This window comes from Cinclus cinclus, chromosome 25 (genome assembly GCF_963662255.1).
Source record: "Cinclus cinclus chromosome 25, bCinCin1.1, whole genome shotgun sequence".
In the NCBI taxonomy this organism is placed as follows: Eukaryota; Metazoa; Chordata; class Aves; order Passeriformes; family Cinclidae; genus Cinclus; species Cinclus cinclus.
In genome coordinates, this window is record NC_085070.1 from 3,465,306 (window position 1) to 3,535,666 (window position 70,361).

Below are 70,361 nucleotides of genomic sequence, written 5' to 3' on the forward strand. Positions count from 1 at the left end.
GAACCAGGCTCCCTTCTCCAGTCCCTTCCCACAACCACACTGGTCCTCCCTGCTTGGGGATGTGCCAGCTGACGGGAATTAAGTGCAATGTTAAGTTTCTTCTTTTGCTGGCACCAGTGTTGCCAAATCTGGTCGCTGCTTCCCAGCCCTCAATTCCTGGATCAGGCATTCCCTGATAGACCTCTAATAGGAACAACTGTACTTCCCAACTCTCCTTCCCACAAACACAGGCAGAGAGGAGTCAAGATACCCAGAAATATAAATAAATAAATAAATAAATAAAATTAAGCTGAAGGGGGGAACTGGGAGTAAATATCCTGCTTTTTGTAAGGGCTACCCCATACCCAGACAGCACAGGGATGGCTCTGGGAGAGCAGTGGGAATCCAGCCTGAATCCAGCTGCCCCCATGCCTGGGGTCAGTACCAGCTCTGGCATCACTGGTGACCAAATCCCCTCTCTGCCTCAGATCCTCAAAGTCCTGCTAATGAGGCTTAAAATAAAAAGACACTGTCAAGAACATCTTGTCCCACCCAGGAGGCTCTGCTGGGGCTGGCTGGCACAGCCAGTGCTGCATTCCTCAGCTCAGGGGACAAATTTAGCTGTATCCCTCTGTCATCCCTTCTGACTCACGCTTTTCTGGGGAGAACAGATGAAAAGCAAAATGCTTTCACACGAGTAACCAGAGAGCAGCATCTAGAGGGACTTGAGGGAAAGGTTTTTTTGTGGTGCAGCTTTTTCTTTTAGCGATGGCACCAGAGATGAGGCAACGTGACATCCCCCTCGCATGTCGTGTCCCGTGTCACGCCCCGTGTGCCTTGGACACACAGAGCACAGGACCTGCCCCTCCTGCTCCTCCATGTCATGGCCCAGGGCTGAGTCACAGGCAATGAACAAAGCTAAAAACTGGGGGTGAAATAATGAAACAGAGCGAACTGTTGAGTGCAGCAGGGCGGCAGCACAGGTCACGCCAGTGCCTCTCCATCCCCAAATTCCCCAAATTCCCCTCAGGCTGCAGCTGCTCCCAGCCCCTTCCCCGCTTTGCCCATCCTGATCCCCTGCTCCAGCATGGCTCTAAACTCTCCCCTAGCTACACACATACCCCAACATGCAAATCTACTGAATTCTGCAAACCTATCTACCTTTGTCCTACGCTTCTCTATCTATTTATATCTCATATGTACAGTAGGTTTTACTCCAGTTCCTTGAGAAGATTTCCTTCCAAAAAAGCCCTGACTTCAGAGCCCATGTGGGACGTGTGGAAATCCCTGAAGGTCCAGCCTCATGGAAAAGTACCTCCAGACCAGGAGCTACTGCTGAAACCAACCCAAAACTCCGAGAACTCCCAAATCTACGTCACTGCCTGAAGCAGGAAGAGAAACCAAAATGCCAGGTGGATTTTGTCCTAATGCAGACAGCAAGGTGGGAGCAGCAATAAGTCTGGAATGTGTGTCATGTCCACATGCCACCAGACATGACTAAGCCCTGCCTGGGCTGCTGAGCCCAAATCCAGTGTCCTCAACACTCCCAGAAGCAGGTACAGCAAGTTGTTATTCCCTTTATATTCCCTTTACATTTATATATCCAAAGAGCATCACCTCCAGCCTTCCTCCAAAGCACGTGGCACTGAGCCAGCTGACAAGGTGACAAGCACCAGATGAACAGCCTGGAGTCCACCAGTGCCCCAAAGCAGCCTCCAAGTCACAGGTGACTGGCACAGGTCAGCAGGAATGAGAATCCTCCCAGGAAAAGCATCCCCTGCTTAGACAGACACCCTGGGGGCTCATGGAGACCTCTCAGCTCAGGGGGCAGACTGCAAAGCATGCCAAGGTTCAGACTGGGAAGAGACCCTGGGACCTTCCAGCACCCCCATCCCACAAACCTCTCTGTGCCTGTGGGTGCTGTTAGTGACATGCACAGAAACAGGGCCCCACAAATGAGCCCTGAACGCTCCCTCTCCCCCCCTAACTTGCATTTTCCTTCATGCCAACACCGCGGAACCAAAACGCCACTGGGGCTGCATGGCAAAGTCACCTTAGAAACACGTGGATGAGAGCTCAGCAAGTCCTGCTGCAAAAGCAGGCAAAGCACTTTCCCTCCCTGCCCTTTTTACCTGCCCGCTCTAGGACTCATTGCTGGACAGGCTGCAAGGGACAGTACCCCAGGACTGCCCCTTTTCCACAGGATCTCAGTGGCATCCTGTACTCACCTCTCCATGTCACCTCCCCCAGCTCAGGGTGCCCCAATCCTGCAACCCCCACGGCAGCATGAAACCAGTGCTGGAGCATCCCCCACCATGGCCACCTCACAGGGAGAAGCACCAGCAAGGACCCCCTAAAACTGGGTTGGCACCCTTGCACCTACACCTCAACAAAGTCCAGGGACAAATATCCTTGTGATTCAGAGGCATTTTTTCACCGTGGGCCAGGATTTACCAAGGGACCTAATGGAACATCACGTTCACAACGTGCAAGGAGGAATTGTATGGTCACTGATACAGAAAAAGCTGTCTACCTCAGAGCAGCTTAGAAAATAACAGAGTTTGGCCCAGGAAGATAAAAATCCAGATATATTTTGCAGCATGAAAGGGAAAAAAAAGAAAATGAAGAAGCAGCAGCAGCAGCAGTAGCTGTGTTTGCAAACCACCAAAGCGACACGGAGTTCAAACGGGGGTGAAATGGGGGAAGTGTTTTGCATCATCTGACACAGCTTCGATGTTTCCAGGTCCATGGAAGGAGAGAGGAGCAACCCTGAAGGGCATGGAAACCAGAGGGCTGGGAGAAACGAGGAGGTTGCCAAAGCAAGAGGCGAGCCAGTCAGCCAAAGCACGGCCCGAGTCTATTGGAAGGTGACTCGGTCTAGCAGGGAAAGGAGTTAAGGATGGTTTTAGGGAGGAGCTGCTTCCACGAGGCGCCCGGGCGGGATTTCCCACTCCAGCAGCGTGGCAGGTACACGGCTGAAAGAGAGAGGGCTGCAGCTCCAGCCTCTAAAGGTCGAAGACCATGAAAAGCCCAGTGGCTCAAAACACCTGCAAAAGGAAAACAACTCTCAAAAGACTGACCCAGCAAGCCAGCATGCTCCGTCAACCTGCCCAGCACTCCAAGTCCTCTAGAGCTCCTTAAGATGGGATGGGGCAACAGTCCTGAGGTAGCAACCTCAAGAGCCTGAAGACAGCGCCAGGCCCATCCGAACAGCTGTCGTAAATTGTTTGGAAAGCACTCAAATGGAAAAGCAACCCTCTGTTCGAGAGGCTGAGGCAATGAGAGCAAAAGGAAGAGCAAGTTGGCCATGGCACAGGCAGCGCAGAGCCTCCACGCCTCCCCCGGCCCCAAGGGTCACCTGTCCATCAGGAGCAGCCCAGCTGGAGTGACCGGCAAGCTGAAGTTGGTCAAGCCAGGCAGAGTTTTCCCCGCTGACGAGCGGGAGAATGGCATTAAATCAATTCAGATCCGAGCAGGTTCTAGGGAAAAACCCTAAAAACACACCCAAAGAAAAGAAATTCGCAGTCATACTGTTAGCAAGGTTGAGTTCTCACTCTCAGAGTTGAGGTTCTTGCATCAGGTCACTCGTCACGTCAATAAAAAGCCCTGGTGCAGGCTGGAAGGAGAGGGGTATTTCTGCCAGACCCTCCCTCCTTCCCGAGACAAACCTGCTGATGGTTTGAGACCACCTACACAAAGTTGTTAAAGCTCAGAAATATCTGGTTATCGATTTAGAGGATTCGTTGTCCAGTGGTTCAAACCTTACTTAGGGCCTGGAGATTGGAAAAGACACGGTGCTCTGCTTTTGGTGGTCACATGTTTCCAAGCATTCTGCTAGGAGAGGAAGCACAACCTCTAAAACCAGGTGTATCAAGGCAGAGCAATCAACAGGCTCAGACCTAAAAGTGTGGTTTGGTCAGAGAGCTGGATCACAACCGAGAGCTCACGTCTTTCTCCAAACATCTCAGCCCTTGGAGGTTCAACCAGCAGCAAGAGCAAAAACCAAGGCAAAGCAGAATTAAAGGCGAGATTGCAGAGAATCTCTTGGCAATTCTACCTGGGAATAAACAAAAGTTTCAAATGCAAATAGAGAGCCTGGGGCTAAAAAAATGCCTGCAGGCTCTCCAGCTCTCCTGACACTTTTTCTACAGGCTGAATCCACTCAAAGCAAGAATATCTACATGAAACACTCGGTGTTTTATTCCCAGGCAGGCTGGAGGGTTTAGCACTTTACCGCAGCGGAAGAACTGTGCAAACCTGGATGCAGTGGTTGATTTTACCACTTCAAACTTAAAAAAAAAAGAAAAAGAACCAACTCTAAATATTTTAAAGGTAGGGATTGCTTGGTATCAGCACTAAGCATTTACATAGCACTTGCACTCTAGGCCACCAAGTGCTTTTCCAAAGTGCTCAAATATGACTTATCCCCATTTTACAGATGGGAGAACTGAGGCACAGAGAGGTCAAGTGACTTGCCCAAGGCCACGCAGTCAGAGAGTGGAGGCAGAGCAGGAAAGTGAGCCCGGCTGTTCTTGGGTTACACCTTGCCTGCTAAAAACAAACCAAAAAAAAGGCCTATGCAATCCAGAAAACCACCAGCCACCAAACCTACCCTATTCTGAAGAGAAAATACATTCTGGTGAAGAGTTTGAACAGCATTACCGAGGGGAACAGGGGGCAAAGGGAAGGACACAACCCCGGCAGGTGTCACAGCTGACATATCTGGGCTGGAGAAGGAGAAAAAAGGGAGAAACCAGCAGCAACATATTTTAAACTGGCGCGAAACGCTGGGCTTAGCTTTGCACAGAGCCATCCACGTCCATCCACAGAGCTGGGCACTTCCAGATGCTCTCCCTGGGGCTCAGCACCTGCCAAAGGAGGCTTTGGGGACCACACAGCCAAACCCCGTCCGCTCGCATGCCTGCGTCTCCCCGCTTTGCAGTTATCAATAGAGATTAAACATCACAGTCAGAAATCACATCACCACGTGGCACTGAAGAACATTTGCCTGAGATACACAGAGTGTCGGGCAGAATTAATCAAACCCACCCTCATCAAAGCTGGCACACGCCGCACCTGGAGGGGGAAACACCCTCAGATCACATCAGCCCCGTACCCGCGCGCTCGCACGGCACCGAGCACACGTTACCGAGGCTCGAATGTATTCGCACACAGACAAACGGTGATTTCTCACATCTCACATTGATTCGAAGGCTCAAGGTCTTTCTGGCTTTTCCCTTTCAGAGATAGGTAAGGAAAGATGTCACGGATGGTTTTGCTGCTGTTACCTTCACATCAAATGAGGCTGGGAAGGGGGAGGCAGGGAGATTTCACAATTATAGCTTTCTTGGGATTATTTGGTCATGTTTTTATCATAATCAGATTCATGAGATTACCAGTTCCTGCCTGGGTTGTTAGATTCATGTCACTTAATTACACCCTGTGTCATTCAATTTCTTCCGGCGATTGAGGGCCAGCTGCTCAATCCCACACCTTCCCCACTAAACGTGTGCTGCGGACGCAGATGTCAAAAGCTCCATCCATGCCTTTGAAGCCTAGAGATCTTTTCCAAAACCGAGGTGCAACACCCCCCTTCCCATCCCAGCCAAACTGTTTGGGGTGGGGAAGAAATGGATTTGAGGAACACTGAGCCCAAAGCATCTTCCCCAAAGCATCCCCCAGGTCCCCCCAGCTTGTTCCCGCCAAACCCCTCAGAGAGGCAACAGCGTAGGGGTGTTCCCCCCTCTTTCCCATCACCTCCATCCCCCTGTGGTGTGACACCAGCTCCCTCCACCACTCCTGTTCAACCTCCTGGGACCGGCGCTAGGCTAGAGCAGGGTGGCGTGTCCGCTGGTGTCGTCGTGGTCTACGCTGTTGAGAATGGCTGTCTGGTCTTCAGGGAGCTGCCGGTGGCAGAGGTCGTCCTTCAGCGCTGAGAGCCGGGCGAAGGGGTCCTGACGAGGGTGTCTCTTCTTCTTGCGGAGGCAGACAGCTTCGTCAGGTGACAGTACCTGAGAGCTGGGAGGGTGCTGAACCTGGGAGGCAGAGCCGTCTGGGAAGGGGGGAGAGAAGGCAGATGGGACTGGAGCCAGCAGCAGGCAGAGCAGAGTGCTTTGCTTGCTGAAAAGGGAGGTGACAGCAAGCCTGGCCCTGAACCCACAGCGTGGCAAGAAGGGAGAATGCTGGGCACCAGGGAAAATGAAATCAACACTCAAAATCCAAACAAATTACTAAATATGGGAGATGCATGTAAAGGACTCGGTTTGGAGGAGAAAAGGAGGGACAACCTGCAGGCAAGCAGCCTGGGGGAGGCATCCCTCTGGGAGACAGGGAACAAGGGCAGCATCCAGGGATGGACTTGGAGACCCCCAGCGCTGGAGCCAGCAAGGATCTGCCCAAGCTCCACTCACAGCAGGACACAGGGAATGCTGTTGGGGACTGCAGGGTCCTCGCACTCACTGGGTTGTTTTCTGGATTTCGACGAGCCCTTGGATGACTTTTTGGGCTTCTTTATCCGCTGGTATTTCAGAGCTTCGAGCCTCTCAGGTGCAGCAGCGTCCCCGGGCGGAGATGGACGGTTTCTAGGAAGGAAAAGCAGACACGTGCCATCAGCGGCTCCTGGCCACGCTCGGGCCTCTGGGTGTCCCCGGAGGGGGATCAGCCGATCCCAGCCGGCTCTGCCATGGAAAAGGAAGAGGTGAGAAACCCAGGGCTGAGGGAGCAGGGCCAGCCAGGTGTGCCAGAGCGCAGGATGGAGGAAGTGAGGCATCTCCGCTGTCCCCCTACGTCTCCTCAAGGTTTTTAAGCGGCACCGAGACCCGGCCGGTGCCACTGGCCACGTCCAACATGGGCACCCCCAGCTCACCTGCCTGCCACGCCAACACTGCTAAACAAAACAGGACGGGGCAGATCCTATGTCCGATAAGGCATTTCTGGGAAGTGGTAGAAAACCCCTTGGGATGAAGAGAGAAGAGAAAGAGATAGGCAGAAGCGGCACAGCAGCATCGAGACGGGCACCACGAGCCACCCAGGTCAGACAACACCAGCGCCACAAACAGCAGGGAGGCAGGATCCTGCTGGCCCTGCTCCCACAGCAGAAAAACCAGGGGCCACACAACAGACAGGGACACCAAGGGCACACACCAACAGAGCTGGGAGAGGTATCTCGTTACCAAGTCCCTGTAAGAAGCAACAACAGAAACGCGACGCCACAGGAGCATCTGCTCCTGGAACAGCAAGAGGCTGGCAGCTGGAAATGGAAACACTGACAAGGTTTTACTGGGAGGACAAGGAGGGCATTTGCAAAGGGGTGCTTCCTGCAGGAGAGCCAGCAGGTGCAAGGGATAGTTTATCAGCTGCACCCCCCGAGGAACTCTTCTACAGGAACCAGCTCAAGGTGCAGTATCCCCTTTGCAAAGAGATTTTTTGTTTTATTTCCGCCACTGTACCTGTTTTTCCCATCCAAGGCCTGGAAAGCACGACTGCTGTAGAGAGCAGAGCATTAGAGGAAAACCTTTTCCTTAGGAGAGCAAGCAGTCCAGCTCTTATCTATAACACATCATAGTATCCCCCCTTCTTGCTGATGTCTTATCTCCTTCCCCCTCTCCATTTGCCTTCCACGATCCTCCAAGAGTCACCACTCCTAATGCCACAGAAGAAGTCAGAAGTTTATCTGGGATAAACCCAAGCCACTTGCAGACAAGTTATCCAGAGAAGATGGGAAGCCTCCACAAAGCACCTTTCACTGTAATAAAGGCAACACTTTAAGCCAGGCTCCAATGAGGAAAGGAGATTTAAACCAGCCTGCTGTCACCCTTCAGAGGAGATGACTCTCTTCTGCTCTAACAACTTGGTCACCAGAGGTCAGCAGCCAAACCTTGTCACAGGAACCACACAGAGGACAGTGCTGATGGCAGCTCCTGCATCCATCTGTGACCGGGGCAGGGATCAGCAAACCCCACAAGCCACGGGCAGCAGGAGGGCAGGAGGAGCCCCCTCAGCTGGCTGCAAGAGGCAACATCAGTGCCTTCAGACTCCTGCTTGGTCACAGAACCACTGAGGAGGATGTCCCCTGTCTGTCAGCAAGCTGTGCCCCATCCAGCATTGCAAAAACACAGAGGCTGCTGGCAGGAGCAGAAGGGAAGGGGCAAGGATCCTTGCTGGAGGCTAGAGCACAGACCCCGCACTCCTGGGCTGTGGTACCAGAGTACACCCATTCATAGAGAGTTTGCAGCTCCTCATCTTCCCTGGGGTCCAGACAGAGCCTGGCTGGCACTGAGGACGCCCTGCAGGCTTTCCCCCATAGGTCCCCACATGGGCTACCACTGCAGAGCACAGTGCAACAGCCATGCTTCCCATCCGACATCCCGAGCATCTCTAGAGCGTTGAAATTTTAGCAGGAGCACACAGGCAAGGAGCTTCCAGGAGGTTTTTTCCTCTTGGGGAGCAGAAGGGGTTTTGGGGCTTTTTGTGAAGATGAGTGTGATTGCTTCTCAGTTCTGCTGGCAGCACTGGAGAGCACCCAGGGAAGTGGAGCATGAGGTGAAGAAGCAGCTGAGGCATAGCAGACGCAACAGAAACCCAAACACTGGGCACAGAAAAGCTCCTTTTCACGTTTTCCAACACAACAGAGACGTCAAGGTGCGGAGAGCTCCCGGAGAGCCTCTGTTCCAGCTCCCAGCAGAGCCTCTGTTCCAGCTCCCAGCAGAGCATCACATCAGCTGAAGATGAAGCAGCTCATCAGACATGCCAGGAGTCCCACTGGCTGGATCCAAGCTTTTCCTCATCAGGAAGACGACGCTTACATTTGCAGAGCTCAAACACCTTCCCATGTGCAATCAGCCTCTTGTGAGAGATGCTGCCAGCACAGACAGTCACACACGTGCTGGCTGAAGGCAGGACCACAGTGACCCACAGGTCACAGCATGGCATTCCCTGCAGCAATTCATGCTTGAATGGCCCAGGACAGGCTTTTCCCACTTGCAGCCACCATTCTGTGGGGGGCAGATGAGTTCCATTCCTGCAGGTACTTGGCTAATGCTGACTTCAGCTGTTCCAGCTCCATTGCCCACAGAGCTTACGTGTGCCAAGCCCTGGCACCACGGAGCTCAGTGATCCTGCCACCATCCTGCCCACCAGCACCTGCCTTCTACCACCTCTTCCCACCACCCAGACAGCTTTGCCACTATTATTAAAGCTCAGCCTGTAAAAGTCTCTTGCTCTTTCCACTCGTTTTTTTCTTCCTAAGAAGAAACTGTTGTGGCATGCTGACAAAATTAAACAGATTTACATGAGGGATTATGAGGAAATTGCCTGAAGCTCATTTCCACTAGTTCTCCGTAATTGAACTCGTATTTATACACAAACATAAACAGTGAGTGCACCGAACCCATGTGTCACCATAAATTCTGTCTGACCTCTGGCAAGAAAGAGATACAGAGGACAAAACAATGCTACTCAGCAGCCAAATTTTATCTTCTCTACCCACCCTTTATCTCTACAAAGGGTGCCGATTCTTCCAAATTAATTTTCATTTTAAGCTCAGCCAAAAGCCTCTTCCTGCCCCCAGAGTTCAGACTTTGGGCAGCTGCCCACACACGAGGGAGATCTTGAATACCAACAGATGAGATGTTCAGGGAGGTGGATGAATTTCTTCTGGAAACTTCAGCGCAGAGCCAAGCAAAGGAGCTTCAAGAAGCCCACGTCAACTCCTGGCACCAGCCTTCTGTGAGGCACCACCAACACCTGAAGCAGCAGTTTTCCTCAAGTCTTCAAAGGAAAACCCTTCTGCATGAGTGAGTGTCTGGACTGTGAGGTACTGGAGAGGCCACAAAGGTACTGAAGGACCTTCAAGAGTCACCGGACAGGAAAAGGAAATAGAGGAGAAGTATCCAGCCCAATGCACATCTCAGCTGCTCTTCTTCAAATGTCCTTCCATGTACAAAGCAAAGATATAAGGGAGAAGACCCCTGAAATCACCACTGGCCTCTTTCCACTCAGAAGGGGAACCCATATAAAGGAAGGGTCCAGGAGATTCAAGGATACTTTATATGTATTTATATATATTTAACCTCATGGAGGTTCAACACACTCTCCCTGTCTCCTCGAGCCAAGACATTGACATCCAGGAACAGTTTGGCCATGTTAGAGCATCCACATGGATAGAGTATCCACTTGAAAGGAGCCCACTGTGTCCTTCAACCCTTCATCCTCCTCACTTGAAGAGCTCAGTTCTCCTACATGAGGCTCCTGCAAGTCAGAATTCCCACTCTGCTCCAAGGCAGCGCTGGCTGCTGCCTCCATCCCGGAACGCGTGGGATCCTTCAGCACAAGAGGTGCCAGAGAAACACCATGGTGACAGCCCCAGGCCAGGGCTGCTGCTGCTGCCAAGGCACCACCAGGAGGGAGGGAGGAAGGGGCTGGTCACAGCCGGGAGCACACCAGAGAAGGAGTGCCCTTCTACAGGTCTGCAGACACCACAACTCATCTACACAACGGACTTCACCACCATGCTGACGGAGAGAAGGCGAGGGAAACGGGGCTGGGCTGGACAGGAAGAGGGGGATACAGTCACGGGGCAGGGGAGGGGAGAGAGGAAGATAAATGAAAAACAGAGTGAGAAAATATATAAGGAAATTAAAGAGACTGAAAAGAAAAATAAAATAATAGTAATAATAATAATTAAGAAAGAAAAGAAAAACGCACTCAGACAAGCAGACTCACAACTTCTCCAAGCGGAAGGAGGCATGGAACACATGCAGAGGATCAGCACATGGACAGTCTTTAAAGGGGAACCTGTTTCTTTCAAGTGGGGAGCAAGGGCTGCTGCTCCTCCTGCATGCCTGGCGCTGATGTCCCTTCATCACTCAACGCTACGCCACGGCCAAGCCCCCCAGCTCTCTGCACTGGCAGTGCTGCCCTGGCAAGGGAGGCCTAGGGAGGCCACCTAGGGAAGGCTGCCGTGCCAAGGGGCAGGGGAGCTTGGTGCCTTGTCTGTGGTTTTTGGGTTTCCCTCTGCAGGGAGACGACAGCCCCCTTTTCCCTGTTCCGAGATGCGCGCTGCATCTTAGGAGAAGATGGGAGAACTCATGCTGGCTCAGTAACAGCATTGTTTATCCCTTCCCATCCATAAAAACTACCTGAGCTTCACCTAGCAAAAGCCACCATGCTGCAGCACGGAGTTCACACAGTCTCTCCTTCTCCTCTCAGCTTTTAATGCTGCAATAGAGAAATCTGGCTGGTCTGGTATAAAATCCCTGTGCTCTGCATGCACTCACAATTTTATGACCCCAAACCATCAAGAAATTACTTGGCTGGGCTCTCTACGGGATTCCTCGTTTACTGAAGTGAGATTTATTCTTCTCTTTTCCCCTTTTTGGGGATAATGACTCTGGAGTTGCTCCTGTGACTGCAGCCCCCAGCAGCACCCTGGAGTAGGACACATGGCTGCTCTCATTCTGCTGGGCAGTGTGACCCTGCTCCTCAAAATCCATCAGCCCATGACAGCCAGCACTGAAGCTAGGCAGGATCTGGGCAAGAGCCACACCAAACTCAGACACGAGCCTGGACTCACCTCTGCTATGTTAAACCCATCTCTGTTTTTAGTGCTCCTAATGCTGCCAGAGCAAGGAAGTGCCACAGAGCAAGAACAAACAGCCACATCCTCTCTGAGGGCTTCCCCATTTCCCAAAAAGCCTGGCACAGCCCAGATCTCACCAAGGCTTGGTGCCAGCTTTGCTCCTCATGGGATGCCCTGCTCTGGGATCAGCAAGGAAAAACAGAAGGAGAAGGTGGCCAAGTGCTCAAGAGATTTGGAGGCTCAAACAGGACTGGTTTTGTCGTGCCAAGGGGATGGCTCCTCCATGGAGCACACACACCCAACAGCCCCTCCCCACCAATTCTGCTCTCCAACCCCGGGACAATCCTCCAGGTCAGCTGGAGGAATTCCCTTCTCCTGAAAACATCCCCCTGATTTCTCTAGGCATTCCACCTCTCTCTTTCCCATGCCAACAAGGCTCCTCAGGCTGTTGGAGAGAATCAGCCTGGACCTTGATGCTTCCCAACCAAGGCAGCAAAGCTTAACCATTTGTAAGACCTGTCCTAAGGAAGTTTGGGTATGGCCAAATAGAAACAGGCCCATCTACAATCCCACCTCTGCTTTCATAACCAGCCTGGCTGATGGCCAAACAGGTCAGTGTTGCCAATCCTCTGGGTCACAAATTACTATTATCCCATCTGGATTTGGCAGTTATAGTGATATTCTTCAGCTTCCAAGGTCTGAAAACCATCTCCAAGTTACTGCACCTCAGTTCCAGAAATGCCCATGGCTATATAGGAAACCAGCCCCATGATGGCAGCCCAGAGGAATTTTCTTGGAAGAGTCTTTCAAGATGTGCTTAGGTATGTTTAATTACAGCTGGGTCAGAAGAAGTCCAAAATTTGTCCAAGGAGAATTTCAGGGATGGAGGGATTTTCCCATGACTACACTTGTGATGGGAAGGAAAAAAACCACCTTTTTGGCAGCCTGGGACCATAGTTCTGCTGCTGCCAAGCAGACAATCCATCCTGGGAGAAAGACTTCTCCCATTTTCTGTGATTGAGGAGACTTGGGGAAAAGAAAACAGATCTAGATACTGGTGGAAAAAAAAAAATTCTCCATGTGCTAGACTGCAGCTGGAGACTGATTTCTGGAGTCCACTCTGAGCATGCTGTCTGCAGCTGGCAGCTCCAGAGGTGGCTGTTTTTCCTGGTTTCACAGGGTGGCTGTGGGCTCCTCCTGGACAACCCCATCTCAACACACAACTCCCTAACACCACACAACCCTCGTGCACTGTGCCAGGGCCAAAAGTGCCATACGTGTCACCATCCCCCAGGAAGGAAGGGTGGCCCAGGGAGATGGTAGCTTAGCTAATCCCAAACCCCAGGCCCGAAGGCAGGGGAGCAGCGTTTGCTGCTGGGAGGGGAAACCCAAAAGCCACAGAGGTTGTGTATCCAGAGGTGTTTCCTAGTGTTTTCACATTCCTTATTCCCCTTTAAAGGAAGAGATGGTATTGGAAAAGCCCCTTCCGTGTCCCCTGTCATGCCCCGCTCCCAGCCACCCTCCACAGCACCCACACCATCCTTTCGGACATGGATCACCCTTACCTATTGAGCTGAGGAGAAGCTTGTCTCGACAACACTGCCCAGATAGCTGAGATTAATCAAAAACAAAGCAGTTATCAACACCCGCAAGGAGCCGAGCTCCGCAACACATCAGCACGTCAACAACTCCAAAGGAAAAAGGAGGGAAAGAAACCAAACTGAAACACAAACGAAACGAGGCTGGAGAAGAAAGGGGGAAAGAAACAGAAGAGAAAGGAAAAGAAGAAACAAAAACGATAATCAACAAAGCGAATGGATACACTGCATAAAAGCACGGACAACAGTGCTTGCTCTAACACAGCTCTGTCCTGGAGCTGGCTCTCCTTGGCATGCCCTGCTAGAGACGTGGAGCTGTGACTACATCCCTGACTGCATCGCTCCGTAGCTGGGTTTTCCAGAGGCACACAGAAGTCATTTCAGGCTCGTCCAGCTGCTCTCCCTCCCCAACCTCTCTCCCCTGAGCCCTCCTTCCTTCCGTACAGTGCCGGAGGGATTTGCTAAGGCCATAACGCTTCCAGGTACCAGAGGGCGGGAGTGAAATGCGGAGGGCATTGCGGGGTGAAACGCTGCCTCCCCCCTCCCCAAAACACAGCCTCTTCTCCGAATGCCTCCGACCGCGCCGGCTCCGCGGGGCTGGGAGCCCCAGCCCCTGACTCCTCTCTGCCACAAGCCAGAGGAGGGGGCTCGACCCCATCAGACAAGAAGCCAGAATGAAGCGAGACGAAAGGATGGGACGAAAGCACGGCTACGGGGTCTAAGGTGCTGTGAAAGACGGAAGGAAAGAGAAGAAAAAGAGAGAAAAAGAGAGAGAGAGAGAGAAAGAGAGACGCTTTTGCCTGGAGCAACCCTGGTACCTGGAAAACCAGCCGCTACTGTCTAGTGCAGCCACATCCCTCTTTAGGGCAGGATCTGAGCGTGCCGGCAGCCTCCCGATCTCCGCTGGGCTTAGTTTATTTTTATTTTTCCTCCTCTCCTGACATGCTGCTGGTGTGGCTAAGTCCTTGATCTCTCCCTGCCCGCGTCCTGGAGCTGCAGCATCCCTTTTGCAGGTGGGGCGGTGACCATGATAGCTGTTTCTGTCATGCATTAAAGCTCTCTAGACTCCGCGGGAAGGAAGAGGAGGAAGACAGAGGCGCGGCGACGGTGGCCCTAACGTTCGAAGAAAGCCAAGAGCCAGCAGCTAGAAGAGGAAACAACCTCCAGTGACACCAGGACACTTACCTAAGCGAGCCAGGTCTTTGTACACCTGGTAGACGGCCCGTAGCCCAAGTCACGGCGCTCCCAGATTCCCAAGGGACCGGGAAGGTTGCCTGCCTAAAACCCAGCGCTCTCGGGTGGCGGCCATGCAACCTGTGCCCACGGCACCAGCCTCTGCCTAGCAAAGCCCGTGGGACGCCATCTCCAAAAGGGATGCTGCAGCGTGCCCAGAGAGACCCTACCAGTTGGGATGGTGATGGCAGGGAGGGAGTCAGAGGGAGTGGGTAAGGCAGGGTAGGGGAAGCCAGGAAGGGGCCAGGGGAGTCACCACAGGGCTCACGCACTTACCCTGTGGCGGCTACTGTGGTGGTGGATGTCGGCTCCGGTTGGAGAATCTCCTCGCCAGCCCTCCTTGGAGAAGGGATGTCTCCAAAAACATCCATGGTGTCCACGGGCAGGGAAGAGCCCTGGGAGTTGGAGAAGCCGGTGCCCACAGGGGTGAAGGCGGTGGTCGGTCGGAAGCTGGGGCTGTCCCCACGGCTGCTCGGTGCCGGAGATCCCGTGGAGGACGGCGTGGATTTGCGGGAGAAGCTGACAGCCGCGGGCGGCTGCAGCGTGATCTCCGACACCTCCGCCTGCTGGATGAGCCCCGGGCGAGGCCGGGCGCGGGCGGTCAGCTCCGGGGAGCTGTTGCGAGAGCTCAGGGGACTTTGGGTCAGAGGAGAAAGCCTTGAAGGTTGTAGCACCACCTGATGTAAACTGGGCTCAGCCCTCCTGACCTGCCGAGGGCTGGGCCGAGGTCGGGGTTGGGGCTCGTACCACCTGGTGTCCAGGCTGAATGTGCTTGTGCCGCTGGGGCCGACGGGCTCGGACGGTTCATGGTAAGGCAACACGGGTATGCCCATACCTTGGCTGGTATGTCTTAGCTGCCCTTGACATCCCATGGGTTGCATAGGTTTGTCCTGCCACTTGGTGGTAGTGGGCACGGAAGATTGACCCCTGCCCGGTGACTTGCCGGTCCAGCTCTTTGGTGCCTCCAGGGGCAGGATGCCCGAGTAGGATGCAGGGACCACCTGGAGGGAGGAGGGGGGCGGCCCCCGAGGAAGGCAACCCGTGGGCTGGGAGCCCTCGGCCGCCTCGCAGGGCTGGAGCTGGTGGGGGAACGGCGCGGGGGCCAGCTCCAGGCTGCCGAAGGGGAACTCGGCCCTGCCCCAGGGCTCGGGGGACCGGCCCCCCGTGGGGGTCTGGGCCAGGGGCAGCGTGCTGTTGGAGGCGTTCTCCCCGTTCTCCTCGGGAATGGTGGGGTGTCCGAAGGGCCCCTCGGGGGGCAGCGGTGGGGAGGACATGACCGAGCTCAGCGGGCTGACTTCTGGCATGTAGAAGGGCGGCGGGTCCACCTCCCCGGGGCTGCTGCTGCTGAGGTAACCGTAAAACTGGTGGTGGAAAGCCCGGGGGGCCGGCGGGCGGGCCTGGCCGGTGGCCTGCAGGGTGCCGGGACCCTCCAGCGCCCGGTGGAACCGGGGGCTGTATGCTGGTGGCTGAAGGTAGGACTCCTGGCTGGAGGAGAGAGGGGTGAGCTGGGCTTTCAGGGCGGTCACAGAGGTGGGGACGACAGGGTCGTCGTTCTCCTCGTCCGACTGCCTGAACTCGGGGTACATGTCCGTCTCCTCCACGAAGGGGAAGCCCTCGATCCGCCGTGTCTTCAGGGAGGGCTCCATCTCCGCCGGGTCCATGACGAAGCGGCCGTCCGGCCCGCGGCTGATGAGCTCGATGGGAGTGGTGGCCTCGGCTTCGGCCTCCGCCTTGGAGACGCTGTACTTCTTGCTGCTGATGGCTCGTTTGGTCTTCTTGTAAAGGGAGAGCTCCTTCTCCTTGGTGGGGCTCAGCATCCGCTTGGCCTGTGGGCCCTGGTCATCAGAGGACTCCGAGGGGGGACGGAGCGTGCGGATGCTCTCAGGACTCACCTTGCCGGAAGACAACCTGGACCAAGGGGAGAAAAACCAAGAGAGGGGACGGTCACCCGGAGCAGAAAGGAGATCTTCTCGCCAGAACAATTCTGGATCCGGAAAACAAAGTGCTACCAGCTCTCAAAAGAGGAACTTCTGGTAGAAATTGGCAGGAGCTAACCAGGATGACAGAGTCTCACCAGCAGCAGTGCACAACATCCCTGCTCTTTGGGAGGGCAGCTCAGAACACTCGGGGCAGAAAGCTCACACCAACACCTTGCAATAAAACTCCACCAACACCCCAACACCTTGCAACAAGCTCCACAACCCCACAGGGAAAAAAAAGACAGATCCAGAACTCGCTTCCAACTCCTCCTGAGGTTTCTTGTGTCCACCTGAGCTATCCATGCCCAGGAAAGGCCCTGAGAAGAGGGACATCAGGAAAATGTTCTCTCCCACAAAACTCAGCATCTCACTCGAAGATGCTGATGGATCATTTCACACTCTTTCTCCCACTCTCAACACTCAGACTTTAGGCTGAGCACCTCAAAAGGCAGAGAGCACCAGGATAGCTCCCTCATTTCTATCCAAAAGCCTTGGACAAACAGGACTGAGAAGCAAAAGACAGTAGATCCAACAGAGAGAGTGCAGGTTATTTCAGTGCAGTGGATGAACTGAAAACAAGTAAGATTCAGATCCACTGGCACCAGGACATTTTGCAGCAGTCCAGGAGCCAAAGAACGAGGTGTCCACATCCCAGACTCTTGCACTCCCACCAGGAAGATGCTCCTGCTGATTTGCAGCTACACATGCTTTTGATGGGCTCTGCAAGGAGGTGTGGCTTCTGGAGCACCGCGATCCACCACCTTTGGGAACACATGGAAAAAGGCTTCAGCAGGGCACTCTTCAGGAGAAAAGATGAATTTCCAGGGGAAAAAGAGCCAACAGAGAATGACTCAAAACTACACTGAGCTGGCAGGAAGGACTCCGTGTGCAGCAGGCTAATCTTTGTTCTAAGGAGCCCCTTCCAACTGGTTTGGAATTCAGTTCCGTCAGCCAACTCCAGCTTTGGAAAATGTTCACAGATCCAGCGGGGTCATCTCTTAGCTCATTTTGCTGCATTTGTCCCTCCTGCTTTCTGCTCCAAAGCCCATTTATCTCTTATGAACTGCTGTGTTCCCAAAAGTTCAGGGAACACCCAAAAAGAACTCATCAGGAGCAACCAAGTAAGGATGAGGTATTTCCATTTGAGCTTTGCAATGGCTGTAGGAGGAAGGCACCTTGAAGACCCCACAGCCTGGTGCTGCAGCTAAGACAGATACTTACGGGGACTCCAAACTCTTCCTGCAGTGGGTTATCGAGAGAGGAGGGTCTGGAAGAGAATAAAAAGGGGAAAGAAGAGAGAACGCTGAGGAGGCGCAACACGACAGAGACAAGACAGACTCAACATCAAGACAACAAAAGACACTCAACAAGAGGCCAAGGTTTCATTGCTCCAGTGCTTTAATGGTTGCTGACAACAAACAGCTCCCGTCACAGGGTCCTGCCCGTCCTGCTGCCGCAGCCCGGCACGCTGAAGGAGACAGAGCCTCTTCCCTGCCCTCTCCAGCTCCCCAGCCGCCCTTATCCCTACCAGCCGCTCCTGCATGGAGGCTGCAGTCCCAGCTTTTGGGAAGCAGAGCAGCAGGGTCTCCTTTGGGGTCTTCTCTAGCCCAGCACTGCCCGCTCCGGGCTAGGAGCAGCTGAGACCAGCTCCAGGGGGACCTGGAGGAGGTGAGCAGTGCCCCCCATCTGCATCCCAGGGGACAGCCCAGCCCTAAACCCCGGGCTCTAGGAGTTATCACCACGTGGGAGAGCTCCCTCGGAATTCCCAGGCTAGTTTCTCTGGCGCCTCTTCACCCACCCTGCCTCTCCCGCTCCCGACCACGGGCGCTTTCAGGCACAGCCGAGGGAGGAAGTCAGGGCTTCACCTGAGGACGCGCACGAACCAAGAAGAGACAGACAGGGAAGAAGGTTACGACCACAACACAACCAGGTGGGAGAAACGAGGAGGAGACAGGAAGGAGGGAGGAAGCACACCGGGAACGGACTCACCTTTCTTGCGCTTGAGCTTGCGTTTGCGTTGCTTGTTGACGAAGCAGGCGGCGAGTGTGCTGAAGAGGATGGCAGCAGCCAGGAAGCAGATGGTGGCAACGATGCCAGCCAGCACCGGGCGGGCTAGGCCCTCGTCCGTCAGGTCAGGCTGAGGGAAAACGTCTGGGGAAAAAAAAACCACAACTCAGTGTTACACCTGCTGCCTTCCCTGAGGAGCTGCCACAGTGTGGCAGTGATAGTTTCCAGGAATGATAATCTCTGTAAAGACCCTGCTTCCAAGCCCACCCACAGAGAGCAATCAGTGCTGCTTCAGAGCCAAGGGATTTGGTGATCTCACACCAGACCACAGAATCATAAGATAGTTTGGGTTGGAAAGGGCTGTTTAAGGCTGTCTAGTCCAACTCCCCTGCAATAAGCAGGGACATTTTCAACTAGACCAGATTGCCCAAAGCAACCTGATGAACATTTCTGTTTTAACGGGTAGACACCCAGGGAAGAAGTCTCCACACAAAACAAACACACATTTATGTCTAAACACACAGAGCTGCAGTAAACCTGCATTCACCTCCTAGCTGAATAACCCACTGGAGCAGCACAAGGTATTTCAACCTCTTTGTCAGTGCTTCATTTCAGCGTTCCAATGAAAACAGGGGTCCAAACCCTGATGACAACCCTTTGCTAAAAAGGAGCGCGTGGGAAGCCGCAGCAGACCTCGGCTGTGGGCACGTGCAGGTTGGGCACCCTGCACACCTCGGTGCTCCTGCCGTGTGCCATATCCAGGGTCCCGGGCTTTCAGCCTGGGAGAGCACCTGCCTGGGGCTGGGCCCCTGCCAAACCCCATCAGGAAAGCTGGGCGTGAGGAGCAAGGGCAGCGAGCAGGGAGGCTGCAGCAAGTTCTCCTCACCACACCGGCACCACTTGGGGGCAGAGAGAGACCGCTGCATCGCTGCACAGCCGAGCCGGGTATTCCACGAGAGCCAGAAAAACCGGGCTCGCCTCATCCCCATCCCTTCCTGCTGCCCTCGCCTTGCCCAGCACCATGCCAGCCCTCCCCCGCCCGCCTCTCTGCTCCAGGAGCGTTCTCGGAGCCGTACGGGCAGGGAACACGCACCAGCTGCAGCACGCTGCAGTCTCCCGCTTGCAAATCTCTTTTCCCTGCGGACTCTGCACTGCAGTGCTACGTTTCCCTCTCTCCACCTTTCATTCCCACTCTCAGCGGCCGCTCGGAGCTTTGTTCTCCAGGCTCACCGCAGAGCCGGTTCGTGCTGGGCTCTGCGGTGCCCCGGGGATTTGTCCTCGCCTGCTCCCATCGGGAGGCAGCCTGGGGTCAGCGCGGTGTTCAGCACACCCGTGACAGCCCTGCACCTCCCTCAGCCCAGCTCTCAGCCCCACTGCCAGCTGAAGAAGAGGAGCCAGCCCTCCTCACCTGTACTGGAAGCCCTCCTCACCTGTACTGGACACGCCAGCGACGTTGCTGGGTTCGCTGATGAGATCTTGCATGACCGCCAGCACGCGGAACTCGTACCAGGTGTCCTGGAACAGCAAACACAGGTCAGGGCCCCCACACAGCCTCCAGCCTCTCCAACAGACCCTCCAACATCCCCAGGATAAATAAAACCCTCTAACACCCCATTTCTAATGTTAGCAAGTCAGGCTTCTATCCTTGCCCAGGGGGTGTGTGACCAGTAAAATCCTGGCCTCCACCCAGACACAGATACGAAAATTTTTCATCTATTTCTACATTTTTCATCAAACAAAAATTACTGTTCATTGGTTCTAAATTGCACAATTCTCTTTCATTAATTAGCATTCTATCCTCTATTGGTTATTGATTTCTCGCTTCTTATGCTAATTAGTGCATATTTTTAGTATCTTTTTCCTCCTGTAGGGACTTTCTAATGTATTCTGAGATTTTGTTAGTCTCTTTAGCTTCTGGTTTCTGCAAAATGTCCTTGTGGTCCATAAATCCTACATTCCAAACCTCAACAATACACCCTTCTCTCCCAGGCTTTGTTCATTGAAGCATATCAGAGTGGCTTTATCAAAACTTGAAGTTTCAGTCATTTTCTCAAGCTGTGTTCCTACAAAAGTAGTTTAGAACAACTTTGTCAAATGCTGGCTATGAGTAACTGAAGAGTAACACACTATTTATAATTTATATGTATATTGGTTACGATTACTTAATACTATTAACTACAATTATTTAAGTATTCTGTCTTTTGCAGCACTTTCCCAGCTCCCTGATCAAGTACAGGGATCGAGCCACTCCACAACTTCCCTGGAGGTGCAGCAGACAGTGCAATATTATTACAGAACCACAAAGGCTGGAAAAGATCACTGAGCTGTGTATGGTAAGGGCAGCCCCTGCTCACCTGGGACAAGTCCTTGGCAAAGAACTCGCTCTCAGAGCCTGGGATGCCATCATCCAGGATCTCCCACTTCTCTGCCACGCGGAATTCCATGATGTAGCGGTCGATGGGGAAGCTGTGGTTGGCGGGAGGGAGCCACGACAGGAGGACGCCTTGCTGTGTCCGGTTGGCTGTTAGGCACCTCGGTGGGGTAACCAACACCAGAGGCTCTGGAGTTGTTACAGGGAATGCTGGGGACAGAGCAGAAGGGACAGGGACACCTCTGAGATGGGGCAGGGCAAGTGCAGGTGAGCCTCTTCCACACGTGGCCCCAGCAGCAGCAGCAGGACCACTGTGGCTGTTCCCACATTCCAGAAGTTTAGGGCACGTCTTGGGAGTCTGGTCTCTTATCACAGAAATAGAAAAGTAGATTTTCAAAAGGCACTGGACTAATGAGGCCATGACTCCAGGCCTTCCTGCTTCCACCCACCTCCATCTAAGAGCCCAAAGGCTCTGAGCTGTAACAAGTGATCTCGTGCTCTATTAATACCTCCTGATCCCAGCTGAACTTAAGGAAGATCTGAAAGGTAACTGGCACAGTACAGCTCTCCCATGCTGTCTCTCAGGACAAGCCTTCCAGAGCCTCATGCATCCAGCAAAGTCTGCAAGCTTCATCCAGGACCCACCACAAACTATCTCCTACATAGCTGGAAACTTGCTGCTGATGTTCATCTCTGTCACCATCCCCAGCAGACAGGAAACATGGAGCGAAGCAAAGGGCCCCTTCTCCCCACAGACCTTTCCCAGATCCCTCCCCAGCCCTCCCCCTGTTCCCAGGGAGGACCTACCTAGAGTGTTCACAGTGACCACCTCACTGAAGGAGCTGGTGCCCAGCTTGTTTTGAGCCAAGACACTGAACTGATAAGCAGTCTCTGGTTCCAAGGTATCTACCAGTAGCCAACTGGAACCAGCTGGCACAGGGAGAGATAGCCAGTCGTGGGGTCCAAACTGGGCTCTTTTCATCCTGCCAAGACAAAAGGGAGCATCCTCAGGGAAGTTGTCTTTGATAGGGAGGATAAAGAGGCAGCATTAACTTCTTATGCAAAAATGGAGCTTTCCTGAGCGATGGTTTGGTTTGACAGCAGTGATGTGGATGGACTTGGGGCAGCCACTCACCACCCACGAGCTGGCACAGGACACCGTCCCCTCGTGTCCCACCAGCTCTCAGAGGCACTGTAACCAGCTCTCTCCTCTGCCCTGAGCTGGGGCAGGGACAACAGCAGTGCCAACAGCCCCGCTCTGACGTGATCTGCGCCAGATTCCCATGGGCAAAAGTGGGAGCTGGAGCATTTTGGTGAGTGCTGCAAAGGGAACGGCTGACGCAGGAGACAGGCCCTGTTCCCATTTATACCTCGACATCTCCTGAGCCAGAGCCAAGTTCTCCCTCAGCTGTAGCCCTGTACATGTCATCCCACGAGAGACATTTAACTAAATCCCCATCTCAGCCACATTTGCACAAGTCGGGGGCTGCCAGCACAGCCTGGGGCACCAACTCAGGGTTTGGCAGAGCAGCAGAGGCACTGGCAGGGAGTGCAGGACAGAACCTTTCTGCTGGGGTCTAACCACAAACCCAGGATGAAAAACGCTCTTAGAGCCATCCCAGTGCAACCCAGGAGCATGCAGCCACCTCCACAAGTCAGAGGGATTAATCCCACCAGGATCTCACATCCCAACACAGCACCACTGCACTACTACAATACTGCAAGTAGAGGTGCTCGTGTTAGAAAGATTCTTTAGGGAGTCTGAGCCCTCAGCTGCAGGTTTTGGTGGTGTCCATGGAAGATTTGGGAAGGATTGGTGCAGATGGTCTGTCCTGCACAGGTAAGGGGGCACATCAGCAGCCACCAGGACACAACCATGTGAATCTACCCAGCAGAAAAAGATGGAGCAAAGAGAAATAATGCTACTGTCCAGGGAGCAGAAGGTGAGGCAGAGAAGCAGCAGCAAGCCATGGAAACGAGCTGGTTGATGGAGAGCCATGCACGTGCCCTGTGCCTCCACCAAAGCCAGGGAAAACCTCTGGATCACTGCAGCTCCAGCTGGGATGACAGATCCCAGGATCCCCCCCACCACCATGGCAGAGGCAGGAGGGCAGCAGGGCAGCCCCTTTCCTGGGCTGGTTTCCCTGCAGTGTTTCATCCCACTGCACTCACATCCCTCCTTCCCAGCACTGCTGCAGACAGGGACACATGAGAGAGGGGCTGAGGGTGGGGAAAGCAGAGGGTAAATGCAGCACTGTACTGGGAGAAACCCCTTGCTGAGGAAGGATGTGGTACAGCTGGAATGCCGTGGTGGCCCCAGCCACCCCCAGGGAGCAGGGCTTGCATTTCCAGCCTCAACAAGGGCTGACACAGGAGGAGAGCATGAATCCAGAGAAAATGGAGCCATGTTTTGCTTGAGCACCCCACATTCACAGCAGGGAGGAAAGGACATGGATGGCACTGCATGAGCCAGCTGCGCCCCAGATCCCTGCTCCCAGGGAACAGCACATCCTACAGAGATCACACCCTAGGGTCAGGTCACTGCCTCCCTCTCCAAAGTCCACACAGCTCCCTGTGAATTCCTTAATGCAAGCTTGGTGCAAACACCCTTCCCTGCTGGCTGCTGTCTCCCTGTGGAGTCTGGAAGAGCCACAAGGAGGCAGGAATCCGAGAGCAGTCTGCAGAGCAAGAGCAGCAGCTGCTGATGCAGCCACATCTCCAGAGCAGAGAGTTTAACCACTCCTTCCCAAGGACATTTTCATCAAAGCAAGGTCTGCACTGCTCAGCTTGCTCCCTCATTTTCCCCCCTCTGTTCAATCTATTCCTTCTTTCCATCTCCAGACAGACAGCCCAGCCTCGGGCTGGAGCAGAGCAGAAATCATTACAGGCAGCGTCTCCCTCTCTCCTCTCTATCAGCAGCCTCCATCAGGGCAAATCAAGGCAAAGAAAGAATGAGAGAGCAAGAGGAAAAGCTGAAGAATGCCAGCCCAAGCCTGAAAAGGGAAGGCATCACCCCCTCCACATTTCCAAGGATGATTCTTTAGAAGAAGATGACAACAGCAGAGCCCAAAGTAAACCCCAACATTGCTGCAGATACATTTCTCCCCCCTGCCCCAGGGGAAAGGCATGGGGCTGAGCCTGGCCCTGCTGCAGGAAGGTGGGATGTACCCACCAGCTTTGGGTGCTGGGGAGCACAGGAGCTATGGGAGCAAAGCCCCAGTGCCAGGATCTCACAGTGGCTGCTCATGATCTCAGCTGGGATTTAACCACCTCCAGGGAGCCACAGAGCAAGGAGAGAACATTTCTGCTTAGTCACAGCTCTTCTAGGACGCACTCTCTAAAGGTTGCATTTTCCATCCTCTCCCTGGCTGTTAAGCCTCATAAACAGTTTATCTTGAAATTAGATGCCAGAGGCACAGCTACATGAATGCAAAGCATCTCCCGTGTACCACAAGTAGAGTAAAACCTGCTGGGGCAGACAGAGGCAGTGGCCAGCACAGAAGGGAGAGGAAATACGGGAACTACACGATTCCACCACCACCACCACCACCACCCATCTCTCCGAGGAACCCGAGGGAGCTCAGCCTGTAAGGCCCACGGGCACAGAGCCAGGCACACCACCCTCCCCACCCTCCCCTCCCCGGCTGCTCCAAGCTCGGGTCGGCTAGGAAGGAAAAGAAGCAGAGAGCAAAGCATGCCAGGATGACTCACAGAGGGCCGTACCAAACTGAGAAAGTCTGCTCGTATCCACCGTCGTAGCCGGGCTCCCAGGAGACGTTGGCTGAGGTCATGGCGGCCACGACGTGCACGCTGGTCGGGGCATGAGGGCTTGTCCCTGCAGAGAGAGGGGACAGCTTAGAGGGCAGCAGCACCGGGGCTGCAAGGGGTCTTCTCTCAAGCCATGGTCTGAGGGGACTCCTCTTGCACTGAGCCAATGGCCAATCCTGCTGGAAATGGCAGCAGGACAGGTGGCCAAAATAACAGCACAGGGAAAGGCAACTCCACCAGGAACTAACATTTAAAGGAGACATTGCCCTTACAATCATAGAGTGATTTGGGTTGGAAGGAACTTGAAGAGACATCTACTCAAACCCTCCTGACATGGGCAAGGACGCCTTTCACTAGACCAGGTTGCTCCAAGCCCTGTCCAGTGTGACCCTGAACACCTCCAGAGATGGGGTAGCCACAGCTTCTGTGCCAGGGCCTCACCACCCTCAGAGAGAGGAATTTCTTCCCAATATCTCACGTAAACCTTCAGTCTCTCAGTTTAAAGCCACTCCCCCTCATCCTGTCACCACAGTTCTCTTTGTGGGGAGCATCCCCATCTTCATCTGCCTTGCCTGGGGGACTTCCCCCCAGCCCATACCTACGACGGTCAGGTGGGTGCTGGCAGTAATGCTTGCGACGATGTTGGTGGCGACGCACTCCCACTCGCCGTGGTCGTCCTTGCCGAGGGAGCGGATCTGCAGGGTCCCGCCGGGCAGCGTGTTGTGCTTGCTCCTGCTGGGCTTCCCTACCTTGGGCGAGGAGCGGGGTGGAGAGCAGGGCAAAGAGAGAAAAGACACGACTCAGCAGCGGGTCGTGGGGCAGGGTGAGGCGGCAGCGGGGTCACTAAGCTACCTGCGCGGCCCAGGGGACACCGCCGGCCACCGGCAGGGGATCTGGTCTCTCCGGTCGTGGCAAGGCAGACGGTTCCCCCGTTTCCGAGAGGACCTGGGGGGCAACGCGAGAGGCATGCGTCAGGAGGCTGCTGCTCAGCACTCACACACAAGCGGGAAACCCCACGGCACTCGCACGGACACCGAGCCCCGCGCCAGGGCTCAACCTCCGGCATCCAAAGCTGAAACTGCTGCGGGAAGGGGCACCGGCCGTCCCAGCAAACCCCCTCCCAGGATGGGGAAGGCACAGGCTGCCCCAGGAGATGCCCAAACTGCTCCTCAGCCTCAGTCAGCGGCAGATGAGAGGCAGGACCCTTCACATCAAAGGTCTGGGCAGCAAGGGCGCCATGAGGATGTGGGAGGATGGCGTGCGTGAAGGTGCCTGGAATCTCTCAAGCCAAGCAGAAAGATGGATCTTTATAACAACTCATCTAGGCCCACCAGCCAAAGTTGTGCAAATCCCATGTTGTCCTGAGTCCTCTTCAGCTGTTCTTCATGTGGGGTGCTCTGCTGATCAACACCAGGACCCAAAGGTTGATGCAAAGAAGGAGGAGCAGAGGAGCCCACAGACACATGGGGTTACCAGTGCAAGCCCCAGGAGTCCTTCAAGAGACTGGTCAGCACTGGTGGGCTGATGGAGAGGGAGGGAGCTGGCTTCTGCCAATGGCAAACTGAGCCCTGCCCAAGCCAGCCCTGACTGGAGATGGAGGAGTTAAGCCCAGAGCGACAAAACGAGGAGGACCACCAGAAGGCACAAGAGGGATTGGAGAGAAACCTAACTGAGACTGGTGAGGGCATGAAAATTAAAATAAGATGGAGAAAAAGACTAAACAGCCAACAAGCTTTAGGCAGGTCACTTGCAATGAGTACAAGTCATGCTCCTCCTCATGCTGCTAAACCCACAGATCCAGCAGCTCAAGACACAAGGCTTGGGGACGGTCCCACTGAGTGACAGAGGGACCCAGCTCACTCTCAAGAGCCCCAAGAAGGGCATGGAAGGCTTGGAGGGAAGTTTCTGACAGCACGACAAAGAGCTCGAGAGGTCTCCTGTACAGTGGCTTTTCTATGGGAGCAGTAGAGGTGGGAAGCAAAGGGAAGGCTGCAGGAAGACTTGAAAGCCCTTGCTGCTCCCAGGCAGTGCCACCACACCCAGCTCTATGAAAAGGGACATCTTGAAATCTTTATATCCAGTTCAGGATCATAGAAACAGCTTCTTCCCAGGGTCTGTGAAGTCACAGGGCAGTAAAGCAGCTGCTCTCCTGACCAGTCCAGAGCCAAGAGAGCCCTGGATGTGCTGTGGTGACACATCCCCTCCCTCCATGGGAGGCGTGTGCTGCGAGAACGAGAACGGCATTGCCACGACTGCCACGTCCTGCTGGTGACCACCTGGGAGCCAGGTAAGGAGGACGGTGTCCAGTGGGCAGTGCTGGCGAGGCAGAGGAGGGGCCAGGGCAGGGGCAGTGTTTCAGCTTTGCAGATGCTGCCGTGTCGGTTTCCCGGGATTAGTCGGTGGCCACAAGCCGGGCTTCCCCCACCCACCTGCGGGACAGGACAGCAGTGGCTCAGCCCAAAGCGAAGCAGCTGTACCTGCAGTTTGTTCTTACCGGGACAGAGTGTGGCTTCTCTGTCTGCAATATTCACCAAAAGCCAAAGGCACTGCAGATTTGTCTGGCAGGCCGGGTACCTTTCTCCAGGCGATGATGGGAAAGGGGTCTCCGGCAGCAGCGCAAGGAATCAACAGCTCCCTCCCTGCCTCCTGTCTGTACTCCCAGCCTGGTAGCACCGTGAAATAGGGGGGGTCCTGCAGCCAAGGGCAAAACAAGGAGTGTTAGCCTGCCCAAACTCCCATTCCCAAAACCAAGCCTTTTCCAAACCAATCTAACCCCCATTCTGGGTAAGCTTGAGGCACTGCGAGGAAAATTGTGTGGAGAACGTGTGCTAAGGAGCCTCGATGGCACACCAAATTACACACCTGGAGGGAGATTCTCACCAAGGAGCCACTGCACTGGAGCATAGAATCATGGAACCCCAGAATGGTTTAGGTTGGAAAGTACCTTAAAGCTCATCCCATTCCACCTCCTGCCATGAAAGGGATACATTCCGCTATCACAGGCTGCTCCAACCTGTCCTTGGACATTTCCATGGATGGGGCAGCCATAGCTTCTCTAGGCAACTTGTGCCAGGGCCTCACCACCCTCACACAGAAGAGCTTTCTCCTAACAGCCAACCTATATTTTGCCTCTTTCAGTTTGTTCCTATTACCCCTTGTCCCATCTCTACAGGTCCTGAGAAAGAATCCCTCTCCAGCTTCCTTGCAGGCCCCCTCAGACACAGGAAGGCTGCTGTGACAACTCCACACAAGTTCTCTTCGCCAGGCTGAGCAGCATCTTGCTTTTTACCTCCTCGAAACAGGAAGAAACCCACCCACATCACATCAACCATCAACCTGATTTCCTCGCCCCGGCAGCCGCCCCAGCGGATGTGTGTGTCTGGTACACAAAGCTTTATCATCTGAACCTCGACGAGACACCATGAATCACCACGGCTCCCTCCCAGGCACAGGACTCCGTGTTCAGGAAGGGAAGAAGCAGCAGCTCCCACCCCAGCTGCACTGGGAACTGCACTGGGAGCACCCTAGGCGCCGCACGCAGCCGGAGCACGTGGAGCTCAAATCATCCATTTATTAAAATCCTCCTGAACCCAAGCCCGGGCCAGCAGGGCTAAGTGTTTTGTTGGCAAAGGGGACATTCCAGAGAGATGTTTCCTCAAACTACCCCAGACTAGTGTCAAAACCCGTGCTGCTGCTCTGGCAGGATATTTCCAGCTACACTAGACAGGGTGCCCTGGGGGTTTGCTTGTGCTGGTGGGAAGCACATCTCCAACCACAGTACAGACACACCCTCACCCTGGAGCCTCTGATCTTCCCCACACCGCCCCAGGAGCTGCTCCTGGCACAGGAGGATACTGCTCCCAGCAAACCTATGGGATTTTGGCAGAGGAGTTACCTTCAGTACCAGTCGGGCAGGGGGAGACTGGCCCATCGTACCCAGGGCGTTATAAGGCACACAGGTGTAAGTGCCGAGAGCATCTTCAGTGGCCTCCTCGATCCGGATCGACCCGTCTTCCAGCAGGTTCCAGCCAGAATACTGCAGCAGGGAGAACCAGGGAGCTCACTTATCCAACACCCACCACAGCTCCTTATTTCCCTTTCAGCCAAGGCCCTCACCCATGCCCAGGGTGACTGTCATCTCCAGGAGATGCCCAATCCCACTCCCAACATCCAAAACATTTCCTCAACAGTAGAGAGAGGAAACCTGGCAACATCAGCCCATCCAAAGACAGCCAGGCTCCCTCATGTAGCCCAAAAGATTTAAGATCAGAATCTAACACTAAATAAAACTTGTTCTGGAGTCGACAAGACATCTCCAGCTGGAGGGCTGAGGGCACCAAGAACCAGAAGGCCACAGCAGCAACAGATTTAAATGGAATTTAAACTTCAAATCATTAATATTTAAGCAAAAAAAATTAAAATATTGAGCGCTTTCTTTAAATATTTAATGGTGAATATCCTTGCTCAGACTATCAAACCATGATTAGGGGAAGATGTAGATTTGTTAAAAGGGTCTTTTAACCACCAGTTGCCATTGGAAAAATAAACCAGGGCCATCAGGAGGTGACTTTAGGGGGAAGAAGGCATCAGGTGTGGGAGACACAGGCACTGTGGGCTCCGTACAAGAACTGGAATTAACTGTCCACAGCTGATAAGTCAAAGCAGCATCATCCCATCCATGAGATTGTTCTCTCCCAACAGAAAGGGTCCCACAGGGTGCCTTGGTGGTGCTCACTGGTGTTTGCCGAGGACATGAGGGTCTGAACCCCTCTGTGGCCCCACCTCCCCTCCCTGGGGGCTTCGTTACCTTCTCGATTCGCAGGGGACGCCCGTCCTTGTTCCACTTGACCAGCGTGACCGGGGGCTCCGCCTCGACCGGGCAGCGGATGTACCCGTGGATCCCGATGGGAACGTAGATGATGGGGGGCATGTTCACCACACGGGCAGGATCTGGCAGGGCAGCAGCACCACGTTAGCATGGGGGAGAGCCCATCTCTCCTCCCAGCCTGGCGTCAGAGGATCTACCTCACTTCTGCAATTAATTCCAAACTCAGCACCACCCTGGCTCACACAGGCTGTTAAGCCAGGCTTGCTACACACAAATCCACTGGAATACCTGGCATTTTTGGGAGGCTTTGCTCATGTCTAGGGTGTTCCTACCTGGGGCTCATTAGAGATTGCATTTAAGAAGAAATGTGAGATATGCCTGCTCCCAATTCACACCAACTTGCATCCTGCTGAAGCCTGTGTTTCTCCACTGCAGCACAACACATGCCAGGTGTGATGAACACCAGCACAGCCTGGTTCTACATACAAGCAGTCAAAGCCATTTCAACTGCCAATCCTTAAAACACACCCAGACGGGAAAAGGGATCTATGTCCAGGTTGCCACGAGTCCTTTATCTCCCATATCTGCTTTTACTCATGCTCCATTGAGGCTGGGTCATATTGAACAGCAGCCACTTCACCCTTTCCAAGATGCAAAAACCTTAAAATACAAATCTAACCCCCCTTCCACGCTGCACCACCCACGCAGAGAGGTGTCTCGCAATCCTCCAGTCTAGAATGTGTCATTATCAGCACTTCTAAGAGCTTTTTAATTAAGTGCGAGTGGGTTGAAGAGAATCTAGACTTTCTTTAATAAGAAGTTTTTTTAAAAAAATGTTATTTTTAATAAGAAGAGTGAGTATTTCTACAATCTTGTCTAGACACCGGCAGCACGAGGTTATGGGAAAATCCTGATGGGGCTTATGCTGCATTAAGGGATAAATGTGGGGGTTTGGGGGTGCAGCATCCCAGCACTGCAGATACAAAGTGGGGAGTAAACATTAAGGTGTTTAATAGGAAGGGACGGAAGATGTGGGGGTGTTCTCTCCTTATTGCTTTCATGGGGCAAAACCAGCAGAGTTTGGGAGCTCTGCTCCCAGCACATCACCCCAACCACTCCCCAAAACCGTGCGCCCCAGGCAGTGGCACCGTAACCCAGATTGCCCAGCGCCACATACGGAGCAGGCTTCACCCCCCTCTGCTTAACTCCACCTCTTAGGAAATGTAATCAAGGACTCCAGCGGTGCGGGAGAGGGTAATGGGATCGAGCCTTTCACTACTAGGTCACTGGCCGGGGGCCAGCCCAGCCCACTAATGACCCAGAGCTGTGTCCCCATCTGCTTTCAGAGGATGGGGAGCTCCCTCCGGAGGTATCAGCCCCAGTGTGGACGAGGTTTGCTCAGGAGGAAAAGGGTTTGTGGTACCAAAAGCCAAGCCCCTTTCCTTGTGCAGAAGCCTGGCTGAGCAGCAGATTGTCCCAGCCGGCTCTCCCTGCCATCAGAGCTATTTTTAACAGCTATCAGCCCTGACAAGCAGCCCTGGATTAGCGGCAGGGCAGATTTAATGGCTTGAGGCCACAGGGTTTCCCAAGAGCCACCCAGCTGGGCACATCCAAACTCCAAATCACGTCTGTGCCTGGGCATAGCACCACTGACACCATCCCCTGCCCACTCTGCCCCTTCACCCATCCCCATACAGACCTGCCAGCCCTTCTCGCAGCAGCTCCCCACTAACCAGCACCAGGTCTAAAGGCAGCAGCAGCTCTAAGGCAGCCTTGGAAAACCCACGCTGAGAGCCCACTTTACTCAGGCCTGTCTTTCATTATGAAATAAAAGCGCCGCAGTCTTTCCGAGCAGAGCAATATTGCAATTGGAGCAATGGCAATTGAGGCCATTACTGTGGAATGCCACAGGATGCCGGTGGCACACTACCCATTCCGCCCGGGGATCCCGGGAGAGCGAGAGCAGCGAGCGTGGGAAGCAACACTCCTGCTCCAGCCCTTTCTCCTCTGCTTGTTTAGATCACTTGCCACCTGAGAAATGTGGTTCCACAGCTCGGGAATGGCTGTGTCACGGCAATAAGCCCCCGGAACGAACACCAAAAACTACATTGAGAGCCATGGCCTGGTGCTTCCCAGCAGGGTGAGCACAGGGAGGAAGCAGCCACGGGATGAAGCTCGCCTAATTAAAAGACACTTGCAGCAAAGGTGGACACCGGCCCCAGCTGAGCAGTGTCACTCAGGCTGCTCAGACCATTTGCTTTCCTGTCTTCCACGCCCACGTGGGATGCTCTCAAGCTTTCTTGCTGAGGATGATTCCATGTTCATCCAAAGGCTGCTGTCACATCAGCCTGATTCTCCCAGTGTCATACCAGGACAAGAGAGCTTCTGGGGCTGCCTGGGAGCCAGGTGTTATCAATCCCAGCCCCATCCCCACACTCACACTGCACTGTCAGGTAGGCAGAGGCTGATGGCGAGCGGCCCAGACTGTTGCTGGGGATACAGGTGTATTTTCCAGCATCTTCTGGTTTGACACGGAAAATAATCAGTGTCCCGTCAATCAGGATCCGCACCCTCAGCTTCAAGTCACTGCGAAGGAAGAGGAGAGGAGGACCATGAGGACAGCCAGGGGCAAAGCCCAACACAATCCCAGCTCTCAGCACAACTCAGGAGCAGCAGGAGGAGGAGAACATGCTGCCCCACCAGCTATAAACTCACTTCTTGAAGTAGACGTTCTCCTCCTCCCAGTACCACAGGTAGGTGAGGTTCCCGGGGTACGCCTCGGCCTGGCAGGTGAACAGTGCATCCTGGGAGATGTTGACTGTGATGTTCTCCGGAGGGGAAACGATAAAGGGTGGTCCTGGAGGGGGGACGAGGAAAGGGTCACTCCCATCACTACAGCTGCCCCCACAAAGGTTGCTCAGGTTCAGCTCCATCCCAGCATTTTCGCTGGGAGCTGCTGGAGGGCTCTGGGGCAGGCCTGGTCCATTCCTCCGAGAACCACAGTGACCCTGTTATTCCCAACCTTTTCCCTAATCTCTGGGTTGACTGAGAACCACGGTGACCCTGTTATTCCCAGCTCTTCCCCTAATCTCTATAGCTTTCAGGAGGGGATTCATACCCATGGTGTTTCTCCCAGGCCACACAAGGACACGCCTCCCTTCATCCCCAGCACTTCTCAAGGATAGCATCACCCACAGGAAAAATCCAGGGGGAACAGACTGCCAGGGGCCAGCAGCACACCACTGCCACAAAAGCAGAGCAGAGGACACCCCGTGCTCCTCTCTCTGCCGGTAGCTGCTGACCTAATTAAAGATTTATTTAATAAGAGAGGGAGCAAGGAGCAGGAGGTCTGTCATGCATCATTGCTGTCTGACGAGGTGCTTCATGACAGCCTCAATCTTTTCCCCGCTTCCCAAACAAAACGGAGCTGCCATCAGAGCCCGGCTGCTCATCAGCACGGCCACCATTGTGTTCCAGTTAAGCAGATTCCTCCATCCTACAAACCGGATGCAGAGCCACGGGGCAGCCAGCACCATGCCAGGCACAGAGGCCTTGGGGGTTGCTCCAGGGTGACACCACAGCCCTGTGACCCATGGAGATCCCCCCATCCCGGCTTCCCAGGGGATGCTGAGGAGCTGAAAGGTCTCACCTTGGACGAGCAGGCGGGTGGTGTGCACAGCCTCGCCCTGGATGCTGTAGGCCCGGCAGGTGTAGGCACCTCTGTCCTCCCGGCTGACCGAGAGCACCGTGAGGCTCCCATCGCTCACCTGGGAACAAGGGAAGACCCTGGAGTGTGGGCAGGGACCCCTAGGGGGATGGGGGAAGACCCTCCCTGCTTCCCACGGCAGAGAGCTGCAGGTGCTTTTAGGGCTGGATGAGAAATGGGTTTCCCCGCTCTGCAAGACTTGGGATATTAATAAACCAACACACGCGTTTCTACTCGACGCCAAGGGGAAGGGAAAAAAAAAATCATGAAATAAATAAATAACCATGCCAGCGCATTCATCTCCCAGAAGTGACTGGCAGCCAGTAGGCTCCAAACCGCTCCTGCCAAGTGCCCCAGCACCATTGGAGCTTCACAAGGAGCCTTGCTGGAGCATTCCCTGCCCCCAAGGACCTGCTCCATTGCTGGGGGATGACGGGGAGAGCTCAGCTTGGCCACTGTCCTCCCTGTGGGGCCACCTTTCAGCTGGAAGAGGAGTGGATGGATTCCCCCTGGGGACACAGCAGAAGGATGGACAAGGGACTGTCCCCTTTGGGGTAGCAGCACCCCAATACACAGAAAGGCCTCCCAGCCAGCCTTCCCCCCCCCCCCCACCTCACTCTGCCTCATCCTTCTATTTCAATTAGTAACAAATGATTCCTAATTACTCTCATTAGTGCCTGCGCTGATTCCAATGCCTGATTTACCAATTACAGCTCAGGGGGGAAATCTCTGCCTGGGAGCCTCTGGGATGCAAAAAGGGTCCGGAAGGGGAAAGGAGGAGGGGAAATCCTCCCTGTTCAACCCTCCCCTGCCCCAGCCCCAGCCCTGCTGCATCCATCCCTGCCAGAGGGGACACTACCCCAGGCTGCAGCCCCCAGCCCATCTCCAGGGTCTTGGTCCCTGGGCTGAGTCTGAAGGGGCCAGGTCAGGTGCAGGAGCAGGGCTGTCCCAAGCACTTGGGGTGGTCTCCAGCCTGCACCCAAGGGCTGGCAGCGTTACAGGCTGCTGCTCAGCAGGGATGGGCTGGGGGGAAACGGGCATCTGACCAAGGCAAAGTGCTGAGTAAGTACGGCTGGCTCCAGGCACGGCGGAGCTGCCGCCACCGTGGTCCTGTCAATACTGTCCCTGCCAGCTCCCAGCCCAGGAGTCCCCACGGCAGCCCTCCCCCACCTACCTGGTACTTGCCATTGGCACCCAAAAGGTCTCCCTCTCTGAGCCAGGTGACGATGGGCTTGGGGTTCCCGAACGCCATGCAGGTCAGGGTGACGCTGCTGCCCTCCTTCGCCTCTACGTACTGCGGCGGGGTCTCCGTGAACGTGGGGGGAGCTGGGGGCACAGGAGACCACCGTGACCCCCCCGTGGCCACTGTGGGTCTGGGGACACACAGGGACAGAGGGGAAGCTGCTGCCTGCACACAGGGAACACTCTGCACATCCCCACGGTGGGGCTGGGACGGCCCAAAGGCAAACGGGGCTGCAGGGACAGGGGTGACACCGACCAAGAGGTGCCACATCGCACCGCAGCCCTGTCCCACTTCACCCACCCCGCTGCACATTAACTCGCTATTGTCAAAACATGGGAAAACACCGCAGTGCAGATCGAAAGGCTCCTTCCTGATGAAAGAGGCTGGCAGGATTACAGCCCGCCCCTAATTACCCGCGGTTGTTAAAGCCCACTTTAGAGGAAGACAGGTTGGCAATTTAATCTGCTTGGGGAAAAAAAAAAAATAATTATATTTTGTTTCTCCCCAAATGATTTTTATTTTCCCCCTAAGAAAATTAAGCGTTGTAATGCGCTGGGGGAAAGCTATAGCCCTCACCCTGAAAGCAATTCCTTGGGTTGGGAGGATTATGGTTATTATATTGTTAGTAAGCCCCTGCACGCCCCGTGCTGCAAAAAGCCCCCAAACTGGCCCATTTTGCCAAGGGGAGGGACAGGGCATCTGGGCCCATTTTCTAGCCCCTGCAGCTGGCACTTTGCAGGATCTGTGCACGTGGCAGAGGTAAGCCAGGCAGCACCATCCTCCTCCTCCTCCTTCCTCCTCTTGCCCTCCTTCCCAAGCCCTCGGAGCTCATTAGCAGGCTGGGAGAAAGCAGGAAGCAGCAGGCAGGGCAGCAGGCAGGGATGGGGCTGGTGGCCTGCACGGCCCCGCTTGCAAAGCTCCCGCTCACTAATTGGGCTCAATTAGGTGGCTCTGCTCTGTGCCACAGCGCAGCCATCCCCCCAAAGGTTAAATTAATTGCACAAGGTCAAGGCAAGACCAGTGAGAAGCTGCCAGTGGCCACATCTCTGCACCCCACTGCAGCAGGAGAGGCACAACCCTGATGCTGGGCTAAAAATAAAGATCTCTTTCCTGATGCAGAGAATGACAATTTGCTAATTAGTTTAATATACATCCTTAATAAAATGAAAAAGTAATTTGAGTAAATCTGAATTTCAAGAAAACAAAGATTTGATTTTCTGATCTGTTTGTTGAAAGGAGATTCATACCCAGCCCCAGCTCTTGATGTCTCTCCTTTAAACAAGCTCCACGTAATTAAACTGAGGAATCCCTAATAAAACTTTGTCCCTTTTGAAGTCACACCCTGGCTGGAGCAGCCAGCTTGGATGGCTTCAGGCTCGCGTGTCTGCCAGGCACAGATGCCACTGATGCCCAGCATCCACCAGACATGCAGCATCCACCAGAAATCCCATTTTGGCACCACAAGGGTGCCACAGCCCCCACCCCGCTCACCATTGACCGTGAGGTGGACCCAGCTGCCGTTGTGGAAGGTGTCGTACTGCTGGTCCAGCATGAGCACTTTGCACTCGTACCAGCCCTGGTCCTCGGAGCGCACCTGCTCAATGCGCAGGGAGGCTTTGTCGTGCAGGCTGGCCCGGCCTGTGGGAGAGCACAGCGTTGGCACCGCGTCCCCGACACTGGGGCATCGCTGCAGGGGACACCCCATCCTGACACCAGAACAACCCCCCAGAAGATCTCCACAGGGGACACCCCATCCCCATGTGGGCACTGTCCCAGTTTGGGGCTGGCTGAGCCACACGGCGTGGATGCAGCCGGTGGTGCCAGGCCGGCGGTGCCAGGCCGGTGACACACTCGCCCATCTGGGGACAGCCAAGCCAAGCTGCCAGGGCCAGGCAAGGTGCCTCGAGCGATGTCTGCCCGCAGCGACACCGGCCTTCTGCTCCCAGCCAGGGGCTGGCGGTGGCACAGCCAGCACACAGGCGTGCCCCAAAAGCTTTTCCCTGCCTGGGAGACTCCTGGGAAGCAGGGCAGCCCTGAGCTGACCCTGTGCACAGTCCCAAAAACTGGGTCAGGAGCAAAGCAGCCTAAACCTCCACCCAGGTGCAGTGGCCACTAGGCTGTGGCATCACTCATTGCTGAGCTGAGTTTGGCAGGACTCAGCTGGTGCATCCTCCCTGCTGAAGCATTTCTTAGAGAGCAGTTTGGGCAGAGAGTCCCATAAGATCCAGGGAAGATTCCCAGGACAGCATTCCACAGGGAAAGGGATACCACAAAGGGTCTGTCCTGCCACAACCACCTTCTCAGGGCTGGTTTCCAGCTCACACATCCCACCAGAGGACACCGGCCACGTGTCACAGGCAGCACATTGGCAAGCAGCCACACAAATTCTGCAGCTCCAACCTGTCACCTCCACCCAGCACACGGCCCTGGCTCCATCTCCACCATCCCCCCAGCATCCCTCCCTGGGCTCACAGCTGCTCTGGGGCACAGCAGCAGCAGCAGCAGCCACCGCCACCACGCATCACCCTGGGTTTCTCTGCCTCGCTTGCTCCCGTCCCACGCAGCCCAGCTGGCTTCCTAACGCTGCTGCTTAATTAAAACCAACTGGGTGGAAAGCGAGCAACAAGAGGCAGAGCCCGCACGGTTTCCAGCGGAGGAACGGATGGAGCAGAGCTGTACATCACGGGCTGTGCCACAGCCAGGAGCTGGCACCCTCCCCTCGACCCCCTGCACCCCCAGGACTCACCAGCATACTCTGGGTCGACATGGGGAGGGTAAAACCCAAACTTGATGAAGATGGGGATGGGGACGCCGAACTTGAACCACTCCACGACATAGGGAGGGGGCTGTCCCGTGAGCGGGTGGATCACATCGCATCCCAGGATCACGCTCTCGCCAGCGCGAGCGGTCACGAACTCGGGCTCCTCCCTCGAGCCGAGGGCACCTGCGAGGGGACGAAGGAAGAATCTGTGGCTGATCCCACTGCTGGTGCCCAGCACCGAACTAGGATGCCCAGAAGAGCAACAGCAGTAGTAATGCACATCCCCAGCCACCTGTCTCCAACAAGGGCAGCCCCTGGGTCACCCTTGCCCCAAAAACAACAGGGGGTCCCAAGCCCTTACGCTCAGCTCCAAGGTGACCCTGAGCTACTAAAGGAGTCAGGACAGTGGCTACCAGCACCCCAGGACATGCTTCCAGGACAATGCTTGAAGGACAGCTTCCCAGCCTCTGCACCAGGGCAAGGGTGATGCCCAGTGACCCCACAGGAGTTTTGGGGACCCCTGCTCTCAGTAGAGGGGCACAGAGCATGCCTAGCACTGCTCCCCACATAGCAGCACCTTCCGGGCTACCCTTGTGGCAAGGAAAAGGCTGCTTTCAGCTTGTGCCTCTGCATCCTGCAGCAAGCAGGACTGAGCATGATGCAGGGCCCCCTGACCACAGCTGTGCTGTGCCAGCCCACGGACCCAGCTCTCCTGCCGGTGCCACGGTGGGCTGGGCCCCCAGAGCCGCCATGCTCCAGCCAAGCCCACATGTCCTCGGGCATCCCCGACAGCCCCAAACCTGAAACCCGTCTGCGACCTGCGCTTCGGCTCTATCACCCTGCTCCTCCCAGCTGGATAATTACAGGGGACTTTGGTCTCAGCTCCGAGGCTGCTCCACCCCGGCTGTGCCGCCCTGCTCACTGCAGCCTGGCGTCATCCTGCTCTGCCAGCAGCAGCAAAGCTGCGTCCTCAGCACGGCGTTCAGAGAGGAAGAGAGAGGGAAACCCAGGGCTGGGGTGAAGCCAAACAGGGGGTCCCCGAAACTAGGTTTAGACCCACATCGCTCTTCCCATCAAGGAAGGGCCCCCCGTTTTTCTGGCACACGCGGCCGCTGGCTGTTCTGGGGGGGATGCTCGGGGAGGGATGCTCGGGGAAGCACGTTCCCACTCCTCCGCGCTGCTCCTCGGGGCCGCCGGTGATTGGCGGCGAGTGACATCACCGCTTCCCCGCCGCGGGAGCCGAGCATCACCGAGCATCACCGGCTATTTTTGGCTCTGGCACAAGCGCGTACCGGCGAGAGGCCCGTGATGTGCCACCCCACGGGCCCGCCAGCCGAGTGTCCCCGCGGGAAGGGCAGCGGGCAGAGCTGGCCACGGCTCGCACACGGTGTGTCCCCGCCGAGGGTCACAGCCTGATGGTCACCCGAGCGTCCTCAGCCCCCCCCCAGGCCACCAGCAAACTGGGCACGGATGGCTCTTTAACTGGGAGGGCTGGCTGGTGGCAGCAGGGTGGGTGAAGCCGGGTTGCAGAGCTGTGAGCCATCTGCAAGGAGCAGATGCTGCATTGCACACCCACTGCAGGCACCGGCCCCGCTGCGGGGTCCCGCACGGCCACGGATCCGCCCGGAGCCCAGCGGGGCGGGGGAAGCGCTGAGCACACACGTGCGGTGTGCACGCACACCCCCGCACACGCTTTGTTTGCACCGCCTCGACAACACTCTTGCACCTTTCCATCCCTCGTTCGCGCTGCATCGCCGATGAGCTCCCATTCGCACCCTGTCAGCAGGGACGGTGTCAGCCCTCCCCTGCCACCCCGGCACTGAGCTGTGAGAACCCGTCCTGACCCCGCTGTGCCCATCCGGGAGGGTGATGGGGGCTGCGCTGCGGGGCTGGACCCCCCCTGCCTGCCCGTGGTCCTGCGCTGATCGGGGACAGAGCTGTCACGCGCTGCTCAAGAGCATCCAAGGACGCGCTTCCCCGGCCGCCTTGCCCGAGCCAGCCGGTCCCCAGCACCTCGTCGCCTTCAAAGTGACACCCTCTACCCACCAGCAGGAGAAGATGGAAGCGGCAGCACCCAAACCCCTTTCCCGAGCACCCCGCCAACTGCCCCAGCTCCCGGGCTACCAAGACGGAATCTTGGTTTCCAGCACATCTCCACCAATGGAAGCCTGGGTTGCTGATGTTTGCCCAGCTGGAGCAAGCTCACTGCCCAAGAGGCCGCCCAGCCACCCTGGGGATGGGCGCCAGGGAGTCTCACTACGCCAGGATCCCCTGACTGGCTCCCTGGCAGAGTCGTGGGTGACGTCCCCTGGGTGGGGACGAGCCAGCCGCACCGCCGGACCCACGCCTGGCCAGGGCTGCCCGAGCGCAGGAAAATAGGTCATCCCCGGCAGCTCGCAGCGCCGGTGTCGGATCGCAAGGCCGGTGGGGAATTGCACGCACGGCTGAGCATCACCTCCCCAGTGAACGGCCGACTGGCAGTCACGGAGGAGAACCGGCCCCCGGCTCTCCCCAGCTGCCACCCACCCCACTACCGTCCCCTTGCCCTCCTGTCCCCATTTCCAGAGCGTCAGGGAGGCAATGGGGAGATGCCTCACAAACTCTCCTTGGGTCTCCTCAGCTTCTCAACCCACCAAGCCTGTGGTCCCAACCCTGACTGGGTTTTCCTTCCAAGTCCAGACCATGAAGAAAGCAAGCAGTGGAGACTGCAGCTCTCAATTCAAAGTGTTTTCTCACCCCCACATTTGTAGGGAAACGCTTGAAAACAACCCGCAGACGCCAGAAGAAACAGAGCACAAATAGACAGGGTATTTTTAAACCCACTTGATTTTCCCAGCCAAGTTCAGAGAGGTTTTGAGGCTGAATCTGCGGTTTGGAAACAGGGTCAACATCAGGGAGCGGCAGCAGGGATGCGAACCCCGAATCCGCCTCGGTGCAGGAGCTCACGTGAAGCTGGGGGATGCCTCGTAAAGAAAAACAAGTAATCAACAGGCTTCGTCATCCAAGCAGATCCAGGAAAAATAAAAGCACGCCGCGTGCCAGGAGGCAAGAATACAAGATGCGGAGGTGGAGTTGAACAGCATCCCAAAGGGAGAGGAGGGAAGGCTGCCGCCACTGAGACGGTGCCACCACGGGGCTCCCCAGGGTGGTGATGCCAAGCATGGGGAGACCCTCCCCTGGATCTGGGCATCCAGTTCCTCTGGTTCCAAGGGCAGAGGCAGAAGGTGCCACAGGACTCTGTGAAACTACACTCACTGAAGCAGGACCCATCCTGCAGGTGCTTTGTGAGAAGGACGTGCCCACGGCAGAGTGGTTCCCAAGGAATCAATGCCTGGGAAGGCTTTCCTGCCTGGCACAGTGGACACCTATTCCCTGAGGAAGAGAGGGCATCCTGTCCTGACCCACCATCGCCTTGCAGCCTGCTGACAGAGGCACCACTATCCATCTCCAATGCTGCCTCACGCCCCTGGCACTCATCCCCAGCCCTGTGCCCCCATGGGGATGGCTGAGGGAGCAGGCACAAGGCCCGGAGCCTGTGGACCTCTCCTCCCTGGTGAGCCGAGACAAGATGTGCTCTGACACATCCCGCTCCCATCGGTGGAGGCGGGATATGGCAGGGATCTCTGAGGACAAGGCCACCAGCATGGCATATGGAGGCCAGCAGGGAAGGAGAGCAGGCAGACTTACCATGGAATGAAGAGGGGGGTGACTGCAGTCCAGGGTGGGGGACAGTGACAACATGCTCCAGGGATCCCAGCTGCCAGGGCAGGGTGTGGGTGCCAGGAGATTGCCTGACCCCCACCTCTGTAGCCCCCTAAATATCTCAGTGGGGGTTGCACCCCCCCATTACAAATCCAGTCCCTTTGCCTATCTTGGGGTATCCAGAGTCCCCCAAAAGCAGCCGCCTGTCCCCTGGTGGGGGGAAGCCCTGGGGCTGGGAGCACAGCCCTCACCCCCTCCCCCAGCTGGAAAGCAGCATCTGGGCTTTCAGTGCGATTCCTGCGTTTTAAACCCGATTTTCCAGATGGATGGAGGGCGACGCGCAGGTCAAGTGACATGCCTCAAGGTCATGCGGGGCCAGGGAGGAGAAGGATTAGCAGCTCTGAGGGGTGGCTTGGTGCCCCATTCAGTGTGGGATGGGGACTCAGAACCCCATTCCTGGGCACAAGGGGTGTCCTATAGGTCCACCACCACCCTCCCCAGGCAGGCAGGCAGCTGCCCTGGAATCCCAAAGGGAATGCATGCATGGAATGCTGCCCCACAGCAGGTCCTTGCTCCCTGGAATGGCACAGAGGGGAACGTGTCTGGCCAGGCAGTGGCTCAGCAAGCACACGGGAGCACAGGTTGGTGCTCTGAGAGGCACGAAGATGGAGCAGGAAAGAAAATTACTTTCCTGAGATCACTTTACTCCTACCTGGGGGTCCCTCATGTTCCCTCCTTCTAATCACCACCAGCTCGGTGTTGAGCATCCGATGTTGGCAGCTGCCTCGTGGGAGGCATCATCTCCCAGCAACGACCAGCAGCTACCTGTGTGCTCCGTGAGCTCCCTCCACACACCACAGAGCTGAACCAGCAGTTGTGGTGGGAGCTGGAGCACCAAACCCATCCCAGAGGAGAACTCCAGCAGCTGTAGAGCACTGCCAGGGTGCTGTGCTCCTAGCCCAGCCCCACATCACACCAGTGCAGGCTGGCATTACCCTCCCCATGGAGCAGTGGGTACCATTCTAATGCCTTCACAGCCCTCCAACAGGAAACTGGGATGCAGGCAGCTCTCTGAGCTGCCCGCCAGCAGCTCCTGAATCACACTGTTCCTGGCTCAGGCAGCCCTCCCACCAACGCCAGCCTCTCCGTGGAGGAGCGGGAGGAAGGGAGTTGTTTTTCCAAAGGCCAGCTGGTTGCTCAGGACTCCCAGCTCAGGAGATTCCGACCGCAGGGAAAAGGAGAGGGAAGGATTCCTGCATCAGCACAGCATGGGGTTGGACCCAATGCTTGCCCATCTGCAGGGCTTCTCGTCCAGCATAAAGGCACAACCTCCAAGACAGAGAACCAGAGGTGAAGGGGAGCTGTGCCATTCTGACACAGCTCTGGAGAGGAACTTGCAGGGCTCACCCATCACCAGCATAGCTGCATCTTCCAAGTCAAAAGCAACTGAGCCAGCAAAGCATCGCCGCAAGGACCCTCCGGAGAGCCAAGTCATCGACCGAGACACTCACATCCCTCCCTGCCCCGCATGCTCCCATCCAACAGGTCCAGAGGAGCAGAAAACCTCCAGGGAATGATGGAAATGGGAGCCTGGCCAATGCCCTTGGCTGTTCCCGGTGCCAAACCATCCCCTTGCCAAAAGAGAGCGGGGCCAAAGCCGCACGTGCCAAATCCAGCAGCTCCCGGTCCAGACTCCTCCACGGCCAAAGAGGCAAAACCCAAGAGCTCTGCGCCGAGAGCAAGCAGGGGATGCAGCGCTGGCACTGCCACATCGAGCCGCTCCAACCGGCCAAGGTCAGTGCCAGGAGCAGTGCCCAACGGATGTCCAGGGAACCTCTTCAACAGAGCCCTCGCCCGGGGCTGGCGCAGCCGAATCCTGCCTCTGCAAACCCTCCTGCCGGATCCACAAGCATCCCCACTCACTGCGTGGTGCCACAGCATCACGCTCGTGGGAGAGGAAGGAAAAGCCCCTCGGTGTGACGGCACTGCTGGGAATGCCAGGAGGCCGGATCCCTCCTCTGACACCCACTCCTGGCGCGGTCACGTCCTGGCTCTCCTCCCCCATGCCATAAGAGGGGATAACGCACCCTCCTTCCTTCTCTGAGCCGATTAATGCCTGGAAAGCCCTTGGAGAGCCAGGCAAGAAGGCTGCCCAGGGCCAGCACCGCTGCTTCTCAGCTCAGCAAGGAGGAAGTGGTGTGGGAGGAAGGCCACGGCAAGAGGACAAGCCCCAGCCGAGGGCACCAGCACACAGTGAGCTCCAGCTCTCCCTCCGAAGCCCCGTCCCCAAGCAATGTGGGGTGACAATTGCCCACGGGGACGGGACAGCGCTGAGACCAAAGGGTTGCAGCAGCTGGGGCAAGTCCCGTGGGCTCCCTGCCCCTGCGGGGGCCAGGGCCGGCCCGCAGCACCCCCTCCCCCGCCGCCCACCCACGCATTACTCACGGCACGCTCATTCATCACGTACACGCTGCTCCACACGCACAGCACCCCCGTGCCGGGGCTTCCCGGCATCTACCCACCCCGGCACCAGTTCCAGAGCTCCATCCGAGCGGCTCCAGGGTATTTCCAAGTTCCCAGGTGCCGAACGAGCTGCTCTGCTCCTCTCCCCGGCAGAGCATCCCTGTAGAAGCCGCTGCTGCAAACACTGCCTCACCACACTGCAGCACGCAGTTCAGGCAGGCAGCAGCCGGCCACGGCACAGTCAGAGGGGCTACATACCCCCAAAATGGGGCAGCCCCATCCTGATTCCCCCGAAAGGACAGCCCCGTCCTGACACACACCCTCCTGCCTCCAGGAGCCGCCTGTCAGGCGAGGAGGACAAGGGACTGTGGCACGGCACAGATGTGACCCAGTGGGCTCAAGGAGCTCTGTGAACTGGGGGGGGAGGGGGCTGCAGCACCCCTGTACATGCCCCCTCCCAGCCCACCAGTGCCCCCCGAGGCAGCGTCCCCCACATTACGAGGAGGGGAGTGGTGGTGGCCGCCAGCCAGGTATCGCTTGTTGCCGACAGCCACCGCATCCCCATGGGCAGGGTGGGTGACACGCAGGGCACAGCTCCAGGCTCTCATCCCGGATAAGGACCACCGGGACGCAGGGATAACCATGTGCCTAGTGAGGAACCAGCCACAGAGATGGGAGACGATGCTGCACCAGCGGCAGGCAGCTCCCCTCTACCTGCAGGGATGGCTCGGAGGAATGGGAGGGGGCTGGCAGCTGAGGGGAAAGAAGCCAGAGCAGGAAAATCAGGGTTATTCCTTGCTGCCTTCTCCGTCCTGACCTTGGACAACCCTGTGCCTCAGTTTACCACAGCACAGCAGCCAGCCCGCAGTGGGGGGAGAAGGAGGGCAGCCTCTCCTGGGCGGGGGTGTGGGAGTAAAGTCACCCCCAAACCCGCAGCCGGGGCGCTGCAGGGGAAGGCGACGAATCCCTCCTGCATTTCTCCTTGCCCAGCCGGGCTACCCTTGCAGGGAAGGGCAAACGCTGCCCGCATCCCCCGGAGCTGCCGCAGGCGCTTCCTCAGGATGAGAGAAGAAACCCGAATGCGGAGGAAAGCTTGCCCATCCCTGATCAAGGGGGACACTCAGGCAGCGGTGCCCCCCCCCCCCCCCCGCGCACCCGCTTGCCTTCTCCCAAAGGGAATTTCCAACCCCTGGGCAGAGGCTTCTCCGCACCGGGAGCGCGGCTTCCCGAACTTCCCCAGCTGCAGCCGCTGCCCTCAGGGAGGTCACGGCCAACCCCGCCGAGCGCCTGCGGAGGGAGGATGCGCCGGGCGCTCCCGGCTGCCCCCGGCAGCAGGGGATGAAGGAATCGCCAGCGCCCCGCCGCAGAGGGAAGCGCTCTGTCCCCGCGCTGGCAGCGAGGAAGACGCGAACCCCGCAAACCCCCTTGGCAGCCGCAGTTCCCCCTCCTACCCTCCTCCCCAGCCTCTTCTCCGTACCCTCTCCCCGGGACGCGATGCCCCCCCGCCCCGGTGCGCGCATCCCTCCCGCCGCATCCGGTACACCGGGAGGGCGGGGGGGGTGGGGGAAAACACGCAAAGGCGGCCCTGCCGCCGCCCCGCAGACCCCGGCGCGCCCCTCCCGGGCTCATCCCGGCGGAGAACACCCCGCGGCCGCACTCACCTTGGACGGGCAGCCCGCGGGCGCCGAGCACACTTGCTACCAAAGCGGCCACATACCAAATCATAGTATTACCGGCCCCCGGTGCGCAGCATCTTCCGCCCGCCGGGCGGCCCGGCCGGGGCGGGGCGGGGCCGGGCCGGGCCGGCCGTGGCCGGGCAGGGCTCGGCGGGGCTGGCGGGGCGGCTCAGGGGCGGCCGCCCGCCGCTGCGCCCATGCCCGCGCCCATCCCCGCGCCGCGCCGCACCTGCGCTCCGCCGCGCGGTGCAGCCTAGCCTGCGCCCTTTAGCGGCTCGGCACCGCCCCCGCCCGCCGCCCATTGGCCGCGCCCCGGCGGAGTGGGCGGTGATTGGCCGCCGCCGCGGCCCGGGCCGGTTCAAGGTGGGTTGGCGCGCACGGGGCCCCTGCGCCGCAGTATCATGCGCACTGCCGGGAGCGGCGCGGTCACCTCCGCCGGACGGTCACCTCCCCGCACGGACACCCGCCGGGACCCGCGCCCTCCTGGGCCCCCCGCGCCGCCTCGCTGTCCCCTCTCCGTGCCCAGCTGTGCCACCGAACCGGATCGGTGTCACCTCCCTGTGTCTAGGTGTGCCCCTGCACCGGTATAGTGTCACCTTCCTGTCCCCAGCTGTGCCCTGTACCGGTATAGTGTAACCTCCCTGTCTCCAGATGTGCCTTGTACCGGTACAGGGACACCTCCCTCCGTCCAGGTGTTACCCTGCACCGGCTCGCTGCCACCTCCCCGTGTGCAGATGCGCCACCGCACCACCTCGGTGTCACCTCCCCGTCCCCAAATGTGTCACTGCAACAGCTCGGTGCCACCTCTTCATCCCCAAATGTGTCACCACACTGTTTGAGTGTCACCTCCCTGTCCACAGATGTGTCACCACCCCAGGTAAGTGTCACTTCCCCATCCCCAGGTGGGTTCCTATGCTGGTCACCTGCCTGTGTGCAGATGTGCCCCTGCACCGTCTCGGTGCCTCACCCAGATGTGTCACCGCACTGGCTCAGTGCCACCTCTCTGTCCACAGATGTGTCCCTGCACCAACTCATTATCACCTCCCTATCCCCAAATGTCACTACACCTACTCACTGTTCCCTCCTTGTCTCCAGATGTGTCCCTGCCCTGGCACAACATCACCTTCTTGTCTCCAGGTGTGTCCCCTGCACCAGCTCAGCATCACTCTCCAGCTCAGTGTCACTCTCTGTTCCCAGATGCATTCTCTGTGCCAGCTCACCGTTACTTTCCTGTTGCCAGCTGTGCCCCCTCATAGCCTTAGTGTCACCTCCCTGTCTCTGGATGTGCCCCCTACACCAGCTCAGCATCACTTCCCTGTCCCCAGATGTGACCTCCTCCCCTGATGTGCCACCTCCATGGCCCCAGCTGCCATACACCACTTCTCTGACACGCCAATGACAGTTTGTGACTAGGCAGGGTCACCTCCCTACCACAGGCTGAGCCACCTGCTCCCTGCACCAGCACCACATCAGCTGTGCCATCTGTCCCTGCCACCCTGCACCGCCTCAGGGTCACCTCCCTGCTAGCTGCTTGGTGCTACTGCAGCTTTGTACTGCACATCAGCTCAGGTAGCACAACTGCCACCATATGTGCCCTGGCAGAGGTCCAGGGTCATTGTCCCACCAGTCTGGGACAGACATGTCACCTGCCCCCTGCACCAGCTTGCTGTCACCTTGCCAGGAGGTGACACTGCTCAGTCACCTCATTGCCACCACCACAGCTTGGTGTCACATTCACCTGGCACCGGCTCAGTGCCACTGTCACCTCTAGCACCAGCTGTACCACCTCCTCCTGTCATTGCACCACCTGTGCCACCTCCTCCCCTGCTCCTGCTCCACACCCTTTGCCCACTGTGACAGCTCCTTTTCACCCTATCCCCTTTGTCCCCTGCTGGACACATCCCACTTGACAAGAGAGAATTTGGGTTCATTTCAATGGAAAATGGGCAGAAAACAGGAAGTGCCCCTGTGCTCCCCCATCTCAGCCCACCCATCCTCCCTGCAAAGACCCGGCCATGCCAGATGGGCAAACAGCCGGGCTGACTCCCCCAGAAGCATGCCAGCCATGAAAAACGGGCCACTGAACTTCCCCTAGATGACAGCCAGCCCGGGAGGGGACAGGCTCACACAGAGAGGAGGACACATCCTTTTATCCCCAGCACTCACTGTCTTCCCCTTGTCCATTGGGGGAATATCTAGAAAGAGGTCTGAGCAGCTGCTGGTCTTCCCACCTCTTCCCATGCACGTTCAGGAAAGAAGCAAAAAATAAAAAACCCAACTCTTGCAGAGGATGTGGGAGTTGGAGAAACATCCCACAGCTTCTGGCTGGAATTATATTCCCAGTGGATCAGATGCTGGCACAGCCCTGGGCAGGAGGCAAGAGCATCCCCCAGCTCACGCGAGCTCCCGGGCACTTTGCTTCCCTAGCAGATTCCAAGACCTCATAAAAGCCTGACTCAGCTTCTAGTGCTGAGGCCTGAAGTGAAAGCTTGCAGATCTGCACAGGGGGTTGGCACAGCCGAAGCTGACCCTTGTGCTGGGTCAGACTTCTGCTCTCCAAGCTGCTCTCCTATTTCCTGAAAGTCTGGTTTGGGTTGGCTTGGGAGGGCAAAACCCTTTGGCCAGCACCCTCCCCACACTGGTACTGCCACCTTCAAAGCACCCAAAAGATCCCAGCCATCACTCACAGCCTGCAAAGCAGCCAGCCCAAGGTTGGCAGAGCTCCATCTGCCCTTGCTCAGCCAGACAGGACAGAGACGATGAGTTCTGGTCTAGCTGGAGTCCGTGTCACCAGTCAGATATCTCCATGTCTTTACCTGGGTTTTGCCACAATTTCAAAGAGGAGAAAAAATAATTAAGGGAATTGATGGCACCTATGGTAACACAGCCCAACTGGGAGGAGTCAGGAGCCCATGGTGGATGGGGAGAGCCGGTCCTAATCCCAGTGTGTACATCCCCTGGCTGAGCCCAGTACAAAAGCCCCACCAACATCCCTCAAGAAATTGGAAATATGGGCTTGGTTTGGAACATGGCTGTCAGTTCACACCCCTGTTTCTCCAGACTAATTTGCTGGTTTCATGAAATCCATTCCCCACTGTTTTCACACTTCTCTCCCTCTCTATTTATAGCTGGGTTTATTTACATGAGCAGGGCACTCCTTGTACTTGCACGTCAGTCTGTGGTGGCAGAGCTGGGAGCGGGTGAAGGAATGAGCGACACGGCAAGGAGCACCCCAGCCCCTGGCCATGGCACCCAGCCCCTGGCCATGGCCACCTCCTGCCAAGGACATGGGAGGCAGGTGGGCAGCCCTCCATGCCAAGGGGATGAGCTGGAACCAAACCAACAGCACAGCCTCCAGACCCACACAAATGTCTTGTCCCCATCTCTGCAGGGGACAGCACTGCAGCTCCCTTGGGATGCAGGTCACCCTGGAGCTGGCACCTTCCTGCCCCACATTCCCAGCTGGAGCTGCTTTGCACCAGCGTTTTGCTGACCTGAGCCCTACCTGTGTGCTGTGCTACTGACCCAGGGATGCCCTTGCCCTCCACACAGCGACGGCCAGCAGAGCCCACCATGTCCAGCTAAGTCACCTGACAACTGCCCAGTGATAAATTCACCGCTCTGCCTAACAAGAGGGAGAAGAATTTCGTTGCTTTTTTAAAGAAAACAGCTCTGACAGACGAGGCAGGAGTTCTCAGATTAGCACCAGAGACCTGGGGGATGCAGCTCTCCCCATCACACACATTTATCTGAGGGAGATGCAGCCCTGGCTCAGCCCTGCTGCCACCTCCCTGGAACTTTGCTCTCAGGATTAGGGACAGAGGTTTTGGGTTGGGAAGTGGCACAAGAAAAGTGGGAATGAGCTACAGCTCAGGCTGGAAACAAAGGGAATTCCAGCATATGGAGCAGCAAGGTTCTGGATCAGACTTTATATGGGGCAGCAAAAATACGCAACCCTGGAGAGGGGCTGACTTGAAAATGGGACTTGCCAGGCTATGGATTACTGCCTCTCTCCCTCTAACTTCTCACTGCTGGTGACCAGTCCAGGAAAGCAGGAATCTGGACCCAGCTGGTTCCCACCTGGCCAAGGGATGCTTCAACCCACACGGGGCTGAGTCTCCCTGCACAAGTACATGATTATTCACAGCCTCCAGCATTTGCATCGTGGAGTCACGAGTCTCACAACACCTGATCTCCCGGGAGAGCTGCCTCCTGCACTTCGGAGGGAACGGCCCACATTCCGAAAGTGGGACTTGGTGTCTCACAGCATCCCACATGGCCCAGCTGTCACCTCCTCCCCTCTGTGTGCGGGGACCAGGAGAGCCCACCCCATCCCTGCCACCTCAGCGAGGGAGAGCAGCAGGGCAGGGGCCCGCAGGAGCGCTGAAAACTCGGGAGCTGAGCCTGGAAGTGCTGAGCAGCAGTGTCGCCGCATGCACAGCGAGCCTGCTCTTTGGAAAGACCAAAACAAGCCCCCTCATAGGACGAGCAGGCAGATGGGCTCGGCTCACATCCAGCTGGGGTTAGGCTCATCCCCTCCTCGTCCCCTCTCCCCTCGCCGGTGGCTCATCACCGACGCGTGACTCCAGATGGCAAACAAGGAATATCCTGCCATGCCTTCCTGGCTGCACATCCAAGTCGTGGAACGATCCACCTGCAGTATTTCAGAAAAGACACTCTAAACTTGTGCGAAGAGGGGTCAGTTGAGTCACGGTAACTTTCTCCTCCCGTTAGCAGGTCTCCAACAGAGCTAATTACTCATCAGCCCACTAATAGACTCACTCACACAGCACTCCCTGGATCAAGCAGCAGCGATTGTCTGTCTTGTCTTGTTAACCTCAAAGAAAGATCCGACTGTGGTAACGCGATACCCCATCCTTATCTCATCAGCTGCTTCTCCAGCCTAAATATGTCTTTCCACGGCGTGGAGCATCCCTGTCCCAAAACCAGCCAGGGGAAGCCTTGTCGTGCTGCTCCGTGGGATCCTGACTGGGGCAGATGCAGCCTGGAGGTCGGTGGGAATCCCCAGACCCACGGCAGCCACCGTGACCTGGTGTTTGCTCCCCCAAGCACGAGGCAGCAGGACTCTGCTGACCTCCCCGATGATCCACTTCACCTTCCACACAAACCAAATTGTCCTCACAGTGGTGTTGTAACCCCCCCCCCATCCTACTGCCCCATGGGGGGACACATCCCTCTTGGGGCTAGTGGGGGTCTCTCCTCCATCCTGCAAGGATGACAGAGTGTACCCTGCAGCCCCCTCCAGCCCGGCAGAACCACCCAGCACTGCCGCCCACCCCATTACTCACTGGGGTTCTCTGGCACCGGGAACACACCTCCCTGCGAGGGAGCACAGGCACAGCACGTGCTCCTGGGGGCTGCGGCACTTGTCATCGGCACTGTCATCGCCGTGAGTAACCACACTCTGCCTTGGCTTCCCCAAGAACATCCCCGAAAAGCCAGGAGCGTGCCGCTCTCCTTGCCGGAGGGGGGGGGTGTGGGGGGGGAAGGCACCGCGGCAGCTGCTCAGCTCCCTGCACCGGGGGAAACTGAGGCACGGGGATCCGGCCGTGCCGGACAGCTGAGCTCCCGGAGGGAACGGGACAAGGCTGGGCCACCCCAGAGGTGCCCTGGCAGGCTGGGGAGGAGAGGTGACTCTGAAGGACGGGCGGTCAGGCTGGTTCAGCACTGTGGGGCGCACGCCGTGTCCCGGTGCTCCGACCTCTCGCCCTGGCATCCTTTCGTCCTTTCCAGCCCCTGCACATGTAGCGTGTCATCAGCTGTGACACACTGCTGACGTCCTCGGATCGTGTGGCACCAACCTCGTCCGTAATTACCGGCGCAGGAGTTCTTTCCCTGTTCTCTGCTGCTGCCGTGCTGCGCCCCCCGATGTTCGCGGCTAGAGCCCCCCCCCAGCCCAGTCCCGCCCTAACTGGGGGAGGTGGTCGTCACCCCAAGCCCTGCTCCCCGAGGAGCCTTGTTTATACCAAGCAAGGAGCACCGGGATGCGGGACCCTCTGCAATCCAAGCTTTGCCCCTCCCCAAATCCCACCAACAAGTGCTGGCCCTGCTGTAGGAGGGGACAAACCTGTCAGGGTCCCCTCCGTGGCACCCCAGGAAGGGGACAGACAGGCAGGTGCCAGGCTGGGCTGGCCGGGGGCAGGGAAGAGCATTGCAGCCTTCCCGAGGAGGGGGGCCGGGGCCAGGCTTGGAAAAGGCTTTTGCTGCCGGAGAGAAGGGATCTGTTGTGCAGTGCCAAGAGGCAGGGGAGCCTCAGAGCCGCCTTTGTTCAAGGGGAGATGATGATGGCTGCAGGGTCTGCAGCCTCGCAGCTCCCTGCCCAGGACGAACCAGCTACTGTTTTTCGCCTCCCTCACAGTGATCATCTTGGGTGGGGAGCTCAGGGTGGCCCCTGAGGACCCAACAGGCAGAGACCATTCATTGCTGGATCACCTTTCCCTAGCCATACCAGGTATACCCCAAAACCGGCATACATCATGGACGGGGGAAACAGAATCCAGCCTCTCAGGGAACAGACCCCATCGTGTCCCTCCAGACTCAGTCCCCCTCCTGCTGCTCCCTGCCCCGCAGCAGGTGGGCAAATCCTCAGCTCCCGCAAACAACTGCCTGACAAGCTGTAACAGGATTGCCCGAGGCCACAGCCCTCCAAGCTGTCTGGTCCTGCATGGGAGGCCAGGTACAGTGAAGAGGCTCTGGCCCTTCCATGTATCCCCTCCAGGCTCAGCCCAGATGAAGGTCTGAAGGAGACTGTGCTCAGGACAGGGGGCTTTGGAGGCTCCCAGCTCAGCACCCTGTGCCCCCAAGCTCAGGGCATCACCACAACGTCCCCAAACCTTCCCTGGATCAGGAGAGACTTGGAGATGAAGGTGCAATGAGCAGGTGACACTGCAGCCAGCCATGGGGAGGGAATCCCCATCCAGAAGTCACACAGTGGCATCAGCCTGCGGATCCAGGGCCCCCCAGGTCACCCCTGACTGCCACGGCACTCTCAGGGAACACAGGGAGAGGTGACAGCCCCCCAGGGCTTTCTTGGGGACGTGGGGGTCCTGCACCACCGCAACACACAGCTCCCCACACCATCCCTTCAATGGAGACGGGCACAAACCAGAGAGACGAGTTGGCCAATGCTCAGCTGCCGCTGAAACCAGCCCGGCGAGCCAGCCCGGCCCGGGAGCAGCGGCTGTCGGCATCGCTTCCCGCAGCTGGGCTTGGCTCCCAGACAGCTTCCCCCTCCCCAGGCTCCTTCCCTGCCAGGCAGCAATCAGCCCTGCATTCACAGGGCTGCGGGAAGATGACTCGGCAGCGAGTCAGACCACTTTGGGGACAAACGTGCAATCAGTCCCCAGGAACACGCCTCGCTCCCCTGGAAGGCCGGCAGAGCTCCAGGGAATGCCCTGAAGAGGCTCTGGGCATGGCTAGCACAGCATCTTGCTTTGCTGATGCTCCCCCATCTCAAAAATAAACTCCCTCTCAAGGGTGCTCGCTCACTCCTGCAACATCCTCCTGACACACAAGGTCCCAGCTCAGGCAGAAGGATCATGGAAAGCTCTCCCCCATCTCTCTGCCTTCACCGAAGATGGTCCTGGGAGTGGAGCAGCTGGAAAGCCTCAACCCCAGCCTGTTTTCCTTGTCAGACAGCAGCAGGATAACTTTCCAAGTGCTGAGAGCCTGGGAGACTTGTGACTGATGTGTGCCCCAATCCCACCTGGCTGCATCAACACTCCCAGTAACAAACTGGGTAGCATGACAGCCACATTTTGACCCATCAGATTCAGGGAAAGTCCCCTCCCCTGTCATCCCAGCCCTGATTTCCATGGATTTGATCACCCAGACAACACTTCCCTCCCCATTTCAGGCACTGGTGTGCTGCTGCTGCTGCTGCACACTGACATTTCTTTCCCCGGATGCCACTTATTTATAGCATGCCTGACCTTTTTCCCAAGTTTACATCCTCCTCTCCCTTTTCTTCCACCCACCCAACTCTGGGAATCACCCCCGGGATGCTCCCAAGCCCAGCTGTGTGCAGACATCCCCCAGGGCTCGGTTGGGATGTGGTTCCGTGGCATTGCCATGGACAGCACGGGAGGACAAAGCTGGGGGTGTCTGTCAGGCACAAGCCCCCTCCTTTCCCACTGCAAGGAACAGCTTCCAATTAAAGCAGCTGCCTTTGAAATCCAGATGGTCCATAATTCTTGCTGGAGAAGAGGAGAAAGTCTGTTCCACCGCAGCCCCCTGCAAAGGCAGGGCTGGGGAAAGCAGCAGGCTCCAGCCGTGTGCGTGGGATTTGCCAGCGAGTTGCAGGCTGGAAGGCCAAGGCAGAGCAGGGGAATTTGCATTGCAGCCCGGCTCAGGGCTCTGGTACCACTCCCTTGGGCTGCAAGGAAATTTCTCCCATTTTTGCCCAACTGTAGCAAGACCCAGCTCCCCCCAGGATCGCCTATCACTCTCTCCTTGGGTAGTACAGTGAGTTTCCTCCCTTGCAGGCATTTCCCAGCACCCAACCTCCACCAAATTTGGGAAAAATTGTTCTCCGGGACTGGAGGAGCTGCTCGAGTGAAGAGGGAAAGCACCTTTGGAAACTCCCAGCTTCAGCATCCATCTCTTGGTACGGCAAACCCCCTGTTCCTGCCAGCCTGGGGCGGGGGGTCTGGGTACCAGGAAGGGCATCCCTGCTGCTGGAAGAACCGGAGCCCCTCGTCCTCCCTGCTGCCTGTCCGTCCCTCTGTCCCTCCCGAGGCGATGGGCTCCGGCCGCCGTCCCGACCTCCCGGCCCGCGCCGCCTCTGCTGCTCTAATTACTCCTCTCGCACCCGGCGCCGGGGCCCTCCGACCAAATTACGATCGATCCTTTGCTCCAGCCCAATCGATGCCATTGACTGAGGCATTAGAAAGACAAATCCGGGCTCCCCGCCCCGGGAAGGCGGCGGCAGCCTCGGGGGTGGGGGATGCCACCACGCATGGCGAGATGCGGGAGGCGCAGGGATGCCCTCGCTTGCTGCTCTCCATCTCTACGTCCATAGGGAGATGGCAAACACCTCCGAGGACCTGAAAGCACCAACTCAGTTGTTCTCCAGCTGCTGGACACGAGACAACCGACAATAGGGATCAAACTCCTGGAGCACACAGCCCTGATCAGATAGAAATCCCTGGCAGGAAAGGACTTCCCTCCAAAAAACTCCCCTGCTTCTGCCCAGCTCCCACTCTTTTTCAATAAAAGAAAGGATTTTCCCTTAACCTGCTGAATCAGCAAATCCAGTCTGCATCCCAGCCACCTGAATGAAGCAGCAGTGATATTTAATAGCATTAGCAGCTGATGAACCAGCAAACCTGAGAAGGGGGAGAGTCAGTGGGACAGCCATGCAAGGGACAGGGATGCCATGGTCCTGTGTGGGCTGGGGATGCTCTGGTCCAGCCCTGAATAGGATAAGGATGCTCTGATCCGGCCCTGCATGGAACAGGGAAGTCATGGTCCAGCCCTGAGTGGGTAGGGAATGCTCTGGTCAAGCCCTGGATGGGATGGGGATGCACTGGTGCAGCTCTGAATGGGATGGGGAAGCTATGGACCAGCTCTGGATGGGATGGGGAAGATATGGACCAGCTCTGGATGAGCTGGAGATGCCCTGGACCAGCCCTGTGTGGGTTGGGGATGCTATGGAATGACTCTGAATGGGATGGGGATGCTCTGGTCCAGCCCTGCACAGAACAGGGACAGCATGATCCAGCCCTGCCTGCCACAGGGATGGGCCATCCTCTATCACACCACACAAGGAACAAATTCCAGTGTTGCCCCAATAGCCACCAGCAAAGCTGCAGTGGGGAATAATTGAATCACAGCCCGGACAAGGGATCATTGGCTAAAATCCTCCTGGCCCAGCATTACACAGATGGGAAACAGAGGGGGGCCAGCCGTGAGCCCCCTCCTCCCGCGCCTCCCAGGAGCAGATAATAGACCCCGCGTGAGCAAATTACAAGGAATTTGCAGCCATCCCATCTAATCCACAGGGGAGACATCTGAATCCTACAAGGAGCATTTGGCTTCTGGGTATAGAGGAGCTTAGAGACATGCAAAGGCATTAAAAACATGCACGGGGATTAAGCTGGGAACTGGGAAGGGAGCACAGCTGGAGAACATGGGTGGCTGTGGGAGAAGATGGTTGGGGTTATCCAAGGGACGTGGGCAAATTGTTTTTAGTCAATGTCCAAGTGTCCCAGTGTCCTGGTCTAGGCTTGGAGTCTGAGGCATCAGTGGTGGAGGTGGGAACCCACGGGATGCTGCCAGACAACTGGGATTTGACCATGGTGCGCTGAAGTGAGGTGGCACAGTGTTTGGGCTCCAACTCCCAAACCAAGAGCTGCAGCCAGTGCCCAAACCCACAGCCAGGTCAGACCACCCAGCCTTGGGGTCGAGCAAAGTCAGCCCCAAGCATCCCCCAGGGTAAGGTCCATGCCAGTGGGGTCTTCCAAGGATAGACTTTGGCAATGTCCCTCATCATTTGGGATTTATTCTGATCATCTCTAATCCTCTGCCTTGATTGCTGAGGCTCCCAATCTCATTAGGTGGACTATGCTGGGTCCTTATTGATGTTGAGGGGTGTTTAAAATTGATATTAATCCCATCTCGATAATCTGGTATTTATTGATTTTTATTTTTAACCTCCCCTGTTATTAAGATGAGCTGAGCCAGCTCCTTATTCTTGGGGGCTGCCCCATCCCAGCAAACCCTTGAAGGTGCATCTTGTGATGCCAAAGTCTCCCAAAAACCTGGTTTATCCCAGCCCACGGAGGAGACGTTACCTCTGGCCTTTGCAGGCTGTGAGTGTCACCGAGCTGCCAAAAACCCAGCAGCACTGACCCCCAGCTGCTCTCCTTTAAACCTGTTATTATCATTTTTCTTAATTATCACAGAAACAAGCAGCTTCCACTCGCACGTTTGGGGGACATCTCGAGTGCCTGATGAGGAAAGAGCCATTAGCACCCCGTCAAAACAGCATCTCAAAAAGGATCTTTGACAAAATTGTCACCAGAGAGGCAGGGGGAGCGAGGCAGCCCGGCACGGTTGTACATCATTTTGACAGCTCGCATTAAGGCAACTTCAGGCACCTCTGGGAAATTACCTCTCGTTAAACAGAGGCAGAGCAGGCGCAGTGCCTGGGGGTTGAGCTCAGCAGCTGGGGCAAAGCAGAGCAGGGAGGTGTCCCTGGGGGTCCCCAGTGCATACAAACCGAGGGGCTGTGCCTCAGTTTCCCCGAGCACAGGCACAGAGCCACAGCTGCTGATGCTGCCTCAACCTGAATGATCCGAAGGGGTTCCCTTCACAGCCCCTCTCCCAACTCTGAGCTGCAGCTCAGAGCTGATGGCTGCTTATCCACCTCCTCTCCAGACCCTTGGCAAAAAGCAAAATGCCAATAACTTCGGGAACAGCTCGTGTTTAGCTTGGCAGGCCGGCTATTGTTCCTATACTGCAAACGCATGGATGGCACAGACATGTTTGGAGTGGATGCAAGCTGTTCCCCCCAGCCCTGCCACAGCAAACGTCAGCTCCCAGCTGGAGGCACATCAAGCAGGGCTTTTTGGGATAAAACCACCTCCAAAGGCTCCCCAAATTAATGGGGTGGGAGAAAACCTGCTGCAAATGCCTTCTATCCCCATAGTAACCCACCCCTCCATCCGAATCGGGCTGCTCTGGGCATATTTCTGCCCAAAGGCAGCAAGATTTTAGCACAAGGTAGGAGAAATGATGGAGCAAAGCCAAAGTCAAGTACCACCAGCTCCAGCAAGTGCCTTGAGAAGCTCTCAGGGAGCAAAGCAATGCAGAGGCAGCAGTCCAAGGTAAAGATATGGGGGTAGGGAGGGCAGCTTCGTGGTCTTGTTGTATTTTTAGTTCCTGGGTTTAAGAGCCAACTGTTTAATAGGGGAGGTTGTTTTAATTGGAACTACCGTCACTAAGAAAAACACAAGAGGAGTAAATATAGAAAAATAGTCATGTTTCTGAAGGTTCTTTGGTATTTGTCTAATTAAATGGAGCATTTTAATTACACATCAAACAGTGCCATTTCTAAAAAAAAAAAAATAACCCACAGGCATTTGCCTTGATTTGAAGAGCAGCTGACACCAACTTAGAAAAGCAAGTGTGGACCCCCTCATTTGTAAAGGAGATTTGGAGATGCCCCAGGATGTTTCACAATCATCAGGCCAAGGATGAGGAGCTGATGGACCCCAAGTGGTTTGGGATCCAAACTCACCTGCAACTCCCAGTGATCCCTAACACATTGTTCCTACCCGGGAAACCCACAGCTGAATGTTATCTGGATGCCAGTCAGGAGGTTGCTATCCCCTGGTCCAGGGGGAGAGCAAGCTGCTGGTACCAATAAGATGCTCCTCAGAGGCAGACACTCCAAAACCAGAAACTGGGAAGACCCATGCAGCCAGTGAACTACAGAGCACATGCACATCAAGATGCTAAACATCTGGGCCTATGTGATGAGCAAAAGCCACTTTCCTGTGTTGTTCCAGACATCCTGGGGTCAGGCATCACCAGGTACGGAACCTTTTCAAAGCTGGAGACACCCAATAGCTTTTTTTTCTTTTTTTTTTTTTTGATCCTTCCTCCCTCTGTACCTGAGCAATGCACAGCCATCACTTGCAGCTGTGCAACCCACAGCTCCCTGCCTGCCACTTTGAAACGGCTCCCCAGCAATTACCTCCAAAAAAAGTTATTAAGAAACGTCTTTGTCTGGAAGGGATTAGAATGGCAGTCATTAAAAAAAAAAAAATTGGCATGAAGAACTATGTATATTGCAAAACAAAATGTGTTGCTTTTTAATATGCTTTTATAACCCAAACAAATTTGTTTCTCACACTCCCAGGCTGGAAAAAGGAGCCGTCCGACAGTTTAGGATTGCAGTTTGCAGTCAGCTCCGCCAAGGAATCTGTTGCAAAGCTGTCGCAGAAACAAATGCCGGTTCCCTGCTGTGCTGCGGCTCCGGCGGCACCGCTCCGGTCAGCGCTCGGCGGCTGCCGGCACCGCGGCGGGGAAGGTGACACGGAGCTCGGAGCACGGCGACAGCAGCCGGGAGCAGCAGCCGCACGTACCTGCGTCACCCCCGCTGACAAGGACACGGTGGCCTTGCACAGCCTCTGCAGGGGCATTGCTCCGGCCCCGGGCTCCGCTCCGTGCGCTGGGATCTCACCAGGAGATGCCCGGACGGCAGGAACCCTCCTCCGATCTCATCTCCACGTGCCCCTTGCCCTCACCACCACCCGCTTTTCCCTCTCCCACCCGGCTCTGACTCCTCACCAGCAAAACGGGAGCAAGAAAATCCCAGCAGATGTTTTTATTTATTTATTTTCCTGGGAACAAGTAAGAGCCCCAGCTCCTCGAAGCATTTGAATGTATGAGCATCCTTTGAGGCACTGAGGAGGAGATGCACCTCCAGGCACGGCCAGAGCATCCCTGCAACCTAAAGCCAAGGATGCAGGATAACACCTGCAGGGACCCACCTGATCCCTGGGGTCATTCCCACCGGAGAGCAAGCCGCGAAAGGGAAAGGACCAGCGTATCCTCGGTCAGCTGGGAAAGCCTGACAGAGCCTGAGCATCCTGTGGGATCGGGGAAGGCAGAGCAATCCCCTCCCTGCAGCAGCACCTCCCTACATGTTTTCCTCCCCCAAAACATCCACGACTGTCACTCGCCTTTTATCACCAGAGCAGCGAGACAGGTCAGGAGACTGCTCCCAAATTCCACAACACTCATCGAAACTGGGGAATCTGGAGATTCCCAGCTGGTTGCCTGAGGGGGTCCAAGGAAATTATGCATTCCCTGCAGGAAAGCTGCCTGCAGCAGGCAGGGAGCCATCCCAGGCAGCCCCCGGGGGGGATGCTGGTGCTCGCTCTGCTTTATGCTCAGAGAATGGCTGATTCACGCTTATTCCAGGCTTCCCCTGCAAAACCTTGGATGAGGACAGCACTCCAAGCTGGGCGGGTGTCTTCCACAGCCCCACGCTGGGCTTCCCTTCGGGAGGGATGCTGTGAGCCAAAACAGTGGTGTCTTGTGTAAAAACATGAGAGAAGGCCTTACGAATTAATTAAGGAGAACCAAGCATTCCTGGGATAAACCAGCCCAGCCCCAGACACCTGCAGCTCTCCCCACTTGCAGCTCCGACCCTCAGAACCTGCTCAGTTTTATGCAGCACTGAAAAAGTCAACTCTATTTTAACAGCATATTTTTGCCTTTAAAATTAAGTCCTTAAATGATGCAAAGCAACAGATCAAGGATGGTGCAGACCCAGAAAAGGAGCAGGAATCCCCCATCATGAGCCAGGTTAGATGCTGAGGAACAGGGAAAGCAGGATAAAGGCACGGGAAAAAATGGGTAGAGGGAAGATCTGGGACAGTTTTCTGCCTGATGAGGACATGATGGGCAAGGAGCAGGAAGAGCAGCTGGGTACCCACGAGCTGTTCTCCTGGTCCCACAACCCACAGTTCCCTTCTACCCATCACCCCACAACTCTTCCTGTCCCTCAGACTCCCTCCGACATTCCCAAGCTGCACCTGAGGCCACGCACGCACAGGCAGAGTCAAACAATGGCCTCGACGCTTTATTAATTTGCAAGGATAGAGGCAATTAACAACACCACGCTTCGGAAAATCCTAATTGGTTTTCTGCCGAGTCTCCTACGGACGTAGGTCTCTACTCGGGTAGCTCTTCCCATGAGCAGCACCGGGAGGGGATTAGAGCAGGGGGACACGCAGGAGCCGGGGGATATTTATGACCACTGCGAGATAAAGAGCGAGGTGAGGCGGGTGACGCTTATCCCGCAGCACCGCTCCATCACCGCTGCACCCAAGGAGCGATAACGACTCTGGAATGTTGGGTGTGATGGATGCTGCGTGAGACTGACAGTTGCTGGGGCAACCACATGCAGAGGTACCCAGTGCCCCCTCTGAGGGGCTCCAATAAGGATGGGGTCCCCCTGCCAGGGTCAGGTGGGGACAAGCTCTTTGGCCAGAGAGCAGCATTACTCGGCACAATTAATTTTTATGGGTAACTGCAGTTTTAATTGCTTTGTAGAGGCTTGAGGGTGCATTTACAGGCGCAACATGAGGGATGCAGAGAATAAGGAGACCCCCGGGGTGGTGCAGCAGGGTGGTGGAACTCGAATCCCCTAAATTCACCACTGATTTTGGAACAAAAGCATCTCCCCAGGAACCTCTGTAACCCAGGCATCCAGACCTAGAGCCTGGCTCTGCCGCGGGGTATCTGGGAACACGCCACCGCTTCCATCTCCCTGGATAACGAGGTTTTCCTCCCCGGGAGCAGGGAGCGCAGCACGGGGGATGTTCATTAGTGCCAGCAAAGAGACACACACGGCTGCCAGGGCTCTGCACGGACCCTGCGGACAGACACAGGAGCTGCAACAGTGAACAAGCCAGAAATTATCCTGTCCAGCCCAAAATTACCTTTTGTGTCTGGGAACTGAGCAAGAAGCAGTTTCCCTGGGTACTGAACAAAACCAGCACGTTTTCCTGCCCATAATAAAACTGTGGAGAAGCAAGACTCCCCTAACAGATAGGAGTAGCCACCCCAAGCTGCATTCCCTGGACCACAAAGCAGACTTCCTACCAGAAATCCAGGTCCTGCTGGGGCTAGGACCCTATCCTGATGCACACACCAAGGTTGGTTTCCCAGGGGAGAGGACATCCTCTTGTGACCAGAACCCCCACCACGCAGCCCAGCCATGTTGCCAGTACCTGGCCAGGAGAGCCACAGGGATGTTGAAACAGGCAGGAACCAGGGCAGAGAAGTTGGAATACTGGAAGGGCATCCCCCTCCCCTGTTTAAACCTTCAAGCTCTGCAGCTGGGGCTCCCCTGGGCTTGGGAGGCTCCAGATGTTTCCTACCAGGGCAGTTGTTGCCCTTGCATCATCCTCCACCCCACATTCTGCTCCTGCTAATGGCCATGCCATTCACTGTTCCCCTTCATTCCCCTCATCTGTGGGAATGCCTACGCTCCCAACCCAGGGCAGCAAAGTCCTCCCCACTCAAAATCCTCTTCCCCCTTCAGCCCATATTGATTATTTTCCTCCATTAAGAAGAAGCTACAAATCCGCCAGTGGCTCACCCCTCACCCCTGCCTCCTTTCTCCAGTTCTCTTCCATTAGTGACTTCATCCATCCATCCATCCATCCATTCATCCATCCATCCATCCATCCCAGCATAAGCCTCACCAAGAGCTCCCTTAAATTCCTCTAAACCAGGAGTAAACTCCCCCAGCAGTGGGACGATGTGTTTGCTACTCTCCCCAGCAGTAGGGCAATGTGTGCACCTGGCCCAGCAGAAAATTCCACACCAGAAAATTCTGCACCAGCACGATGGCAGTGCCTTCATGCCCAGAGCTGTGCCCAGATCCACCAGACTCCAGTGAAACCCCCAGCTCCAGCTGTGCTCCACACCTGGGGGGCTTGGGGACATTCTTTGCCAGCCACCTGGGGATACCTGGAGGAGATGAGTGCAAGAGGTCACGACCCACAGCCACATGAGCCTCCTCCACCTTCTCCTTGGATCGATCACCTCCAATTAGCCCTGAGGAAGCGGCACATGGAGAACCGGAGGTACCAGCATTGGCACAGCCCCCGCCCGAGCATCTCCCCCCGGCTGACGTCCCTCCAATGGCACCGGGGGAAGGAGGGGGCTGCAGAGGAGCGGGCGGTCATTGCTCCGTAGGAAAAATGAGTCCCCCATCCCCTGCCCTCCTCCTCCTCCCCGGCCCCCAGGCTGATGCACAAAGAACAGACCCAGTTGCTGGCGGGGCTGAGTAATGCTCTGAGCCGCTCCTCCCCGGCAGTGAGTAATGCCGCTTTTGTCTCCTGCGCCGGCACCACATTAGCCGGGAACACGGTGTTAGCTGGGAATAGGGTTTTAGCCGGGAACACGGTGTTAGCTGGGAATAGGGTTTTAGCCGGGAACACGGTGTTAGCTGGGAATAGCGCTTTAGCCAGGACTACGGTGTGAACTGGGAATACGGTGTTAGCCGGGAATGCGGTGCTAGCCGGGAGCACAGGGTTAACCAGGAGTACGGTGTTAGCTGGGATTAGGGCGTTAGCTGCGGGAATGGCGTTAGCCAGGAACACTGTTAACCAGGAACACGATGTTCCTGTCGCACCCCGCCAGCGTCCCGGGGGCGACACCTCAGGGGTGGCACTCGCTGCTTACATGTCAAGCGATGCCACATCTGCCCAGGATGTCGTGGCGTCTGTGCCCATCTGGGGACACCTGGGCAGCACCCTCTGCCTGGGCACCGCTGGTTGGTTGCCCTGCTTTGCCATGGCCATGGTGGAGGGGCACCCCGGGCTCCCCTTGCTGTGCTGCTGGACCCCACGGGGTATCAGTTCCGTGGAGTAGCACATTCCCACTGGGTGCCATGGAAACGGGGCTCCCGTGGAACAAAAGAGTCTTCGTTTCCACCTGGATTTTCCTCCTTCCCGAGAAAACACCAAGGTGTGAAATGCTTTGACCCCAGCGACAATGGGTTTCCCAAAGCTCCTTCCAGCAGCTGCCTCTGGGGTGAGGGGTTTCATCCTTGGCTTTCCCCCCAGGGCATATTTTAGGATGTGAGGGTCATGCCCCGAGGTCCCCAGAGCATCCTTCTCTCCCGGTGCTGAGTCACTTGGCACCGGTGGCACCCCGGCTGGCGGGTGGCTCCTGCTCCGGCACCCACATGGCAGATGGTGAGCCTCTTGCCTTGTGACTGGATTTTATTTTGTAATTTTTGGCTGTTATTTCAGTCCTCAGCCCCCTCTCCCCTCCCTTCTCCCTGCTGTGTCCCCTGGCCACCTCCTCCCCAGGAGAAATGGAGAGGGTGGCCATGGTGAGCACTGTATTTTTGCTCAAACGAGTGGAGCCCGGCTTTTAGACACCCTCTACAGTCCTTGGTGGCTTCCCTGTGGGACATGGCAGGCTGGCAGTGTCCCACATGGAACAGCAGTGGCTGATGCACTGGTCCCAGCCAGTTCCCAAGCTTCTCATGGCACTGACACCACTACCAGACAAGGTGGGTGATGCCAGTGTCCCCTGGCTGAGGGCTCCTCTGCACATCCCTGGGCACAGGGACATCCTGCCGTGTCCTATGGATGGGACAGTGCCAGCAAGAGAAAAATACCAGCCCCATCTCTGCCCAGCATCTCCCTGAAGGGCAATGGGAAGCACGAATTTGCTGGGTCTCAGTTTCCAGCAGGCAAGAGGCTGGTGTCACCAAAGGATTGTGACAAGCAGCACAGACAGCCGGAATGATGTCCCTCCTGAGGGCCTGGTCTGTCCTTTGCAGGGGTCCTGAGAGCCTGGTGGCACAGAGAAGCTGATGCCATTCGTGCCTACCGCACCCAGCAAAGCCCCAAATGTGGGTCACAGCCACCAACAGCAACCTCGTGGACAACCCCCCCAGCCACCCACAGGGGTGACCAGATCTGACAAAGAGCATGGTGATGAGGCTCTGGGATGCTTCTGTGGGGATCTGATTTCTCTGCCAGTCCCTTTTCCATAGCTGTGCAGCCAAGCCAAGGGAGAAGCCTCTTTCTGCAGCGCTACGAGTTCAGCAGCTCAGCTGCACCAGGGAGAAGGAAAGAAAGAAAGAAAGAAAAAATCCCCAGCGCGAGCAAGACAGACTATAAATAAAAGCTGGAGAAGTGGGAGGCAGCAGCCACAAGGGCTTTCTGAAGCAGCAAGAAAAGCAGGTGCATGTTGGCTCCGGCTCTCGATGCCTTTGTGCTTCCCGAAGAAGCCCGGGTATCCCTAATAGCCGGGCTCTGGGTGGGAGCAGGGCCGGGCTTCCCTCCCGCGAGCTGGGAAGGCACAGACATCTGAAAAGCAGATTCTACACAGGATGGATGGGAGCGACGCCGCTGAGCCTGGGGAGTGAAGAGAACCGAGGAAGAGGGAGGAAGGGAGGGAGTAGAAAGCTTCAAGGGAGCTGCCGGCACTGACAGAGCCCCAGCAGCTTCAGGTTTAATGGATGAAGGAGATCCTCCAGTCAGAATTCCTACCGAATTTCATGGTGGATGGAAGGAACTACCAGAGCTCAGCCTTGGGTGCATCCAAAGAGGGATCCCCCAAAAAAACTGCCCCGCGGGGATACAGGAGCAGTGGAGGGAAACAGAATGCCTGTCGCTCCCCAGGGTCACCCAGAGCTGCTGGGGATGGGGACCCCGTGCTCTGCCGGCGCCTGCCAGCACGGAAGGAGTGGAAAGAAGAGAGGAAGAGAAGGAGACAGATGGGCAGCGATGGAAACATAAGTTAACTCGAAGGAAGCGGATAAACAGCAGGCAGGGAGCAGATCCCAGCACATATGCTGTGCTGCAGCCAGCCAGGCACAGGGAGCTTCCTCGCCATTCCTGCTCCCCAGGCCTGTGGACGGGGCTGGGCCATGCAGGAGGTCAGCAACAGGGTGGGGTGAAAGTTTGAGGCTTGGGGTGAAAACCTCTGGAAGGTCTAAGGCCAGGACTGCAGTTTGGGTGCAGCTCATGGCCACAGGGCATTGTGGAAACCCAGAGCAAAATCCAGCCAAAGCCACAGAGATGGAGGTGACTCCTAGCTGGGGAATCACAGACCTATTCCCCATGACAGCTGGGCTGGATTTGACCAAGGAGAGATGGTTCCTCCCTTGCTGGCAGGGACAGGCAGTGTGGGCAACTGGATTTGGACCAGGTGAGTTCTCCTGCCTCAGTTTCTCCAGCCAGGAGAGGAGCAGAGCAGCACCAGCTCCTACAAAGGGCTGGCAGGACCAAACACTGCTCCTGGTGTCGACACAGCAGCAGCTGCAGGTCACTTCTGAGGACTCCAGCAGCTGAAAGACAGGGAATGAAGTCAATCCAAAGCTGAAGCAGAGAGGCTGAGACCCTCAAAAGTCCTTGAGCCCTGCAGCACGGTGCTGCCTGCTGATTACCGGGGACCCCAGCGCCAGCACAGCATCACTGGCTGCTCCGGCCACGCCGCCACGGCAGGAGCGGACCCCGGCCACCCCCGCAGTGCCCCCCCTGCCCACAGCAGTGCGGTGGGGTCTCTGCTGAGGGGACTCTGAGCTGCCGCAGCCCCCGACTCGCCCGGAATAACAAGCAGGCGGAGCCGCGGAGCTGCCGAGAGCATCGCTCCAGCGACGGTCGGCCGGGTGCTAATGAGCCCCGGGCTCTCCGATCTGCTCAGCGAATGTCATGACCCAGATTAATTGCTCAAAAAGACGCCCAAAGGCTGCTAATAAAATAAAAAAGGGAAAAGGAGGGAAAAAAAATCAACCCCACAACAAGCCCCTTATAGTAGGCAGTATCCCTCCCTGCGCATCCCAGCGCCGGCAGCCCGGAAAGGGCTGCCCGTGTCGGGAATGCGTGTCAGGGCAGTGGGCCAGGCAGTGCCATGGGCACACACAGCCGCCCTTGTTCCCCGCTCCCCTCGGGGGGTCAGAGCCGCCCGCCGGCCCCGCCGCACAAGGGCCGCCTGTTCGGAGGCACCCGCGCTCCCCGCGGGATGCCGGGGCCGTCCAGGCACGGCCAGCATCACCGGGTGCTGCCGCGGGACCCCCACGACCCTTGGGGGCTGCAGCTCTGCCCCCCTTGGAGGGAAACTGAGGCACTGGGAGCCGAGTGCTTCAAGGGTCAGAGCTGTTTCAATGTCACCCAGGTCCTCGCGGGCACAGGGAGCAGGTGGCCTTTGCATCATCCCCAGCCGAGCCCTTCCTCCCGAGAGCCGCCTTTCTCCTCGGAGCCTGCAGACATCCAACTTGGCGTTCCCAAGTCTTTGATTTCCCGAACCTCCGGCAGAGTTTGGCTGCCCCCCGGGGGTCCTGGTAGCTGTCACTCAGCTGCGTGTTACCTTCTGCAGCAGCTCAGGGACTCCCACGCAGCTCCAGCACTTCCCCATTTGCCGTGGCCATGGCCACCGCCACCCCACAGGTGCCCCACCAGATCCCCGAGTATCACAGCAGTGCTGGGGGTGGGGAACCCTCTCCAGGGATGTCTTTACCCAAGGGATGCTCCTGCCAGGACAGGCTCTCCACAGCCGCTGGCTCAACTGGCTACAGCTGACGGCCTGGCTGTGGGGCCATAATCCAGTTACTGCCTGAAAATACCTTCCTGTTCAGAAAAAAATGTCTTCATCAGCCCGTGGACATGGCTGCTCTCACACTTCAGCAGCCCCGAGAAAGAGGAGGGGGCTGGAGGGTCTCCCTGACAAGAAGGCAGGAGGAAAAGGAAGAAAGGGAGTGGAAGCAGATGGGACATGACCAGCCACCCATCCCGCTGCTGCTCCCTGGCCTCCACGACTCCTGACCTAGTTATTAGCCACGGAGGCAAAGCACAAAGCAGAGAGGGGTGGGGGAAGAGTCCAGGCTCAGATCTGCAGAAATCTGTGGGTGACGGACAGGTTAACCCAGGGCACTTCCAGAACAGTCTGCGAGACAGAGCCTGGCTGTGAGCCACCACAGCTCAGCCCGCCGTCGGTCACGTCGAGCTGGTGACGAGCCACGGAGACATTCCCAGATCTGGGAGAAGACACCTTCTGACAAGAGACCTAAACTGCTGCACCCACACAGCCGAGAGGAGACATGGGGGCTGCCATCCCATCCCCCCGGAGCATTTCCACTGCGGGCACTCGGGGCTGCCGGGGAGAGGCAGCACAAGGAGCGGAGCGGCGGCTCCGAGAGGAAACCGGGAGAGCTTGGATGAGATGAGAATTAATAAGCCACAAATTGGTAGCAGCAAGAGGAATTAATGCTGCAAAGAGGCTGCCAAGTGCCACAGGGAGAGAGAGGCACTTCCTCGGATTTCCGCTCAGCTCGGAGCTGTGTCTCTCATCCCAGCAGCAAAATGGAGCCAGCCCTGGCCTTGCTTTATCGCAGCACCTTTGGAGGCAAAATCTCCGAGCATCCCTCGGGCTCTCTGGGGAGCACAGCCGTGTCCTGGATCCACCACAGCCTGCTCATGCCAAACCCGGGGTCTGCAACACGCCAGCGTGTGTTCAGCGATGCCCGCAGCTGGGCTGAGAGCTATTTGGGCAGCAGCGAGCAGACCAGCTCTATTCCTGGCTCCTGATACGTGCAGGGCTTGGGAAGCAGCTTGCAGCCTTGCCTGGCACACCGGTGCCTGACCGCCAGCCCAAAGCATCGCTGCGAGACAAGCACCGTGCCCAGGGATCTCTCCGTGCCGGACAGGAGCTGCCACGCTCCCCTGCGTCCATCTGGGCGTCCAGCAGGATGTGCAGGGGAGATGCAGCCCGAACGCAATCACCGGGACACCTTTGGAGAGCGAGAGGACACACCCAGGGCCCGCAGCTCCCCTCTCCTCTCCGGCAGCCCCAGCCCCGCTCGGTGCCGGCTGCGGGCGGCGGTGGCTGCAGCGGAGGTGGGAGCGATGATGACTCAGGAGATAATGAGGCAGATCAGAAGGAGGAGAGGAGCAGTGAGGGGACGCGGAGAGGAGGCAGCTGTGTCCTTCGGGCCTACACCCGCTCCCCCTGACGTGGCACCTCAGCTGCGGTGCAGGAACACGCACCCCCGGCCCTCTGACTCACCCGGGGGCACGGCAGCACCGGGGTGGGGCGATGATTTTAGCCCTATTCCTTCTTCTGCCGGGAATAGGGGTCTCCAGGCAAGTAGGTGAGAGGGAGGTGGGGCTACACATGGGGAACCACCAGGATGATGGCTCTGGGGTCCCTCCAGCCCCCCACCCATTGCTCACGGCTGGGGATCTCACTGCTATGCTGCCCCACAGGGAGCCCACGGAGCAGCACCCCTGGCTTTGAGCTTCCAACCTTTCATCCCACATGCTCCCAAAACTGTTGGTTCACCAGCTCCCAACAGATAACCAGCCTCTCCTGCTTGGGGAAACTGAGGCAGGGAGTCACCAGACTTGCCCGAGGCTGCTGTTTCCAACCAAGCCAGTGAGGGAAGCCAGGATTCCCGGCTCCTGTGCTCATTTTCATCCCAAGCTCATTTATAAAGTCATTTTCCCTTCATGCCGGTGGCAGAGCAGTGCCAGTCACCCATGGGGTGGCCAACATCACTGGATCACCCTTTGCTTGCCAGTCTGGGTGGCTTCATCCCCACCCGGCATCAGAGAAGCAGTTTCTAGACCTGAGATGTGCCCCTGCCTCACTGTGCATCCCCAGGGCACAGCATATCACCTTTCCCAGCCTCAGTTTCCCTTCTTAACCAAAACCTGCTGCAGAGGCAGACTTGGCACTGCTGGGTGCCTCAGTGTCCACCCTGTCAGAGTTCAGCCTCAGGGACCTCCCCAGAAGAGCCAGACTGGACCCCTCCATCTCTCTGCATCTTTCTTCCCTGGGAGCTGAGCCTTGGCAAGGGGAAGGAGCTGCTTATGCAGAACAAATGGAATCAATCAAAACAAAAGGCAGCAGGCCTGATTCTATTTATTACCCATCCAAGGGTGTCAAACGCATCTCCAGACATCCACAGCCATATGGAGAGGGGGAACCCAGCAGGGCCACCCTGATAGGCAGGGACAGGCAGGGACAACCATGCTCGGGCAAGGACACACATCCACTGACTAGTCATTCACTCTGCTGTCCTTTGGCTAGTCCTGGGGCACCTCCCAGTCCATCCCAGTCTTTCATCCCACTGCTGGGCACCCTCAGCTTGCTCCTTGGGACTGCACCAGTCCCCAGCCACCCACTGCATAGGGATGGTGCCACAGAGCACCCAGGGCGTGTGGAGTGGGGGGGATGAGGAGCAGGGCACTGACACCTGCCCAAAATAGCTGGCACTGGATGCAGCACCACCTCCATGGACACTTCAGGCACTCAGGATCCATGGTGGAGGATCCAGCAGCAGGATCCAGCCCACGCTGCCAAGTGAATTGAATCTGTGCCTGCTTTTCCAGGAATGCCACTCATCTTAACATGCTCCCTGAGCTCCAGGTACCTTCTAACCTCTCCCTCAGCCTTCCCAACTGCTGCAAGAGGTGAAGCTGGAGGTACCTGTGGGCTCCTCTCCCAGCTGGGGCAGTGCTAGCCCTCTGACATTGGAACAGAAGCTGGCAGAGGCAGGAAGGCCAGAGAGATGATTTATCGACTGCTGGTGAGGCTGCAGCAGGATAGTGGCATGTCACAGCCTGTGTGCCAGAGGGACAGGCTGGCTCCTGGCACGTGTGGCCTTGAGGATCTGCAGGGGAAGGGGCCTTTGTGCCTGGGGACTACTGTAAAACACCAGAGCCTCCTGTCCTTCCTGGCTGGCACGGGGCTGAGCCCAGCTCAGAGCTCACAGCACACCGGGCCACAGCTCCTGGGGCTGGCACCTAAAGGTGAGCTATAATGGGCTTCAACCTGCTCTTCTTTCTGTCGGGCTGTGCCTCAGTTTCCCCTCGCTGTCAGGCACTGCCCACGCTCTCCCTGGAGCCTGCCCCACCTGCCAATCCTGGGAATTGCTGATCACACAGGAGCAGAGAGCAAGCTCCTGCGGGTCTGGGCTCCAGTTCCAGGGTGCTCAGACCATCCCGGCGCTGGCAGCACCTGGGGCACAGCCATGTGCTGTGAGACATTCCCCAGGCAATGAGGAGATGTCAGCTGGGCTTCGTGCTCCTCGGAGAACAAACCGGGCCACGCAGCTCCCCTCGCCATCCCACTTGGCTGACGCTGCATCCCTCCGGGCCCCGGGGCTGGACCTGCCCCGTTGGAAAGGCCATGGGGACCCGGGCACCCGGGGGGCAGGGGCAGGGTGGGACTCGCACCGTGCTGAGAGCGCCCAGGCTCAGCCGCAGCTTCGGGACGAGCATCCCGCGGGAGCCCTCCCGGGGCGGCGGGGAAGATGGTGCTGATGACGATGATGATGATGATGATGATGATAATGATGATTATTCTCAGCGGGGGATGAAGCTCCCGCCGCGGCCGCAGGCTCCCCCTGGCGGCCCCGCCCCGCCCGGGACGGGCTGAGATGGCATCTTCCATCAAAGGCATTCCCATCAGCAGCATTCCCATCAGCAGCATTCCCATCAGCAGCATTCCCATCAGCAACATCCCACACCGGCTGCATCCCGCACAGAGAGCATCCCGCACCGGCTGCATCCCGCACAGAGAGCATCCCGCACAGAGAGCATCCCGCACCGGCTGCATCCCGCACCGGCTGCATCCCGCACAGACAGCATCCCGCACAGAGAGCATCCCGCACAGACAACATCCCGCACAGAGAGCATCCCGCACAGAGAGCATCCCGCACAGAGAGCATCCCGCACCGGCTGCATCCCGCACAGACAGCATCCCGCACAGACAGCATCCCGCACCGGCTGCATCCCGCACAGACAGCATCCCGCACAGACAGCATCCCGCACAGAGAGCATCCCGCACAGACAGCATCCCGCACAGACAGCATCCCGCACAGAGAGCATCCCGCACAGACAGCATCCCGCACAGAGAGCATCCCGCACAGAGAGCATCCCGCACAGACAGCATCCCGC

The 70,361-nt window shown here is 56.8% G+C and overlaps 1 protein-coding gene across 1 annotated transcript; it reads right to left on the bottom strand.

The window, feature by feature from the left end:
• Window positions 1–5,807: 5,807 nt before the first annotated feature.
• IGSF9B (immunoglobulin superfamily member 9B) lies at window positions 5,808–44,941 on the bottom strand. The gene is made up of 20 exons (XM_062508750.1): window positions 44,878–44,941; window positions 37,037–37,234; window positions 35,782–35,928; window positions 34,222–34,373; window positions 32,991–33,108; window positions 32,057–32,198; window positions 31,782–31,927; window positions 29,321–29,463; window positions 28,409–28,549; window positions 27,088–27,204; window positions 25,112–25,262; window positions 24,469–24,580; window positions 21,553–21,728; window positions 20,729–20,955; window positions 19,805–19,889; window positions 18,357–18,518; window positions 17,589–17,634; window positions 14,665–16,296; window positions 6,439–6,560; window positions 5,808–6,031 (listed from the first exon to the last, which is right to left on the bottom strand). Exons 1-20 carry the CDS (start codon window positions 44,939–44,941, stop codon window positions 5,808–5,810), a joined length of 4,305 nt encoding a protein of 1,434 aa, XP_062364734.1.
• Between the last annotated feature and the right edge of the window lie 25,420 nt (window positions 44,942–70,361).

Coding starts and splice junctions, on each gene's coding strand:
- IGSF9B (XM_062508750.1), bottom strand. CDS start 44,941: ATGATTTGGTATGTGGCCGCTTTGGTAGCAAGTGTGCTCGGCGCCCGC. Junction 31,928..32,056: donor GAGAACGTCTACTTCAAGAA/GTGAGTTTATAG, acceptor CTTCCTTCGCAG/TGACTTGAAGCTGAGGGTGC. Junction 17,635..18,356: donor CAAGCTCAAGCGCAAGAAAG/GTGAGTCCGTTC, acceptor ATTCTCTTCCAG/ACCCTCCTCTCTCGATAACC.